Source organism: Gracilinanus agilis, chromosome 3, assembly GCF_016433145.1.
Source record: "Gracilinanus agilis isolate LMUSP501 chromosome 3, AgileGrace, whole genome shotgun sequence".
NCBI lineage: Eukaryota > Metazoa > Chordata > Mammalia > Didelphimorphia > Didelphidae > Gracilinanus > Gracilinanus agilis.
Genome location: NC_058132.1, coordinates 510,580,113 through 510,642,368, shown reverse-complemented (window position 1 = coordinate 510,642,368; position 62,256 = coordinate 510,580,113). Strand labels below are relative to the sequence as shown.

General features: G+C 36.4%; 1 protein-coding gene across 1 annotated transcript; it reads right to left on the bottom strand.

Moving 5' to 3' along the window:
• Positions 1-6,877: 6,877 nt before the first annotated feature.
• IRS2 (insulin receptor substrate 2) lies at positions 6,878-42,990 on the bottom strand. Its single transcript, XM_044670534.1, has 2 exons — positions 38,223-42,990; positions 6,878-7,605 (listed from the first exon to the last, which is right to left on the bottom strand). The coding sequence occupies exons 1-2, from the start codon at positions 42,367-42,369 to the stop codon at positions 7,601-7,603; spliced, it is 4,152 nt and encodes a 1,383-aa protein (XP_044526469.1). The 5' UTR covers positions 42,370-42,990; the 3' UTR covers positions 6,878-7,600.
• Between the last annotated feature and the right edge of the window lie 19,266 nt (positions 42,991-62,256).

Sequence of the window (62,256 nt, the reverse complement as noted above, 5' to 3'; positions counted from 1 at the left end):
AGAGAGAGAGAGAGAGTGAGAGAGAGAGAGAGAGAGAGAGAGAGAGAGAGAGAGAGAGAGAGAGAATGAGAGCCCTAATAACTTTTTCTGATTCACTGGTTCTTCCTGGAACCTTCAATTTAAAGGAAATAGTGCCCAATGCTAATCATGCCTTCATTTATCTCCAGGCTTCTTTACTCCTGTCAAATTTTTTTCTACTATTGCCCTCAATAAAACAATAACAAAACCAACACTTTTCCTCCCTCCCTCCTAGCATTTTAAGCTTCCTTTTTATATGTTGTCTTCTTCCAGTAGAATGTAAGCTCTTTGACAGCGATTGTCTTTCTGCTAGTTTTTGTTTTCCCAGTGATTAGCATAGTTCCTGGCACATAGTAAGGGCTTAATAAATGCTTGTCGATTTGTATTGATTTTAAGATGTGGAAAAGACTTTTAGAATCTTCTAGTTTTATCCTCTCATTTTATAATCTCTGAAACTGAAGCCTAGAAGATCTTTGCTTAAGGTCAAAGAGGCAGTAAGTGGAAGAACCAGGTTTTGGACCCAAGTTATCTGACTCCAAATCCGATAGCCTTTCCAATGTATCACACAGAGCCTCGATTTCACAAATTGTGATAACCGAGACAAAACTTTTCCTTGGAGAGGTAGGGAAGGAAGCCAGAATACATAGAGTTTAGGAGAGAGTGGATGGTAGTGAGACAATAACAGTCCTTCTTCTTGAGCATATCTATATGCAACATGAAATGTCTTTAGAAAGGGAGAATCTGAATATGGTATGTGTGGGGTGATTTATGGAGAACAGTACTGAGGGAGAAAGGAAAGAATGGGATCTTAGGACTAGTTGAAAAGGTTAACTTTGCCCCTTACCTTCTATTTTTACAGACATGGAAAAGTTACATTTAAAGAAGATTAGCAATAATGATCAAGACAATCTCAGACACTTATGATGAAAAATGTCATCCACTTTCAGAGAAAGAACTGATGGAGTCTGAATGCAGGCCAAAACACCATGCCATATTTATCTTCTTTTTCTTTTTCTTCCACAATATGACTAATATGGGGAAATGTTTTACATGATTGCACAGGTAAAATTTCTATCAGATTACTTACCACCTCAGGGAGAAAAGTGGAAGGAGAGAATTTGGAACTCAAATATCTTTTAAAATGAGTCTTAAAAAACTGTTTTACATGTAATTGGGGACAAACAAAATATTATTTTAAAAAGAAGGGATTTGCCTTAGGTTACATTATAAGCATTATAATGGTATAATGCTTAGGGCAGAATAGAAAGAGGGCTCTTTTTATTGTACCAATAGTAAGCAAACTTGCTCAACTCTGTGCTTTTCATAATATCAAAGATTATAATGTCTAACACTATCCACATCAATGACAAAGATATTAAATAATAGACTATGGAATGGATTTGGAGGGACCCTTAACTACATTTTTCAGGTTAATTCTGACTTATTGCATGTTCTTTGCTGTGATTATTCACTGAATAGGAGAAAAGGATAGATTCTGAGATGTTGAAAAGGGAGATAAGAGAATTCAAACCAACTGGCTCTTCACAATATTCACAGTCAAATAGAAGTCACCTGCTGAAAGAGAAGGTGGTCACATTTCCAGAATCCACCTTAAAAGGTCACTGATTGTGGCTCAGTTTTCACTCTATTATTTTACCTTCCCAAAGCACTTTGGAACTCAACCACCATAAAGAATAATATTCTCTGGGAAAATTCATTCAGAGTTCCATTTTGGGGATGCTAGAAACAATACCCCTCTGATCTCAGCAGTGGCAGCAGACTCCCACCTCCAAGCCACTATGAGCTAGGACAGGAACTAGTGAGCACTGAGTTGAGAGTGGAACTCTAGGGTATGGAATTGGATGAGGGAGGTGGGATTGCAATGGGGGCTCAAAGATAAAGGAGCTGTAGGGGCAGAGCTTTCTGTCAATAAAAACCCTCTAGACCAGTGATGGGCAAACAGAGGAGGCCAAAGGAAAGGAAATGCTCATGTCAGTTTGTTTCTAAGGCAACTCTTTCGAAGTTTCATTGTATTGTATCCTACTCATTGTATTCATCAGATTAGGAATAATGTCCTGCAGCTAGATAAAACATTTCAGGGGGCTCCATTGGCCCACAGGCCATAGTTTGCCCATCACTGCCCTAGACAATTCTTGGTTTAGGATTGACTCCTTTTTTTCTTCCATGAGTCCCAGATATAGGCCTACCTTTCAACAGAGAAATTTTCATTCTATCCTCTACTTCTATCCATTTTTTATTCTAATTCTATCTTAAAACTTATAAAGGAAAGTTGTATGTAGGAGTTACTAGAATATTAGGATGGAAATAGGATTCATATGGATTTCAGAAGAAAATCAAACTAAGCATTTCATCCATCTCATTGAAGAACCTGGGTGGCAGTGTAAGAGTGACAGCTCTCATATCAAGATGACAAGGCTTCTGGAGGTGGCACTGGGTATGAGGAGACAAATTTGTGGGTGAAAACGCTACCAAGGAAAGAACAATTAGCACTGAACCTATGATGGAAATGTTGGTGGCAATGATAGGGAGACGGCAGGCTAGCAGCAGAGAGGTGCTAAAGTCTGCCAAAGTGACTTCAATTTTCAGTGTAAGCATTTATATCTCAGAAATGCAAATGTTATAAATTAGTGCTTGATTTATTATTTTGTTGATTGTCTAGACTTATAAAAAAGTTAATAATGCAGATTAAACTTAAAATTCTGTCTTTCTCACATTTTCCCCCCAGGGAGAGTTGTTAAATATTTACCAGCATATCCCTGACTAGTGACCTTAGACTTCATACTCATATTCCCTCATTTTCTTACCATCCATAGGTCTCTGCTATCTCAGTACTTGGTATGAGAGAGAGAGAGACAGAGAGAGAGATCAGTTCAAGTGAGCCAGAAGAGGGGCTGAAATCTCAAGGATCATCATCATGGGATGCAAATGGACAAATAAGCTGTTCATATGTAACATGGGGGTTAGATGGCTATTTATGAGATACACAATGGATTTATGCAAGTCTAGATGTCACCATGGTGTGTATATAGTGTTTTCCTTTCTTGCATTTAAAATCAGTGAAATCTATTATTTTATCTTTTCTCTGATTTGCAAAGGTCAATTTGAAATACTGATATTTGCTAAGGCTCATTCAATTTTTGAGATGGACAGGGGTATTGCAGACCAATCTAATTTATCAGTAACAAGATTTACTTCTACAAGCACAATGCTAGGCTTTGCAAAAATGAATGAGATGTGGCCCCTGACCTAGTAAGCTTTCCATCCTATACAGCAGGGGTTCTTCACCTAGGGTCCTGTTAACTTAAAAAAAACCTGACAATTGTATTTTAATACAATTAATTTCTTTTGTAATCCTATATATTTTATTTTGTGCATTTAAAAAATTATTCTGAGAAGAGGTCCACAAGTTTCACTGGATTGCTAAAGGGATTCAACACACACACATACACACACACACACACACACACACACACGCACACACACACACAATTGAGAAACTGATAGTAACCTCTAATTTTCATGGATGAAGACACTGAGGCTCAGCAGTGAAGTGACATCAATTCAACAAACATTTATTTAGTGGCTACTAGGTACAAGACACTGTGCTAGGATTTGGGCATACAAAGACAAAAAACAAAACAGTCCTTGCCCTCAAGGAGCTTACATTCTAAAGGACTTGACTAAGACCACACAGCTAGGTATGTAGTTTGCTCACAGAACTGGCACCAGAACCAAGGTGCCAGCTCTGAACTAGAACTCCTAGTCCTAGGCTTTTTGTTGGATTTTTTTTTAATTTTTTTACTGCGATACTGTAAGCAAGCCTGTTCAACTCATGTTTTTTTCATGGAATCAATGAGTATCCTGCCTAGCCCATCACCCACATCAATGCTAAAGATATTAAATAATATTAGAACTAAGAATGACCCTTCTGGGGACCACTAGCTAGGTCTCTCTCAAGTTGACTCTGAATTATTATACTCTTTAGTGCAATCATTGCCTTCCTAAAAGTAGTGGCCCACCCCAGACCAGTCTCCTTAGTTGATTGATGAGTCCATCACCTGGGTCAGAATAAAAATCATATTAAAATTGATATAATAGATAACCTGACTGAATTGGTTTTTTCCTGATCCCTGTGAATTACAGTCTAGCACTCTGAGATTTCCTAAGGATTTGCAAATTGATTTTTAAACGAATAGTTCCAATATCTTAACAAGTATCTGGATTAACTCTTTCATTCTCTATGTCATTCTTTTTGTCCTTTCTTAAGGGTTAATGCTACATGACCCTTTCCTGTCCTGCATGAGTTCTTAAAAATGACAAGTCAAGATTATCCTTCTGCATGGAATGATTTCAAGAACCATTCTGACTGTGGCTTGAGGTCAAATCAATCGATGTAGATTTGATTAGTGATCAGTTTGACCAACAATTATCAATCATGGGGCAGTTAGTATAACCAATGAGCAGGTAAACAATGTCTAAGTGACCCAGAGATGCTATTTGCCAATTTCCCAAATGCCTCAATAGAAATACGACCGGTCCCTGGTAATCTTTTTTTTTTTAAATGTCCTTTTACATTTTCAAGGATTTTTCATCCTATTTTATTGTACCTTTTATAAACCAGTGGCAGCCACAATACTTTCATGGTTTGCAGATGCCCTGGTCAAATGACTTTAATTAAAGTGAAAATGGGACAAGAATAAAAATCTAAAGGCCTTCGTTTTCAATAAATGATTGCTAAATATTTCTATTTAACAAGGCATCAAGATTTTCATTAGTCTCCATTTGACTCTGACCAGTCAAAAATATTAGTTGATGTTTTATCTTAAATTGCATCTACTTTTTGGAATTAGTTTTCCTAATTTTTTAGGAAAATTTTTTAGAGGGCACTTCTGATTTTATACAAATTTCGTTTTGTGGAAATTTTGGAGAAAATGTTTAAGAAAAGACTATTTTTGAATCTTCTCTTTAGAATTAAAATAGGAAAAGCATGCAATATTTTCAGAATGTTAATATTTATTCATTTACCTAAAAAGAGCAAGAGTAAAGTGGTTTTATATCACAACTCAGAAACCCTACAGAAAGCAGGTCCTCAAAGACTTCATTTCATAAATAATGCATTTTATTTTATTGCATATGGCTATTAAGGAGAGCATCCATGATCAATACAGACTAAATACAATGCACTATTCTAGTTCCATTAATTCTTGTCTCCAGCAGCATCACATTTATCCTTATATACAGCGTGTACATTGGAAGACAGAGCAAGATAAGTTAAGTCTCTTGTCATATCACAATAGCAAGAAATATATTTAACATCTTGATATCCAGAAACGATACGTACCCAAAAAGAAAACACTGTTTAATAACTGTTAAAGTTTATATAGCAAAAAATAGTTTAAATTTAAGGTAAGTCAGGCAAAATGTACAAAGACCCAATATACATTGTGAAGTTTTAGCAAACATAACATTTATACATTTTGGTTCCATTCTGTAAACTAAATTAAAATGTAAATATTGCATATGCCTTTCGTGAAATGTACAGGATAGAGGAAAATTTAGTACATTGTCAACTTTTTTTTTGTTTTTTTTTTGTGTTTGTTTTTAAAGTTGCAGTGTGAATATGAACCATTTCCTATAGTGGCATGACTTTACTGTTAAGTACAGAGGACTACTTCAAAATATAAGTCAATACACTATTGTGTTCAGCAGGTTCCACATTCAGTGCTATTTTAGTTGGGGAATTACATAGCAAATATCACCCATCATCTTATTTCCAAAACTAAATAAAATTTTTAGAACATTTTATACCCTTTTAATAAAGCATATTATACATTGAAATTGACCTTCAAACTAGTATTGTATGGCCTATGCAGTGCTGCATTGTGAAATCCCAGAAAATTAAAACCTTAAAAATGTTCAGGGGGATTACTTTACATTCATCTTTGTCTTGTAATACAATCCTCTGTTCTAAAAGTTCAGCATGGAAGCAGGAAGACTTTTGCATTGCCGTTAACTGGATTTGTAAGACATTTAATTTTTTGGTCTTCCTCAAATAAACCTCATTGGATTAATGCATTCTTTTACAGTGATGTAATAATATATATTTATTTTTTCCCATAGCATGAAACTTTTCAAAAGTTTCACATCTACACTGAATTTGTGTAATACATACATGACTATCAGAAGGCAGACACTGGGGTTGTACCCATGGAGAAAAAGGTATGCGAATTCTCCAATCGAATTTCTCAAAGGAGCAGCAAGATGACATAAGATTCTGCTGGTCTGGGTCAGCAGTTCTACGTGACATCTGTGATATTTGCCACAATACTGTTATTTTCAGAACACTGAAAACATAAAACATGGGTAGCCTTGTCAAGACTTTTAGACAAGTGACAAGTACTGCAGTGTTTCCTTCTTTTTCCCTTAACGTCTGTGGCTGGAATGCCTCATTTTTCTTTTTGTACAAAGCAGCCATATTGGCTGACATGATAGCGTTACATTAAAGATAATATTTTTATCTGCCAAACACCCATGACCACCCTTGCATTGCTAGCATGCCTATGTGGATTTTTGGTTATAAGAAATGCAAGCTCAATATTAGGGGTAGCAGAGAAATTTGAGCTTGTAAATAGGATAAAAGGCTTTTGCAATTCGAAGTACCTACATAAACATCTACATAGAGAGGATTAAACAAGTCTGTCAAATAAAAAAGAGATACTCATCCCCTCCCCAAGCCCCATCCCATCCCCCCTTTCCCCACCCCCCTACTTCAACCCCTATAGAGTTTTATGAATTTTAACTTAGTTTGCTTTAGTTACACATTATAACTATTCTGCATCCATCTTTGAAGTCCAACATAAAATTTTCATTTATGGAGACTGTTCAGTTCCATTCTGAGCTCTCTGTCTCTAAATAAGCCCTACAGCTAGTGAAACTGAGATCCAGCAAGCTGCTGTATACACTTGAATGAGTTCAATAAGGCTGATGACCATTCTTCAGAAACATTCAGCATAGAGATATAAAGGAGGTCCTGCCATACCCCAACAATACAAATCCGGTTTTACTTTGAATTGAGGTAGGACTGTGGTAGTTTTGAGAGTATACCAGTAAATACCAGATTTTACTGCTTTAGTGGGTTTTACAGAATCTCCTAGCATGCTAAGGGATAAATACAGTTTGTCTTTATAAGGGTGGGGAGGGGAGAGAAAAGAAAAAAAGGAGAAAAGAAAGAAGGAAATGAAGGCAATGGCCACCCCTTCAGGTGGTCAGCTAAAAAGGTCCAGATTTTTATAGAATAGCTTCTTCAATTAACTTTCTCAAACAGCAGCATGATGATAGATGCCAAAAAACAGGAAACAAGTGAGGCAGGTCGTTTTCCTTTCTTTGATGATTCCTTGTCTAATGTAGTCCATTATCATCTCAAAAGTTAAGTAACTGCCCAGATCAAAAAAGAAAAGTAAACCATAAGCAGCTTCAGATTAAGAAATAACAAATGCTGAGCAGCTTCTGTTGTTAACGTTATACTCCGGTGTATGAGGTCATGGTGATCTAGCCAGATTTTTCACTCTGAAAAGAAAAAAAAAATAATAAAAGTGAGTAATGGCCACCCTCGGGGAAAAAAAGAAGGCAGATTTTTAATGGCTCCAGGAAGAGTCAAGTCATGTCAAAAAGCATTTTATTAAGTGCTTGCTCTATGCCTGACATTATACTGAATGCTAGAGAATCAAAGGCAAAAATATCCCCCAAAAGTCCCTGCTCTCAAGGAGCTCACAATCTAATGGAGTTGAGACAAAGGAGGCATGAAAAAAAGAGATTGAAAGATAAAAAAAAGGTGCCTTTCCTATACTGCCATTTAGGTTCTATGGAATTATCAACTGTATGTATCACATGTTTACAGGGAATTTTTTTTAAAGCAAATTCAATGAGGACTAAACATTTTCCATGTGAGAACAATCAATGTGTCAGGTCTACAATGTGCTTCAGATATGTTGCTTCTCTGGCTCCTTCCAACAACTCTATGAGATGAGCACGATAATTTATCATCACCATTATATTGGTAACTGAGACTAAAAATACATTAAGTGACTTGTAAATGGCCATAAAGTTGGTTAAGTACTAAATCTGGGACTTAAAGTTAGTGCTTCTGACTGCTAAGCCCAACTTTTTGCTATAAATACCACATTGTCTTCATTGCAAAGCATCACCAAAAAAACTTTTGATTAGAAAAAAAAATCAGTTATACACACCAATGTTAGTAACCATCATTTTCCTATGCTTCTCTTTATCTCTCTAAATTCAAAATATTCCATTTTATTTCTTGTTTCTTTCCTAGGTGGAGATGTTGACTGTCTATCCAGGTAATTAAGAGATCCAATTGCTTTCCACTAAGTTTCCTTCCTTCCATATTTGCTTTCTCCTAGTTCTTTAATGGTTTTTCATGTCTTTTTCCTCTCCAGGCTCTAATAAAATTTTGGTTTCAGACAACTTTTCTAACTTTTCCATATTGAATTATGCACATAATTTAAGCTCTTTACTGTTCACATTGCTTTTTAATGCCACATTTCAATCACTTAAAGCTTCTCACAAAACTTCTCTGGACCACAAAAAAAGGATACCATAGGTCCTGTTGATTTAAAAATAAAACTTAAGAAGTTTCCTGGAATGCATTACTCAGGCAATACCATATTCCTGATGGACTTCATATAGGTCATAAGGTCATAATAGCCCAAGAAGTATCTCCATCCTGATAAGATAGACTAGTAAAGGAGTCACTCCAAATTTCCATGCTAAAGAGCTTGGCAGAGTATGGAGCTCAGGGATGAGGTAAGGAATGCAAGCTCACATAGACTTTAATTTCACAGTTCTACAAATTCCTGTGTTAACTATGTCACATTACATGGGACCATGGGCTCATAACAATGTTCTCAAGGACTTTTTCTACTAAAATCAAAAGTAAAGTTTAACTTGCACAAGGAAATGAAATAGAAATATGTGTAAGATAAGGTTCCTGACCTCAAGAAACTTATCATCTAATTTGAAAGTGTGAAATTTTGATTCTGTTCTGTTCCCTTTGTTTAGGGAAAGAGTAAGGAAATTGTCAATGATTAATCATTTAATGTTCAAAGTATTTTTTTTCTTACTATGAACCCTACTCTTAGAAAACTTATTCTTTTGGGATACGAGGTGAGGGGGAGTCCAAGAAGGAGTCTTTAATTTGAAGACATTATAAAATTGGTAGAACTGATTGATAGAGTTGGATTCATTCCCAGAAAGGACTAACCTACTACTAACTAAGCCAATAAACTCAACTGGAAACCAGAACTTGGTAGGAGTCCAACCTGTGTTCATTAATCCCAAATAGGAAAAGAAGTTCAATCAGCTAGAGACCCTTCCTGAAGGCACTGGGAGGAAGGCAGGCTCTAACATAATGAAAATTAGGATCAGTTAGATCTAAAAGAGAAGTGGGCCCATGATATCAGCTAAAGGACTTAAGAAACAAATTTCACCTAACAGACTAAATCAGTTGGTTCAAGCAACTATTGAATTTCTTTCTGAAAAAGAAAACTGCAGGGAAAAAGTATTTAAACTTAGGTTCAAATGCCAAGTCTACTATTTACTACTTGTGTGAAGTAGGGTAGATGCTTCTACCTCTCTGGACCTCAGTTTCCTCATATGTAGAGTTTTGGACTAAATCTATGTTCTTTCAATCATCTTAGGATACTTTAGGTCATCTTATCTCTAAGATCCCATCTAGCTCTAAATCTATAACATTATAATGAAATCTCCCAGGACAGGGAGCATGGGGCAGAAGAGTGACTTGGCTACCAGATTCTAGGGTCTTTTGATTTAGGATGAAAAGATAGGAATTTTTTGAGACTAGATAAAGAAGAGTCTTTTTTATTGGCATTCAGGGATAAGATAAGAGTGAGAACCACAAATACCTTAAGGGTAGGTATAGGTGATAGTTATAATATTCTTTTAGGCCAACCTAATGATCATGGAAGAAATCTTGGGGGACAATATCAGAAAAGATCTTTTGAGACAAGGGTTCCATAAAATGAAATAGGAATACCCAATGTATTCTAAGAGATTATGAATTTTAACAATCTGAAGCTCCTGAGGCTAGGAAACCTATAGTTTGATTCAATAGTCATCCTTGGCAGAGTTGGACTTTGACTTTAGGGCAAAATCTAAAATATGAATTCAAAGAAATGGCCAAGACCAGTGATGTTAAACACAAATGGAAAAGGTACCAATAATCTGTACATAAAAGGATCTCTGAGGGCCAGATTTTACTTAGTTCGGAAATGTAATGCTATCTATATTTTACTGTATTTTTATTTATTTGTTAAATATTTCCTAATTACATTTTAACCTGGATTGAGCCACACTCAGGTGTGTTGGAGGCCACATATTTGATAACTCTGACTAAGACAAACTGAGGCCCACAGCTCTTCCCATAAACCTAGAGAGCCAGGATTAGCTTTAAACACCCTGGTAATTTTGCAACCTTTACTTTCCTTATGTTAAACTCTTATATTTCCCTTTACTAATCAGCAGATAAAAAATTAATTTCTTAGTAGAGAAGACAAGAAATAGATGGGGGTGGGTGTTACAAAAAGCAGTAAGGAATTAACGAGGGTTTCAGAGGGAAAGAGAAATGGGGCTCATAACTCAAAGCAGGGGATCCTATATAAATGCCTGAAAAGTGAAATGATAATAAAAGATTTAAATAGTAGTTCAAGACAACAATGGAAGAATGTCAGAAAGCAGTACGTGATTAATGGCCAAAACTGTACTGACAACAATTGCTATTGCAGTTTAGAGGACAGAGAGATTCAGGCTGGGGGTGGTCAGGGGATTTTACAGAGGGTATCTGGGACTTGAGAAAGGTCTTGAGAAGAAAATGGGCAAGATTGGGATAAAGAAGATAAAGACAGCATTCCAAGTTAGGGGAGCATGAAGAAAGAAAACAATAAAGCAAGTACTTTCTTCGCAAAAAAGTGAAAGGAGTAACTGTCTCAAACATAATTGGTGAATGAGAATAACAGGAGATAACTAGGACTGCCAAATGACTAGTGTTTGACCATATTGGCAAGTATTTTGATAAATAAAATTATCTCTTTTTGATATGTCCTATTTAAGTCTATAGACTTAAAAAAAGTTTTGATTTTGGTCATCTCAGATTCAGTGTTCAGTGGCACCTTGGCATAGTAGACAGACAAAGTCAGTCTTAAAGTCAGGTACTACCCTACTGTAATAAAAGGCACGGTCATTGATAAGTCACTTAACCTCATAGTGCCCTAGCTACCTCGGTTACTCTGAGTTACAGGGTGAAAGGGGTTCCTAACATTAACAACACAATGGGGAGTTTGAGAGAGAGAGAAAAAAAGAACAAGATAATATCAGATTATGGAGGACTTTCACTGCTGACTGAGGAGGCTGGAGTTTAACCTGTTTTGCCAAATGGGAGCTGCAGAAGATTTTGGGGCATTTATTACCATGAATGGCACGGTAAGAGCAGAATTAAAGAAGTCTAATTTAGCAATGTGTGTTGGACAGATTAAAGTGTAGAGAAACTAGAGATAAGGAGACAAGTTAGTAGATACTATGGGAAGATAGCTAAGTGGCACAGTAGATAGAATGCTGGACCTGGAGTCAGAAAAACTCCTTTTCCTGAGTTCGAATCTGGCCTGAGACACTAATTAGCTCTGTGACCCTGGACAAGTCTTTTAAACCTTGTTTGCCTTAGTTTCCTTATTTATAAAACAAGTTGGAGAAAGAAATGACAAACCACTAGTATTCCTGTTAAGGAAATCTCAAATGAGGTCATGAAGAGTTGGGCATAAATGAAAAAGGAAGACAAACATTTGAAATTCTAGGTTTATTTAGTAAAGCAGACCCCAAAGTGAGAATGTGGTTTTGTTCCTTGATTAATAAAAAACAATGTGACCAAAAAAAAAAAACCACCTGATTCTACGTTAGCTTCAGGGAAAGATTTCAACTCTATTAGATCTCATGTTCTTTTGAAATTTATCTTTTTACCAGTCAGTTGGCCCTATCCTTTTCAAACCGTACTGGCTTATAATTGGCTTGATTTAAAAAAAAAAAAAAGCTTTAGCAAACCCTCTTTATGATGGTACTGCTGATACAAGTAGACAGCTTGAGAATGCTTAGTGATACTCACAAAACATCAACAACGTTAGCCATCAGAAACAATAGTTGTTAACAGAGAGATGAAGGGTAGAAATTGAAAGGCTGGAGATAGATTTCAGCTCTGATAAAGATGTCTCCTTGTTTCCTGAGATCTAGCATGAGGATTTGGGAAGAATGGAGGCTTATTTATTAAACCCCAGAGAAACATCCCTCCTTCCAAGTCTTTTATGATTTTGGTTATCCTATTTCTTAGGCCTGAAAAGCATCCCTCACATCCTGGATCTCTGTCACTTGATTCAAAATCCTTCATTGATCAAGGCCAAATTTAGATGTCACTTCTTTCATAAGTACTGCCTCCAACTGGAAATAATATCTTAATTCCTTATTCCATTCACAAATAATCTGTATGCCTCCTATGCATTTTCTATATTCTCATTTTTTTAACTTGTCATATCTTAATTGGGATTGCACGCACTTTGGATATCAGGGCTATCTTATTTATCTTTGTATTTTCCATCCCAACACAGTATTGTCTATAGAGTAGATGTTCTAGTAAATAATGTAGAATCAACTGAAATCTCTGAGCTCACTTTAACAATTACTTTTTAAGCTCCAATTATTTCAAGAAATGATACTAGGCACTAGGAAACAAAGAGAAATACTACAGTTCTTATTAATGTACTTGCAATCTAAATAGAGAAATGGAGTATACAGAAATAAATTTGGTAAGGGGTGTGTGAGAAACGTAAAATAGAAAGATCTTGGTCAAGTGCTATAACAAATTTTCAGGAGAGATTTTTACTTTGGGGCAAGGAAGAAACAACAAAATTTCTAAAGAAGAGGTGGAAACTATGTTGAGTTTTGAAAAAAGAAGGGAACTTCAACAAATAGAAATGGTGGGGAGGATCAATGATCAAAGGCTGATACAAGAGGGTACTGGACAAGAATAGAAATGGGGGGAGGATCAATGATCAAAGGCTGACACAAGGGTACTGGACAAGAACTAGAAAGGAGCTGCAATTCAACCTGGATGAACAGAGTCTATGATGGGGAGTAGCACGAGAGAATCTCGTACCTAAAGGTGAGAGAGCAAGTCTTGGGAGTGATAATGCAGGTTTAAAAGCTGAGCCAGTTTTAGGAATATAATTTCAACTATCTATTTTGTAAATGTATTTACAGAAGCTCATTTCTTTAATTCCACATTTTCCATCTGTATGAGTCAGTTCAAGCAAGTAGCTTCACATTTGTGGCCTTGGCTTCATGATCTGTAATATAAAGTTGGATGAAAGGATTTCCAAAGTTTCTTCCAGCCCCAATATGCTGTGCTTCTAAGAGTCGACATGTTAGGGAGACCCTGAATTGAGATCAGCAATGATAAACGGCTAAGACTCAACAAAAATAAGTGAGAGTTGGAAACTTCACAGAAAACATGTCACTGAGATAATTAACCCACAGAAGACAGGCAACTATCCTCTTCGCATTTCAGGAACATAATATTTAAACATCAGAAAGCAAAATGAAGAGGATGTGCTTCTGGTTGATGTTGTTGAGTTTTGCAACAATCCAGAATGTCTCTTCCTTATTCTTATTATCCTTATTATTCAAAAAAGACTGAAGAAGCAAAGCAAGACAAATGGAGTCTTTTTGCAAAATATGGAATTGGGGAATATGAATATACAAATGTTTTGGTTTAAAATGGTAAAATGGGCTCCTGTGGTGGCTGACACCTATAATCCTTGTTACTAAAGATGCTAGGAATAAATAGTGAATTGCTAAAGTTTCAATAGGCTAAACTGATTGGGTGTCCCCACTAAGCCTAGCACCAATGTGATGAACCACTGGGAATGGCAGTAACTAGAATGCCTCACAGGGGGACAAACCTACCCATGATGAAAATGAAATAGGAAAAAACTCTTGTTACTATTGTAGTGGGATTGGACCTTGAGTGTCTAAGCCCTGTCTAATAAAACCCAAATCAAACAAATACAAAATAATAGAAACAACAACAACAATAATACTTTCACAAACAATGCCCATTTACAAAACTAATTGTTTATTTTCAAGTTTTAAAGAATTACCTTGCTTTTAATAATATTGTCATGGCAAGATTATTCACATTAGTTCCCTTGTTGCTTAAGAGTAATTTTATTTACTACTGAATAAAAAATAGAGTCAAGGAACTATCCTTTTCATGGCACTAAGATTATTAATTTCATGCTTGTTCAACTTTGAATATTTTCTAAGATGGGTGACATTTGAATTCCACTAAGTATAGATGCAAAAGAAAACTAATTGTTAGGAATGTATAGAATTTGGGGGAAATGGTTATGTTCCTTTGGAGGGTGTATGTAGAATACAAATGAGAAAATTTACTTTTTTCTGTACCTTTTCAAAATTCCACCAAACATGAAATGGTTCTTCTATATGCTGTATCACCTAAACAATATTATTTTCATGTTTACATTTTGGAAAATGTAAAGATACATAATTTCTAGGACGCTAAGAATTGGCTAGAGGAATTAACTCATGTGCCTGGGACTTTTAGAACAATCTAAGAGCTGAATAAAGAAAATCTAACATCTGGGTAAATTAAGAGGATTGAAATGAAAAGTAAGTTCTAAACTATGTCCTTTAGTTAAGTTTTCATGAACAGTTGTAATTGTGGGGCTATTTGGCTTTAATACTAAGCTTACTTTATTCTCTCGTCCTAATGTTAAAAGAAGTTACATCAATTGATACCTCAAAAGTGTGACTTCTGGACCCAAAGGTCAAACATTATTTCAATAGAAAACAATATGAAAGAAGATGGTAAAGTTGCTGTAGAAGCTAGCAAAGGTGCCAAAAACTGTGACATTTATGGCATCAGGGAAAATGTCTTTTGATGTTTTCAACTTAGATTTAAAACTATTCTTAATATTGACTTGTACAAGCAAATAATATTTTAAAACAAAATCTTTGTTTTCATGATTGGCATCATGGATTAATGAAATCATTTTCCAATAAATCCAAACAAATTACTATCTAATTAGGGTCCAGACTAGCTTGAAGTCATTACAGTTGACACAACTACAGAACTTCTAGGATGGAATTTTATTCCTGAATTATTTATGACATTGCAAAAGGAAAGTTTAGCGTCTAAAAACAAAAATTCCTAAGAAAAAACCTTTTAGATATTCCTTTATTATACTCAAAGGAAGATCTTTCAAGTCTATATCAAGAATGCAATCTGAATTTTCATACAAAATTATTCAAAGGAACACTGGATGGTTTGAGAAGCAGGTTTTCTGGTGTTAAAAAATAAATTTATAGGAAAGTGAAGCTTCCCAGGCTAAAGAGAACAATTCAGTATATCTTTAAATCTTCCATGAGATGAATTCATAACTTTTTTAATATTAGCTCATTACTCCCACTTCTAATTTAAATCATCATTCCTTTCTGAACCTTTGTTATTAAAGTATTCACCTCTAATCAAGTTGTAACTTGATGTTAATGACACTCCACAAGAAAGGATGAGACATTCTAGTTTTTATAGAGCCTTTATTACTAAAAACAAAACAAAACAAAACTGGCTACCTTCCCTCCTCCAAGTCTTGTTTTTCTACTAACTAAAAACTATGTCAGCCATTCAAAGCCCAGTCCCAATCAACTCATTCTACTTTTTCTTAGTAAAAGTATAGCTCAAAACATATCTTTATGTTCATAATTTAGTCCAAGACAAACTATACTAAGCCCAACACTGAATTCAAGTATAAGTGCCAAGAACACTATATTTTCAAAAATTAAATATTTTTCTCTATCCTTGCCCTTTGGTGTTTTTTTCACTTTTGTTTTGTTGTTTTATTTTTGGTTTTGGTCATGAATCAAAAGACAAGCTTGATCTTGGCCTAGTGTGGAACAGAATGGTTCCCTAATCTTCACAGTCTCATTTGTACACAAAACAGTGGTCACTACAAGGATTCTAACATTAAAAAGAAAAATTATTGCAGCATATCTAGTATAAAAGGCCAGGTAAATAATTATTTGACATAGAGATACTATCCCGCCCACTCCCTGGATTTCAAAGAAATCTACAAAAAGAGGTCTTGTCTCCATAGACTCATAGGATGCAAACACTGGAAGTAGCCTAGGAAATAATTCAGCTCAACTCTCTAACTATACAGATAGGGAAAATGAGGTCCAGAGAAAATGAAATATCTAATTAATGGCAGATCAAGTCTAGAAGTTCTGCTTTCCTAATTGAATCTGTTCATCTTCTTACTAAATTACAAAGTAATGGCTATTTCAGGTATGTTTCTTTAACAAATGAAAAAGGGGGCAGAAAGTACTTCTCTAAAATTCCTGCTTGGATACTTAGAACTTAAATGTAAAGGATCATTTTACTTTAGTATAGACCAGTGAGTTTAATCAGTAGGGGGGAATTCCCAAAGCAGAAACTCCTTCCACTGATACAATTTAGCAACCTCCCAGTAATTTAAGGTCTTTTAAATTTGCCTAAAGCATTCACAAGAGAAGTAACTTGTCCATGCTTAAGTAGAAACTATATGTCAAGTCAAAATTTGAATGCAGGTCTTTCTGATTCTAGGGCTGACCCTTTGTAATAAATGATCTGATGTTGACATAATTATTGAGTAATAAAAATATTTCTTTATCAGAAGGCTCTCACTGATGAAGGTTTCTCATATTCCTTCCATATTTTCCCTTAAAAATATAATATTATTACTTACCTGAGGGATTAAAAATCTAAAATACACATCACACACATATACACACTCAAGAAAAATTGGCAATATGGCTATTCATCATAGTTCGCTATAAACAGCAGGAAAAGATCTTTTTTTACAATTTATCTATGATGGTTTGGCTCCAAGGAATATATACCGCAACTTCTATTTTGTTAAAGAAAAGAGTGAGGAAAAAAGGAGGGCAGTTTTGTCACAATAACACAATAAATTTCCATCTGTATGTTACACCTGGAGACTAACTGATACTCCCTTTGAAAATCACCAGCAAGCTTGCTTACTTTAGAAATGCAATACTATCCTCTAAAAACCATGCTATCCTATTACAGAGCCAACTGAAAATGAGGAAGCTAGTCATAAAATCATTTATGAAGCCAAGAAGCTTTTGGAAGAATTCACCTCTGTCTTATGGGCATTTTATTTTACTTCTCTCACAGAGTATACAAGTTGTGTTAAATAAATTAGGTTATTATTAGGCAGCCTATGAAAATCTAGCATCCTTTTATCTAAATGGCCCACCAGTGTACTTGTATACATTTAGATCTGCAGTATGAATGAGGGAACAAAGTTTTGCTTTTTCCAACAGAATGAAAGAACGTAAATATAAATTGCCAAGTTGTCCATCCAGAAAATAAAAATGTGGGCGCGTGCGCGCACGCGCGCGTGTGTGTGTGTGTGTGTATGTGTGTGTGTACTAAATCTTTCTTAGAGGGAAGATGGATTCTACCTGGATTGTGTATATTATTATAGGAAACGTGCTAGATTTAGAGTCACAGGACCTAGGTCTTGATCTTAGCTCTGTCATTTCTCCTTATGGGATACTGGGAAAATCCCTTTACTTCTCTGGACCTTGATGACTTCATTTTAAAATGCAGGGATTAGATTAAATTATTTTTAATGTTTTACTATTGTTTTTATATTTTTTATTAATTGATTTAATATAAATAAAATAGTTTGGGTTTTTAATTAATTTAAATTTTTCCTAATGACTATCAATTTTTAAAACAACATGAAATAATTTTTTAAAAAATGAAATAATATGATCCCTACAATTACCCATTGTCTGGTTATTCCTGCTAATGACAGTCATGCTATCTCTTACTACAAAATAATTGCCTTTTCTGCTCTTCTTCACCAAAAATTATACTTATGATTAACATCACTAACAGTTGCTATGAAAATCACTATTTATCAGAATATTTCACCCAGAAAATGACTGAAAAAGCTTAATACTACTTAAAATACTTAATACTTTAATACATAAAACCAATGAAACAAATAACCTTTCAAGTAAGATAAAAACCTTTGCCTAAATTGGGCAGGAACCAAACAGAATTGGAATTATTTTTCCACGAACTAGCCATAGGCCTTTGAAAAAAATCTTAAAGTTCTTCAAAATATTGCAAAGGGCTCAGGGCATGACTGAGTTGCTTTCTTAATGCATTGTGAACAGCAGAAAAACACACTGAAAGGGGGTGCAGCCAATAGGATAGGCAGCTGCACAGCTAGAGAATGCCAAAATCCTTTTTAATTTCACATGTACTGAGCAAGGACAATACATCATAAACTAACTAGATATGAGTCTAGTTGAGGCCATACAGCAATAGTAATTTGAGTTTCTCTAGCTGATAAAAATATTCACCGAATGGTAGGCAGATCTACATATAAGTCCTTCAGCCCAAGAAAAATAATTTACATTCAAATCACCCATTATTTAGATTTCACTCCTGAAAAAAAAGACCAAATACCAAGTAACAAACTATCATTATACAGTTAATTTATATAAGAGATAGTAGAGAGGTAGACTCTTCATCTTGGGCATAAATACAAGTCCCATAATTAGCATGGGTTCAGGTCTTTACCAAGTCACTCTCTATGTGCTCCTCTTGTCCAATATTTGTGAAACTGAACCTCAAGAGAAGCCTTAAAAGGAAGAACAACTTAAAAAGGAAGCCTGAGAGTTATATGGGGAAAGGAAGAGTAATGGTCTCTACCATTTTAATTGAGTGATAGGGTATATGGATTGCCCATATGCTTACATACTTTAGAAATTCCTAATTATCTCCAGAAGTCACTAGGTTACCCTCAGGTCCTCAAAGCTCTACACATAAGATTTCCTCTCTAGGAACTGAATATATGCTCTCCTCCATACATGTTTATTTCTATATTTGTTTTAAGGTGGGCTTGAGGAGATAAGGATTTGTGTAGTCACATCTCAGGTACAGAGGGTCCTAGATTTAAAAGTTAGAATGTATTTCAGTTCTAGTCTAACCTTCTTCATTTGGTAGAATTTAAACTAGTAAATTAATAATTGCCTAATAGATGAGAATGATGATTTCTAAGGTCCTTTCTAGAGAATTCCTTTCTTTTCTATGAAATTCTGACAATATTTTTTGTAGTCTAACCACTCAAAGCCTAGAGATACTACCCCACCCCAAAATAAGTACAACTTGGTAGTTTGGGTTAACTTAATTTTGTGATATCCATTTGATATGGCTTAATGTAGAATACTGACAAACAGTGTGACATAGTGGATAAAGAATTATCCTCACTCAGGAAAACTGGTTCAAGGTCTACCTCCGACATGATATGTGACCTCAAGTACATTTGCTACCCTCTCAATGCCCCCAGACAACTCTCTAAGATTTTAAGTTGCAGAATATTTGACACGATCTGCATTTGTAAAAGGAATACCTTTATTAAGAGTTTACTGCACCAAAAAGCTATGAGTTTAGAAATTTTGTTGTTGTCCAGTTGTTTTCAATCATGCCCAACTCTTTGGGACCCCATCTGGGGTTTTCTTGGCAAAGATATTGGAATGGTTTGCCATATACACACATATGCACACACATGCATGTGTGTATATATATATATATAGAGATGTAACACACTATAGAATTACATACACATACATACCCCCTATATACATACATGTATATGTGTGTATTTATACATATGGTAGATTATTTAACAGTTTCTCAAATCTGACAGAATCACAAAATGTTGGGACTGGAAAAGATCTTAGTAATTACCTATTCCAATTCCCCTATTTTAGATGAGGAATCTGCAATTTGAGTTACCCAAGAATACTCAGAAAGTAAGTGACAGAACTGGGACTAGAACCCTGATCACTTAAAAAATACAACTGTATTTCATTCATATTTCCTGAAGAAAATTTCCAATTTTTAATTCAACTAAACAGAAATTAATGAGGCTTATACCTATGATGAAAATGTAAGACAAGACACAAAGGCAAAAAGTTACTAAGAAATGGAATGTGTAGTAAAAACAAAAATGCTAAGTTTGCTAAAACATAGAGCCGTTTCAACAAATTAAAGGCTATAACACAATCAAATGGTTTATAAATCTCTATTAATGTTTTCCCCTTAAAAAATCAGGCTTTATATATTATCTGCAGAGAGATTGAGCTGGAATCTCCTATGCTCTCTTCATAATTGCTACAAAGGGCACCAGGGTTCACCACATGCACTTTGCTTGTCACAACCCTCCCTTTGTTTACATTCCCAACAATGCAAAAACAGCTGCTTCCTTTCATCTGCTGTTTCTACTTTCATTACTGCCTTTAAAGAAATCTTCTAAGATTTACCTTATGAATACAAATGCTGTCAAAGGGATCTGGAAATAAAATGTTGCTTTCTAGAGCCCATGTGACACAAAAAATTTTAATTTGATATTTCTGACTTGAAAGGAACATAATAATAATGCCTGAGAAGGAATATTTAATGATGCAGACACAACAAAGAATTAAAGGGAAGGATTTATCTGCCTCCCTCACCTATGATTAGAGAAGGATAATATTTTATAGGTACAGCAACCCACACTGTAATAGCAAAGGAGAGTACAAATTTCAAGGAGGAAATGTATTTTTATGTGGCTTTGCAATCAGAATATTATTTGACAGATTGTGCGTTTTAATTTTCAATTTGGAAAATATTGTTATCATCTTTATAGAGGGGCTCCTTATATATCAATGATGATTAATGAAGTGATGTTTTTAAAGAGTTGATAAAAGTTTACCAAGTTTTTGAAAATATGCTTGAATACAAGTAATTGCAAAAGTTTGTTTATCAAGGTAATTTAATTACACGAAAGGTCAAAGCATTCAGAGGAAAAAGGAACCCTAGGATCACCTAGTCCAGTGCCCTTATTTTATGAAGGTCAGAGAATTTAAGTAACTTACTCAAGATCACAGAGGTAGTAATAGAGGAGGAAGGATTTGAATTCAGGTCCCCTTACTCCAAATTCAATTTTTTTCTCACTATACCACACTGCTTATATTTGATCCCCAATAAAAGGATCATGTTTTATTACGGCTTTTAAATGTTTCCACAATTTTTACATCACTAGTTCTAAACTTTCTTTCCATTAATGCAAAATGTCTATGGGAGATTGAGATAATGATAATTAACACTTAGTATTTTAAGGTTTACAAGATGTGTGACTGATATTCCCTCATTTGAGGTGGATGGAGATATTATTATCCCCATTTTATAGATGAGAAACTTGAGGATGATCCATGTTCATGGAGTGAGAAGCAAGATTTATACCCTAGGTCGGCCTGACTCCAACTGTAGTCTTCCAACCAGTATGCCACACTGTATTTCTACAAGATGGTAGACTAACTCCTAATGTATTTAGTAGTCAGGACTGTATAACTGTGAGGTAGTATGATAGACAACAGAAAGAGATCAAGACAGAAAACCTGGGTTAAAAATGTTTTATTATTGTACAGTTATTTCTGACTCTCCGTGACCTCATTTTGGCAGATTTTCTTGGCAAAGATATTGGAGTGGTTTGTCATTTCTTCCTCCAGCTTATTTTATAAATGAGAAGCTGAGGCAAACAGGGTTACATGACTTGTCCAGGGTCAACAGGTACTAAGTGTCTGAGGCGACTTTTGAACTCCTGGAGATGTCTTCCTGATTCTAAGCCCAGTGCTCTATCCACTGAGCCACCTAGCTGCCCCATTAAAGACCTGACTGCAATTTATAGGTGTGTGACCCCTGGCAAGTCTACTGAACACTTCTGTTTATTAGATAAGTCGAGATAATACATGAATTACCCAGGACCTTAGGACTCTGGGGAAGATCAAATGAAATAAAGAATGTCAAAGCAGTTTGCAAATAATAAATTGCTTCACAAATACTGAAAGATAGGATGACAGTAGATAAAAAGTCAGCTTTGGAACCTAGAAGATCTGGATTCAAGTGCTACCTGTGATACATACTGGTTGTGTTACCCTGGATAGATCATATCACCTATCAGTGTTCCACACAACTAAGATTTTAAGTTACAGAGTAATGCTGTCCTGCATTGTTGAACGGGGTTTCTCATTCAAGGAGTTCCCTAAACCAATGAAAGTAAAGGCCCATTCATTACCTTCCATTCCTTCTTAGAGTCATTACTAGGACAGAAAATAAGGATTTAAGAAAGAGGTATTATTATTATTTTGGTGCTCCATTTAATGAAGTGAGTCAAAGATTAAAACCTTTGCTCATGATTTTAAGTTAAAAAATTATTAAGGTAAAGCAAACATATTAAGGATAAAGCGATATAAGGCAGCTTCTTAATGAATTCAGACATTGAACCCAGGAGATAGTATTCTAGTGCAAATAAAATGGAAAAGATACATAAGTAAACAAACTTCATGCTTTAATGACTAATGACTAATAATAGAAGTGTTCTGGATATTTTTGCTTTAAAGTGTCTACCATTTCCAACAGGGACTTTATTTCCCTCTTCCTTCAAATGAAAGGCTATGAAGATTTTTCAAAGGACAGAGACAAGATCTGTGATTTCACTAGCAGAATCCCTCTACTAACACAAGTTTGTATTTTCTCCGAAATTTACATTTTTCAAGAGTTTCCAAGAGCATCAAGAAGTTTAGGGACTTGCCCAGGATCACCATACTTGCTAGTATGTTTCAGGGGGCAGAACATGAACTCAGGTCTTCCTTATTCCCAGCCTAGTTCTCTATAACTACTTCATACTGGCTCTCATGATTTTTTTAAACTGCATATAAAATATTTTAGAAAGAAATGGAAGAGCTGACATTTGCCTCACTGTTTGCTGAAATATCACACAGAGACACCATGAACAGAATGATGGGATCAAAAAAGCCAGGATCACCCAATATAAAAATCTCAAAGGATTTTACAAATCACTCCAAAGCTAGCATACTTTTCTGTAAAGTAAATTTAGTAACATTTAAATATACTCTCTCATTAAATGGAAGTTTCTGGAGTGGAAAACTTATAGCCAATTCAACGTTTCTTTCTCAGTTTAATAACTGAGCCTCCACCTACTAAACTTTGAAAAAATGTCTCAATTGCAATTTTCCTTCAAATGGAGTATATGAATGTCTTTTTTAAAATGTTTTTGAAAAGTCCTGAGAAAATTGATATCCAAATAAGACCATTTTAACAACATACAAATTGTTACCTGTTTTAATTTTAATTTTAAAATAAAATTGATGGAGTTTGAAGAAAATCTTACTTCAATTTAAAATTTAGGTTTAAGCTAAGTAACCAGTTTTTTATATATATACATATATGTATGTATATATATATACACACACACATATATATGCATATACATATGTAATACAAAGAAAAGTTTAAAAATCAAGTTTAACATAAACATTATGGTACTGTTTCTAAATTCCTCCCTGTTCCTCTCACTCGGAATCATTAATCTAATTGTGACAGACTCAGTTTACTTTTTTACTTAGAGACATACTATAATAAATGAATAGAGGAACAGGTTTATAGAAGGTTGGTTTTTTTTGGTAAACTGTGCATGTACCCACACACCTCACTTAATTGTCCTCTTAGATCTTAACTGAAAAAATTAAAAATATATGTTTAAAATAATATTTACTTTATTTGGCATTCTCATAGAATAAAATATTCCATGTTTCTGAACTGCCCAGGCATCTAAGCTTTATTTAAAGTGCCAATATTTATACTGCTTACCTTCTCAATGAGTGCAGAAGAGGTGGAGTGAAATTGAGAAATTGGAACTCAAAAAAAAGGTTTTAAAAAGCGACAATATTTTTAGAAGTCATTTTTAAAAAATGTGTTGCACATTTTCCTATCTTATTAATAGGATATGCTTAACATAATCTATGTACTTCAGGGGCAGCCATTACTGTAAAAATCAATTATTGCACTATGTTCTAATACAGCAGTGCTCTCAAGGGTTTCTGAGTTATGTGAGGCTCTTGGCTCCTATGCTAAGCATCCCCAGAATGCTCAGTTTTTATAGTTTTTTTCTGCTTTTCAAAACTGTATCCTTCTCAAGTTTTCATTGTTGCCAAATTGCTGACAGTGTTAAATCCTAGCAATCCCTGTCAATGTTTTGAATCTATAAATAACTAAGCTTGTTAAATGAGCAACCTAAAAGTGCATGGGCTTTATGACTACTATTTTCCTTCTTGGGTTAGAGGTCTTTTTTACTTCCCTGTTGAAAGCCACATTCGGAATGGCTGAGTTTGGGAGGCAGTGGGCCTGAGTACTGTTTGTATTCCCAATGCCCAAGTGTAGTCAGGAGGTGAAGAGTCTTATCCTGACTCTAACACAGACTAGGTAGGTAATCTTAGCTAGAACTTATGATTAAGCTTCCTCAGCTGGCAAATGATCTTTAAGGAATTTTCAACTCTAAAATTTGATACTGTTTTGAGGTTCTATATACTTTTCTGCCCTCCCACTTCCCCTCATTACCACCAAGGCAGCCTTTAAGTGAAGTTCCCCATTACTTTTTTAAAGAATGGTAATAGATGGTTATCAAGGCAGGGGGTGGGGGTGGGAAGGCAAGAATGACAGGAAACTCACCTGTAACTGATTCCCCTATGGGTTCATAACTCAGGACTGCCCAGCAAAATAGGATTTCCCTTCTCCAACTACTGTCATGGTAGTTGAAGAAACTGAGTTGTACAGTAGTGATTTTTCAATGAAGGAAGCACTATAAGCAGTAGGGACTGATGGTGGGAATATAGCGTCCTTTGCGCATGAAGGGGAGACTTTCCTGGGTATTTCAAAGATGTCTGTAAAAAGGATGGGACAGATGCTTTTAAAAAAAAGCCTCCATACCATCACTGATGTTTTTCAGGTGCCTATATAAAAACACAACCCCATCATTTAACTAGAAGAAGAATTGTTTGGGGACTATTCTAAGCATTTTGAAGTACTGACTTTGAATATTCCTTGATATGCTTATAAGGAAAGGAGAAAGGAAAATCAAAACTTCTCAAGACTGCTAAAAATAAAAAGAAATATGGGTAAAAATTCCTAAGATTTGTCAAAAAATAAACACTACCATAAGGATGTTAGAGAATGGGAAAGGATAAGAATAAGAATAAAAGAGGAACTCACAGTGCTAAAATAAAATAAAAAAAAAACCAACAACAACACCATAATATCTCCTCTCAGGAAAACAAAGGGGAAGAAATCTCTGGCAGCAGAATGAAGTGGAGTCATTGATGGTCTAGGTGACCTTGGAAAAATCATGTACCTTCTTTTGACCTCAGTTTCTCCATATGTAAAATGAAGAGATTAAACTTTGATTGCTGTGATTCCTTCTTATATTATTTGCTAGGAAAATATGTGACTACGTAGAAACACTGCCATATGGAATCCAGAATGAGAAGAGGAATTTTATCTATATATGTGTGTGTACACAGAAGAGACATACAGATATAGAAGAAGGTGTCTAAAAGCATAGAACAAATTTATACCTGAGCACCATCACATAATAGTAAAATCAATATCTTTGATATATCACATTAGAGTGATTACCAATTAGAATGGATATTAATTCAGGCTTGTGATTTTGCAAATAATTATTTTCCACAATAGGATAATGAATTCTGAAAAACAGATGACATGGGAAAAACAAGCTTTCCCTGTCCTAAGGCATCTCTTATAGTTGGTTTTACAATGCTATTATAAGGTAAAAGGTTGTCATTCTCCATCTCTACTTAGGCATGATAATTATCACTGAGGGACCAGAATCCTTCATGCAGGTACATTCGTATTGCTTTATAGAACTTCCTTACCTTCATCACAAAATAAATGGGTGTGTGAAATACCAGAGTAAACAATAGTATTTGTTAACTAAGTGACAAATTAATATGAACTAGGTCCCACTCTTACAGAAGGCCTAATGTTTCCATTTTCTGCAAATATAAAAGTCCTCAAATTAAATGAGTGGAATCATTAGGATGAGACATCACTATCTGGGGACTCAAATTTTTACAATTATTTCATGAGTCATATGAAATGAGGAATATGACTAGAATTAGCACATTCGTGGTCTAGTGAAATTATATATTTGATGGGGGTTTTCTACTACCACTGATAATGGCATTGGTAATAATAATTCACATATAGCATTTTAAGGATTACAAAGTACTATCTCCATATCACCTGTGAGGTAGGTGATGCAAATATTCTGATCTCTATTTTGCAGATTGGGAAACTAAGGCTCAGAGAACTAAATAGTGTCCTAAAGCTATAATGTAGGATGAATTTTAACAAGCCAGAACTCAAGTCCAGGTCTCAACTTTTTCTCTGGGTTCCTTCCATTGTACTATGCTATTTTAAAGAAATACTATTGTATAAAGAGTGATAAAACAAGTCAATTAAGGAAGCATGGAAAAATGTAATTGTCAGATCTCTGGATAAAGGAAGAGCTTATGACTAAACAAGGGACAGAGACAATTACAAGAAATAAAAATGGATAATTTTGATTGCATAAAATTAAAAGGCTTTTGAATAAACAGAATCTATGCAGTTATAACTAGAAAGAAAGCAGGAAACTGGTTGGGGTGAGGGATTAGAGGAAATTTCTCTGATAAAAGCATCTTTTTTTCAAATATATAGGGAACTGAGTAAAATTTATAAAAAAAGAAGAGCCATTCCCAGCTGATAAATGATCAAAAGGATGTGAACAAGTAGTTTTTAGAAGAAGAAATCAAAGCTAACAACAGACATTAAAAAATGCTCTAAATCACTACAATTAGAAAAATGCAAATAAAAACAACTCTGAGGGGCCATCTCACACCTATCAGATTGGCTAACATGATTAAAAAAAGAAAAAAAGAAAAGCCAGAGGGGATGTGAAAAAATAGGTACACTAATGCACTATTGGTAGAGTTGTGAACTGGTATAAACATTCTGAAGAACAACTTGGAGCTGTGTTCAATGGGCTATAAAACTGTGTATAACCTTTGACTATATAATTTGACTAGTAGGTCTTTATCCCAGAGATCAAAGAAAAGTAGAAAGGATCTATATGTACAAAAAATATTTATAGTAGCTCTTTCTGTGGTGGCAAATAATTGCAAATTGAGTGGATGCCTCTTAATTGGGGAATGGCTCAACAAGTTGTATATTGTGATGGAATACTATGGTACTATAAGAAATGACAAGCAGGATATTCCAGAAAAACCTTGGAAGATATATATATATATATATATATATATACATATACATATACACACATACATACACATACACTGATGCAAAATAAAGTGCGTAGAATGAAAACATTGAACACAGTAACAGAAATATTGCAATGATGATCAACTGTGAAAAATTTAGCTCCTTTGAGCAAGATAATCCAAGACAATTCCAAAGTATCCAAGATAAAAATGCTAACTGCTTCAAGAGAGAGAATTGATGAACTTTGAGTATAGTTGAAGCATACATTTTTCACTTTCTTTGTTTTTTCTTGTGTATGTGTTTGCAAAATGGCTAATAAGGAAATATGTTTTATATGACTTTATGTGTACAATCTATATCATTTTGCTTGCTTTCTCAATAAATGGGGGTAGGAGAGAGGGAAAGAATTAGGAATTACAAATTTTTAAAAAATAATGTCAAAAATAAAAGAAAAAATGAAGGACAGGAAGATGAAAAGAAGAAATACTGTTCTAATGAACTTTTTGAACAGACTCTGCTCTTTTATACAAAGTTCTTCAGAAGTCAGGTTGAAAATGAGTCTAAGTATTGCAGAGCTTTTTTACGTCAATATTATCCTTTGACATGACTAGAATTTTAAAATGTCCTTAGCTTGGAAAATAACATAGATTCTATGCAAAAAAGTCCATTTTTTATAAATTTGCAGAAATTATGAAAAAAAACTGAAGCTTTTCATTTAAAAAGGTAAGGAGCCCTCTAATTTATGTGTCATCATGAGATTTTTTTTTAAGGCTTCAAATAACAAGATGATGCAGTTTCCATTTGTTTACAATAAATAGCACATTAATCATTGTTTCTATTTAATTTTCTCATATTCACCAGCAAACAATGTTAAACTGTCAAAAACATTTATGGAATATGATGAGTTGTACAAGTCAGCCTTTTTACCCTAATCCTACCCCACCCCCAACTCCCACCACCTAAATAAAAAGGAAAAAAAGGAAACTAAATTTTCCATTTTAGCAAAATTCCTTCTCCACTGAATACCTAAATAAGCTTTATGTGAAATCATGTATTTATTAGAAATCTCTCTAGAAAGTCAACACAAGAACAGAGTTTTTGATTGACCCAATTTATATGATTACCAATGGAATAGCTTCCTGATGTTTAAAGTGCTCATCTACATACTTCTTCATTGACCTTGGGTCACATCTAGATGAATTTAAAGAAACGACAAAAACAATATACAAGTACCACACTAAACATTTACCAAGATACTTTTTTTTAGTAATTCTGATACTACTAGCAAAAATGCCCATGAGTCCATGATATGGGAAATTGACCTTTAGGTTCTGCTTTTCTAGGGAATTTCTGTTAAATCTGGTAACAGTGACTTTGTGATTGAGGCAATAGACTAGAACCCTAGTGCCTCCACTTTTAACTCCTTTAAACAAAAACAAGCTGCTCAATACAACATTTAATCCATACGTCACCTAATCCTGCTTAAGACTCCAAAAAACTCTGGGTAATATTTGGGTAGTTTTTAAATTTAGCAAGAACATCCTGGCCTATTTCAGAGTTCTTCTTCTACCCCTTTTCATCCCCCTACCTCCCAATATAATCTTTCAGTGCCTTTAGAAAACTTGAAAGAAATAAAAGACAGTGAGTCCCACATTAATATAAGCTGGTCCCTTGGCATGGCAGTAACAGATGGTAGTGCAACTCAGAACTAGGTTTTCTGAAGGATTCTTCAACAACAGAGCAGGGAATTTGTGTTGATAAAATAGATAAGAAATTGACTTCAGTCCCTCTTCTAAAAGAACCCTATATCACAATGCTGAGCAGTGTATATATATATATAGCTCCACAAACCCTATCCCTCACTGGGGAGATAGCAAGACTGCGCATCAATAAACTAAGCGCCATGTGGTAAGAGACCCAGGGAGCATATGTATTTACAGTACATCTTTATTTCCTTTTATTTGCCTTTATTCAACTTCAAAAGTGAGTAACGAATCTATTACCAGTACATGTTTTCTTTTATTTCCAGGAAAGGAAAAGTTTTAGCACTACCTTAATCACTTTTACTGAAGGGAAAAAAAAATTCCCCCTATTTTGTTTACCCTGTGAGGCAGACAGTCTCCAATCATTAGCCTGTTGTCAACAGAGATGCTGGGGTAGATTACTAGTGTGTATTGCTTGTAATGGCAGGTGCATGGCCCTGGGGCTGCCATCTGCTAGGAAGGAAGTATTCTCTTCTAGGATGCTGAAGAGACTGACAGCTAATGTAAACAAAACACTGAATCATCTATAATAACCACAGTCCATATATGAGACTTCTAGGTACTTCATAGATATGATATGAATTTTTGTTCATTCATTAGGGTATTTCTTTATGCTTTGGTAAAAGCATGCATTCCTAAAAGGTTGATTATTATCATTATGACTATTATTATTAGAGCTTGGGTTTCATGTTAAATTATTATATTCAACTTGGACAACAATTTCTTTTTTTCTCCTTAATAATGAAAGTACTAGTGGAATCATCAAATGAAAATAAAGTAATATTAAAAAACTGATAGGTTATCCATTCTAAGGCAAATTCTAAATTGGTTAGTTTTCAAATAACCAATCACTGAATGGGTTAATGACTCATGTCTTGGGAATCTCTTAGAGGAATTAGACATAATGAGGGGTACACAATATTTCATTTTAAATAATAAATTAGCCTTGAAGAACATGAAAACCTCCAAACAAACAACACTACACAGAACTTTTAGTTAATGCATTTACAACCTAAGCTAAGTCTACCTAGTTCTGTTTTAGGTAGATCCTTAGAATTGAATTATCCCTAATAATTAGCTGTCTACAATGAATAAATTACTTAGATGCTTGAGAAATCTCCACTTCATTTTTGTTATGTGAGCACTACCAAAATTAGCCAGGTACTCTGTACAAAAACAATCCTTTTACTTTCTCTCCTCTGGGTTAATTAAATTATTCTGGCCTCATAAGAAGGCCATAAGAAGAATTCTATCCCATCCCACCCAAGAAGCAATTTATCTTAATGGATTGAGGGGTCTGAATGGAGCTTCTACACATGCTTTATTTACTCCAAAGTCTATTCTGAAAAAAAATCCCAAAAAACTATTGGTAATTATAAGAGAATGCAATGCACTCTCTTAAATGAGACAAATATTTCTGCAACTAACTTGAGCAAGTCACATAACTTCTGGGACTCAGTTTTACTCAGTAAAATGGCACTGACTATATGATGTCTTTCCATGTCTAAAATTTCATGCCTTGATGAAATCTTAGAAATCTCACAGCAAGTTCTTCAAAATGAATAATCTATGTAGTCTCTAAAGGTTTTTAGAAGCTTTCATACCTTTCTCCTTAGACTTTAGACTTCACACACATGCATAAAATGACTAGTGATAAACAAACATATAAACATACATATACACACTCAGTAACCTCGGGAAAACTGTGATGTGGATATTACATTACAGCATGATCCCTCTAAGATGACCACAATGGATATAATTTATGAGGGAGCATGATACTATAGAAGGAGAAGTGGATTAACACTTTGGAGTCCAGGATTCCAGGACTGTCTTCATTATGAATCTTTCAATCTCCCTGAACCTCAGTCTACCCAACTAAAAATGGACAGAATAATACCTGCCATATTTCCTACTCAGGTTTGTTATGTGTTTTGCTGGAAGATATTGTATATTGGACAGGCTTTGAAAACTGCAAAGTTCTTGATTAGTGTCTGATATTGCTATTTAATAGTTAGATATTAATGTAAAAATTCAGAAATTTCATTAATAGCTCTTTTGCCAAAAAAGAGAAAAAAACTGAAATTTTTGAGTAAAAATCAGTATACATTACAAATAAATTCAGTAGCATCCCTTCAGAAACAAAAGACTTATTCTTTATGAAGCTGCAGGATTGTTTTTTAAACCTTAGTCATTTGGCGGGCATATTTGTTGAGGAACTAAATAGCTGATTTGATGTACTATAAGAGATATGATAAAACTCTGGAATAAATTGATTCTCCGCACCAGATCTGGAATGACTGTTAATAAGATAATGAAATAGATTATCATGACAAGTACATTTACCATAAAGTAAAATCTCAAGTGTAGAAAATAATCTATGCAAATATGTTACAGTGTTTTTATTTGTGTCCTTATCAAGTTATACTTTGAATTTTAGTTTTAAACAGGGCAAAAACTACTTTGTTCTTTTTGTGGTATTGTTTAAAATATAAGCCAAGTGTGTTCAAATAAGGGTAGATATATGTAATTACCGAGCTAAAAAATCCAATGTCTAGAAAATTTATGATGAATTTGGTTACTTTAAAATCCTTAAATGAATCAATGGTGCAGAAGTGGCAAATACAATGAATAGAACTGGCCTTACAGCCAGGAAGTCCTGTGTTCAAGTCCTATCTCTGATTCACATCTGCTGTGTGACCCTGGACAAGTCATTTAACTCCTGATTATTATAGGCAACTCTCTAGGGCTAAAAAGTGCGGACAAAGTGCCAACCTACATTATAGATGAACTTTGCCCACCTGGATGCTCTCCATACCAGTGAAAGCATAGGTCAAGCCCTTTCTAAATGATTTCATATTGATGTAGGCCACTTTGGAAGATGCTATATTTGCAAATGACAGTAAAAGTAATTATCTAAGAGAAATGAATTATGAGGAATTCTATCTTGTCCAAATTACCTAAAGAATGACAGAAATACATAAGATAGTTCATTATAAAAATTTATAATTTTCTCTAATATACACAAAAAACACCATGTTTCACAGATCACAGCATTCTAAAACTTCATAAATCAAAATTTAAGGATTTGTTTGCCTGTCAATAATTATCACACATTCTAGTTTCCATAGGAAATTCTAAGTTATACAAACTAATACTTCCCCAAATCAATGCAAAGGATATCAAAATGAAATGACCAAGTTGAACATGAGGTGGGTAAGCACATATGTGGTAGTTTTGGCCTTTATTTTCCCCTACAGCATTCTCAAAGTTAGTAAGAATAGGAAGCTCCAACTACCTAACAATGTTTTCTATGGAATAGTGGGGATGGCAGGAGGGAAAGCCTAACCCATAAGATATGTTCCAAAGCTCTCCTCTGTTTAAACATACATTCCTGTATGTATTTTACTTAAACCCAAGTCGATGTTACTTTATAACTATCTGGAAAGAAATCGAGTAATCAGAAGCAACCATCAACCTAACCATTTCCTCTGCCTTGAGCAATGACGCTGCTGGTTCACTTTTGAACAAACCTACCCTTCAACTTTGTCTACAATAATTTATCTTAAGTGGTTCAGTTACCATGACAATCTTCCAATGAACATTCAAACTAAATATAATTTAAAATACAAAGGAAGAAAAGGAACATTGATGTCCAGCACCCTCTACTTTGCATTTTAGATGGTATTTGTTTTATTTTTTAATGACATGTAAATTAAAGTTTAAAATGGAAAATATTTAAGGTATTTTTCCTTTTACAAAATGCAGCATTTCCTTAATATTTTGAGAAAAATTTTGCTTTTTAAGACATTAGTTTGCAAAATTCATGGCACTATTAACCTCAAATACTTTATGTTAATTTCCACGAGAAACACACATTATTTTTAGTCTTGTCTATACTGTAGAAATTCTGCAGAGAACTCAGGTTGTGACTGATGAGAATCTAACTGGAGAATTTGCCTAGGAGGGTGGGCCCACAAAAGCTTATTTTACCCTGAAAGATTTTTTTTTCTCTATACTCTATTTGGTAATGTAGATAAAAGACTAAAGTTACATTTCCCCTTAAGTTTAAGGTGAAACTGGAACACTCGATTCCGTGCCACAAAAAAAGGCAAAAACTCCTTTTACTTGCCAAATCTGATACCAAAAGTTAACTAATTCTTGGAACTATGTTTCTGTGGAAAATGCATTAGTGGGTATTTTAACAGAAAAACCATTATGCTTTGGTATGGCTAGAAAACTGTGACCTTGTTTTAGGTTTTTCTTAAAAACAGCAACAAACACTTAAAGTTAAAATCATTTTAAAGAATCCATTTTCAATTAAAACCGAATTTAAAATGAAGGTGATGATAAAATGCAGATATATTCCTACATTGTTACAAAACCATAGAGCACAGCATTACAAGTCAAAACACGGTGCATAGAGGGACCAGCCTCATTTAATCAGCCCAAAAGAATGAAATACCCAAGTGAACAAAGAATGATGGAGGCAATGGAAAGTCTGAGGAATTGGTTATTGTTGTTTTTAATGCATCTCATAATAACAGCTTGGACTGCCACTAGTAAAACAAATGTATATTTTTCCTAAACACAAACTGTCACTACTAAAACAATGTAGGATTTAACATACATGTTCATCTGGAAAGCCCTTCTTTAAATATGAAGTAATTATAAAGGGTAATTGAAATAAAAATTAAGTCTTTAAGTAGCTCAAAGAGTAGAAAAATAGTTTCCTTAATGAACAATTTTGAAGTGTAATTTAGAACACTAATGCATTAACATTAATGGTATCCTTAAATAAATGTTCAAGTTAAATAAAAACAATGAAAAAACTCCACTAATGTCAAGAGGTTTGGTGCTTTAAAAAAACAGAGCATCTCTTTCTTAATGAATGGCTTTGTCACATGTATTATCTCCTCCATTTGAAAAACTGAACTCAAAACTCAAAAGGTTAGCAATATCTATCCACATCTGTAGATACAAATAAAGATATACATAGGTACACATAAATACATATTATGCATTTGTATAGATATAATTATACATGGTGCACTAGTAAAAAAAAGAGCATACTTAATTTCATAGGTTTAAGAATATTTTTAGAGTTGTGAAATTATGTGCTACTTTTTAAAATATGCACCAATTCTTGTTTATTTGTAATTCTTGATAGGGAAAGGGTGTGTGTGTGTGTGTGTGTGTGTGTGTGTGTGTGTGTGTGTGTGTGTGTGTGTGTGTGTGTGTGTGTGTGTCTGAATAAGCAGAAGTAGCAACAGAATTCTTGGATTGATGTCCCACCTTTCTCTGGAAGAACTCTAGAGTGCCCTGATACCTTTTATCTGTCTCCTTTACCCCTCACAACTGTGCCTGTGAGATAGTTAAGAGGAGGAAAGTTATCCTATTTTGCAGATGGAGAAACTGAGAAATAGAAGGATTAAGAACCTTCCCTAAAGTCACACAGTGATTCAGTAACAGAGCAGGAACTAGAAACCTGGCTTCCTGATACCTAATTCAGTGTTCTATGGAACAGATTATGTGCCTACTATGAAGTACTATTTTTGTAAAGGCTTCCCTTTCAATAAAGGAAACAGAACCAGTCATGTGACTTTCATTCAAGAAAGGGTGCATGTGTTTTCATTAGCACCTTACTTGTCTACTCCTGGGAATGGGATAGGAACTCTATACCAGTATTATCTTGTTATGACAAGAGCTAGCCAACTAAACCAAGGGGAAAAAAATGAAAGGTTATTTGGTTTGTCAACTAAGCTCATTATACTTCTGAAAGTGTCCAAGTGCTTTGATATTTCAGTAAGTACAACTTCCTCTTAAATGTAAATAAAGTAGTGCCTTTATTGTTCCCTTGTAAGCATTTCTTTCATACCAAAGTTACTCAACCTTGGTTTTAAAATTATCATGTGATATTCTCTTTATCAAATAAATTTTAGACAAATCCATTGACAGAGGGACACTGAATATTATTTTGAGGAGTATTTTTGATCAAATTTATTTTAAAACATTCAAATAAATCTTAAAATGAGAATCCCCCTAAGTATATAAAAAAAGCTAAAATACAAATTTTTCTTAGTAGCTAGCATAAGCCACTGTTCACATTTTTGCTATATTTGATTGTCAAGTTTATACAAATCAGCAATTATTTTAAAAGTAGTAACAAATTTTTGATTTAATAAAAATCCAGATTGATGATAAAATGAAAACAAATTTTCTTGCACACTCAAAAAAAGTTGTGTGACCTTTATATCATTTCTTGTTTAAAAAATAACAGTATGTTCATGGTTATTTTTTCATTTATGTCATTTACAAAAGTAAAGCTGCCTACCTAAAGCATGTTCCAATGAACTTTGGTAATCCAGCAAAACTCCCCTGCAAACACAAGTAAACAATGATGCACATACACACCCTTTTTGTAACCACTTATGCAAACAGTAATCAGGATGCAACTAGTATGAAGTTGGGTTTTTAAAAAACTGATACAATTTTCCCCATATTAAGGAGTTTGTATGGACAAAAATAGTAAACACTTCAATGAATTAGGGCTAAAATCAGATGTGAATCAAGTATATTCCTTTTATTTCACTGTAAAAAGAATCACTTTTTTTTCCCCTACGCCTACAACTGCATTTCTATAAACCACTCTTAGAGGCATTTTTGCTTTTATGACCTTTTTTATGTAAAAGTACCAGAAATACATTTCAGCATGGATATGTAATTCTAATCAACCCAGAGGATTATTCTGTGAATTTGTAAATGCTAATGGTCTGGCTCAATAGAGTACTACTTACGGATTACATTAATAACGAAAGAAGATACATTCACACTTCCCTAATCTACTATTCCCTGTTACAAGTTAGTTCACGATTGATTCATTTAATATAAAGCCTCTTTTTTATCTACCTTGAAATCAGCTAACCTACTTCTAAACAGGATATATGTAATAGACTCATACACACACAGAAAACTGGCAGCCAAAATAATGATCCACTTCTGTTGTTACCAAGAAGAATACAAAATACATAGCATTTTGACTTCAAAATAATAAATCCAGAGGGAGAGTGAGAAAGACATATTCTGGTAGGAAAACTTTATCCCAAATAGGGTAAGCTTCGTCCCCAAACACATAGTATCTGACTGTTTACCATTTTTATTAACCCTAAGTGGGCACTGTATCATACGTGAATCATGTTACAGAATTAAATTTGTTTCATCAGGCCTATACCTCCTGTGAGCTCATTCAATGAAGAAACTCCAAGCCTAATTCCTCCTGTAAATAGGTGGCAGAAACCAATAGCTTGGGCCTCACCTGAATCCAGTCCAGGTTTTTACTATCCAACTCCTCCCCTTCAGGGACAGACCGGAAACAGTAAAAGCTATCATGTCCTCAGAGAGAGAGGGTTTTGTTTTTGTTTATTAGAATCAGGTCTGGGCAAAAGTAGTTACTTTTAGGGTTTACTGTATCAAATATGCCTCCTAAGAAATATAGAGACTTTACTTCTGTTGGTCTATTGATATAATCTATGCAAATTTTCAACTAACCCTTTCACTCCCTATGGAAAGTTTACAGAACTACCAAGAATATTTGCTACAATGTACAACAAAATGACCTTCATGGTTGATATTTATAGGATAAATTCTAACACATCAGCTTTATTTTAGTTTTATTGGTCTCCAAAAAGGCATTATTCTTTTTCAATTATTTTGTCACTCACCGTTTGGGTTTAATATCAAAGGTGGAAATAGCTTTTCCTTTAGAAAACAAGGGGGAAGGGAGGTATTTTATGACTATAGCTAAATCTCCTAAAATGCTACTAGTGTAAAATGCCTAGTAGATTTAGACTTTTAGATGTGTACTCTGGGAAAAAGAAAGAAATGGAAACAAATCCCCAGGCCAGCCTAATCATCCATTTGAAATTTGTTTACTGAAATGAAAAAAAAAAAGATCTCACCAATTATAATATTCAGCTGAGTCTGTTCAAGTTTCTCAGTGGGCCTAACTAACCCTAAAAGAAGCCTCTAAAACACTAGCACCTCAGCCAAGGTCCAGCTCTGGAATTAAGGGAGAAAAAAATCCTCAAATCTCCAACATTTGACTATTTCCTTTTGTCTTCAAGCTTTGTGTTTTTCAGCTCTACACCAATATACAAGCCAATTACCATGCCTTCATATTTAGAATGAACTGCCAGCTGCAGGGTTACACATCACTATTCACAGGCCTTTGAAGAAAATTCCCAGAACAATGAAGAACACTCATACAACTATTCCCAACAAAACCCATGTTTTTGTTTCACGTTCTGTGCTTCTTGCACACTCACTAGAATTTCCTCCACAACTGATAGAAATAATTTGACTAGTAGAAAGTATCACTTAGTTTCTATATGAAAGTTTAATTAAATTAGTAATTATTTGATAGGCTAATTAATTATTCACCCTTTCACCCAGGGGAATGGTTGGTAACTTTCTAAGGGAATTTTATCTGCATTTGATTTTCAAAAACAAAAAAAAAAGAAAAAGAAAAAGAAAAACTTTTAAGTAACATTTAGAAACATTAACTTGTATGCAGTCCAAAGTAGTGCAATCCAGGGGGTAGGTGAGAATAAGAGGAAGTCTAAGAAATACTTCTGAAGACTCTCCCCACAATGTTCTAATAACAACAACAACAACAAAAAAAAGATAAGCAATGCTGTTTAAAGCTGCCTTTCTTTAGATTGATTGAAAGACATTTACAGTATTCACCAACTGAGTCTACCAATCTGTGGGGAGGAGTTGAGGGTGGTGGGGGAAGAAATGACCTGGTTGGAAAAATGAAAGTATGACTTTTTAAGTCTCTTTAACTGTTTTACTGGCTATTGGGAGGACCTTTCTTTGTTGAAAGGCCTATATAGAAGCCCAGAGTAAAAACAAACCAAGAAGCTTAATTCGGAGTTTTTGCCATTTAGGTCAAGTCATCAAAGATGAGAAAGAGTGAAGTTCAGAAAGCACAGGTTCCTCATGCCTGCCTTATGGTGCTTCCCCCCACTTTGTACCCAATTACAAAGCAAAGATAGCCTCACCTTTCACAGCTGTAGCCTCCTTCAGGTGATGGGTCATGAAGTCAATGCTAGCATAGGTGTTGGTTGTGGGCAAGGGTCCAGAGCCTGGCCCCACACAACCACCTGTACTGCTGCCACTTCCACCATTGATGAGGCCACTGAGGCCACGGGTCAGGGCCCAGGAATTCTTGTCTCCAGACTGCTGCTGCTGCTGTAACAATAAGCCAGCTTCATCTCTAACATCAATGGCAATGTAGTTGAGACCATTCTGGAAGCCTGCTGATGTCTCCCGACACATAGGAGAGCCACTGCTCCCAGGGCAACCAACTAATGCTCCAGGTTGGTTTTGTGTCCACCTCAGCTGCTGAGACTGAGGTGGCAGAGGGAGTGATGGTTGCCGAAGGTGAGGAGATGTGGATGGCTCTTCCTCACCTCCTCCAAGACTCTCACCACCATTGCCATTGGGCCCTTCGCCACTTTTCCTGAGAGAGACATTTTCCACAGAGGCCGAATTGTGGCGCTTAGGATTGTGCGCGAAGGATGGGGACACAGGGGTCACAGTAGTGGTCGAGGAGAAGGTTTCCGAGCTGTGGCGTCTGCGGCCACCCTGTGGGTCAGCACGGATGACCTTGGCACCCCGGTGTGGATCTGGGGGTGGGCTGGCCAGGAGGAAGGCCTCTACACCAGACACCTGCTCCATCAAACTCAGTCGCTTCACACCAGATGTAGGGCTGGTCACCCGGGCACTTTCTGGCTTCGGAGGTGCTGCAATGGGTTGTGGTGGAGTGGCGGCTATGCCGAAGGCCATCTCGGTGTAGTCACCACTATCCTCTGTCTCAGGGGGAGAAGAAGGGGAGGAGGCAGAGACAGGGGTTGGGTGGCAGGTAGAAGAAGCTGGAGGCAGGCGGTACAGCTCTCCTGGTGGTGGAGGTGGTAGTTGCTGCTGCTGTGAGGAGGAAGTAGAGGAGGAGGCAGGTGGTGTTGGCAGTGGTGGGCAGGGTGAGGAAGCCTCAGGGGACATCAAGGCATCCAAAGAGCCCACAGAGCCACCACCCTCAGTGCCAGATTTGGGTGACTTGGGTGAGCCAAAGCCAAGGTTCATATAATCAGAGAGGGGAGAGCGCCTCCGGCTGTCACCACTGGTGCCAGGGGTACCTGAACCCATTGAAGAGGCAGGGCTGCTAGCTGAGAGTAGTGATGAAGATGAGGCTGCTGAAGTTAGCAGGGGAGGTGGAGGTGGTGAGAGGTGGGCTCCAGATTCACTAAAGTCAATGTTGATGTACTCACCTGGGCTTTTGGGCTCAGGTGGTAGTGGATATTCATGCATGCTTGGAAGGGTTCTAAGCCCCTCTAGGGACAGCCGAGTGGGCCGGACTGCTCTGCAACGCTGAATGAGGAAACTTTCTGGACGGTTATTGTTGCCACTGCTACTGCCACTCTGCCTAACTGTTGAAGGCACTAGGTGGTGAGGTTGGGAGTGGCTGCCCCCATTAGATACAAAGGGCCTAGTAGGCTGGGTACAGGGGGTAGTTGTGTTGGGCAGTGGCTGCAGACTTGGCTGCTCTTGCTCCTCTTCCACAATCCTCCTCCCCACTGGAGAATTCATGAATACATACTGGTCACTATCCCCATTTCGAGGACAGGGAGTTTTATAAGAACGGGGCAGTGAACTATAACAGCAGCCTGGGGCTCCCTTTGGTGGTTCTCCACCACCAGGCAATGGGACTGAATCATAGAAGAAGTCAGGTGGGGTAAGAGAAGCTCCCGCATCACTAGGGGACATGTTAAGGTAATCTCCATTGGGAAGTAGCTTGCCTTCAGAGCTCTCCACTGAGAGCTTGGAACCACACCACATCCGCATGTACCCACTATCCTCAGGAGAGCTTTCAGCTGGAGAACTGGTCTTGTAGCTGCTACCATTCAGCGGGGAGCCTCTTCCACTTGTTGCTGATGAGGCTGTTTGAGATGCTGCACCTGTAGCCAAAGAGGCTGCTGCCATCCGTGGCTGCAGTATTTGTTTGGGAGCAGAGACACTGGTGGGACTCATGGGCATGTAGTCATCACTTTTGCAGCTTCCAATGCTGCCCCCTGCCAGTGGGGCCACTCCAGGAGTCATGGGCATGTAGCCATCATCTGCTCCAAGGTTACTGCTGGAGCTCCGATGGGAGCCAATCTCAATGTCCCCATAGTCCTCTGGGTATGGGTTGTAGGTCACTTTGGGAGAAGAGGCTGGATAAAGGCGGCTTGAACTGCCCGCAAAACTGGCCCTCATCAGAGTATATTCATCAAGGGAGGCAGAGGAGACTTGGGGCACTGCACGTTGTCGAGCAGGTGTGGTCAGAGAATAAGTCCTCTTTCTGTGACCTTTGTCCAAATCTAGGGCCCCTTCCCCAGACACTCTTCGGTAGGTTCGGCCACAAAGGCTTAGGGGTCTCTCCATGGTCATGTATCCATATAGTTCAGTCCCACTGCCATCTCTCGCTGGTGGGGTCTCAGCAATGGACTCAGGAGTGTTGCTTCGGTTGCTGCAAAAGGCCCGCAGGTCCCCAGGGCTAGAGCCGTACTCATCCAAGGACATGAAGCCTGGGTCACTGGGGGAGCCAGAAGCAGAAGCACTGCCACTAGAGGGCCTCTGGCCCTGGTGGTGGTGAAGGTGGTGTGGATGTTGATGCTGTCCTTGAGGCAGGGAGTAAGAAGCTGAGCCATGCCCGCTGCTGGAGGAGAGGCTGCCAGGGCTGGTGGCAGACGGAGGCGAATGGGACACCGGCATAGACATGGATCGGCTGTGTTGCAGGGGCCCCCCCGCTGGGGCTAACATCATCTTATTAGGTCGCATGGAGGCGCTGCAGCTGCTGCTCAGAGTATGGGACCTACTCAGGGGAGTCCTCACCGGGCCGGGACTCATGGGGCTGCCGGCCACTGAAACTGGCCTGCAGCCCACCCCTCCTGCACCGCCGCTGCTACTGCCATCGCCCTCACTGGCCGTGCGTACCCGACAGGAGTTGCACTTCCCAGATCCTGGAGCCTGGGTCGAAATGGGGGCGCCGGCGGTGGGAGGCGTGGCGGCCAGGCTGTCGGTTCGGGAGCGACGCAGGAGCCCAGTCTGGCTGGGGGGCAGGTTTACCAGATGATGGTGGTGGTGACGCCGGGTGCCAGGGACGCTGATGGGGTGGGTGGAAGAGGAGCCCGAAGACTGACTTTTGCTTCGGGGACGGAATTCGAACAGCTCCTTTAGGGCTTTCATGGCCTCCAGGATGGTTTCATGGATGTTCTGGGCCACCACGGAGTCATCCGCCTGCATCCAGAGCTCACCCGGGCCGGTGGACGCAGAGCGTCCCACTTCAATGAAGAAAAAGCTGTCCGAGTGGCCACAGCGCCGGATGTTCATCAGCTGTAGGGTGACCGAAGGCACCTCACAGTTGAGCTTTACAAAACCGATAGTGCGCGCAGAGAGGCAAAGCCGATACACCCCGGTCAGATTCTTACTCTGCCCCAGTCCTTTGGGTTTCAGGTTCACCTGCCAGACCTCCCGGTACGCCGCGCTGGCCGGGGTGATCAGTCCGTAGTGGAGATCTTCAGCTGCTGCCCCGAAAGAGCCACTGCCGCCCGAACCAGGCAGGGAGGCGCTGCAGGACGAGGCGCTGGCCGATGAGGTGCCGGACAGGCAGTGCGGGTAGAGAGAGCTCGAGTCGTAGGCGGCTTTGCCCTCGTTGAGCAGGTCCGTGAGCGCTCGGTACCAGCCCTCCTGCTCCTGTTCATTTTCGGCTGCCACAGCGAAGTACTCGTCCTTGGTGTAGAGGGCGATCAGATACTTGTGCTTGGCATCCGCCCGCTTGTTGATGTTGAGGCAAGAGTCTAAGGCGATCACCCTTTTCGGGGCCCCCGACTTGTTCTTCCACTTTTTCTCATTCTCATAGTACTCCAGCCTCGCGGGCAGGGGTGGCTGGCCCCCGGCTCCCCCACCGCCCTGCTCTTCGCTGCCGCTCCCAGGGCCCCGAAGCACGAAAAAGCGTTTGTGCCCATGTTTTTGCTTCCTCAGGTAGCCGCACTTCCGCACGCTGTGGTTGTTGTTGTTGTTGTTGTTATTGAGGTTGGTGCCGCCGCCACCTCCTCCTCCGTTGGAGGAATTCGCGGGGGTCAGGAGCCCGTTCTGTGGCGGGCTGGCCATCCTCCCGGGAGGGTGCAGTCTTTACCTCCCCAATCCAGTCGCGAAGGCAACAGGGATAGGGGGAAGGGAGGGCAGAGGGAGGGGTGATTTGGGGAGGGGGAGTGATTTGGGGAAGGAGGTTAGGGATGGCTTCCCTTCACTCTCGCAAGTGAAAGCGTCTCTTTCCCCAAAGGTTTAAAAAATAAAAAATTAAAAATAAAAAAATTAAAAAAAAAAAAGCAAAGATAGAAAGACGAGCCGAGCGGGCTTCCCTCTGATGCTCGGTTATCTCCGGTGGTCTGCTAGAAGATGCACAGATCACAGTCCACTCCCTCCCCCACCTTCGCCAACTTCCCGCGGCTCCTCTCTCTCCAGTGTCTCTGGCTGCCCTAAAACGCACAAATGATAGCCCCAGTCTCTGGGCTGCAGCCGCCTTCACTGCTTAGGCTGTCCTCCGCTCCAGGTTAAGCCACTGCACTTGTCCTGCTGCAGGGGCTGCAGTCACTGCTGCCACCGCCGCCGCGGCTGCCGCTGCTTCTCCGAGCTCAGGGCTGCTTCGGTGAGCTGCGAATCCCTCGGCGTGGCTCGAGGTTGCTGCCTCTGCTACTGCTACTGGTGCTACTGCCGCCGCCAACGGCGACTCCTGCCTGTCTCGGTCCCAGTTGAACAGTGAGTAACACATCGCGCACTGAGTGACTGAACTAAAGAGCAAAACAACATGTGACTCTGCGTTACGCAGGCACACACACACGAGCGCAGGGCGAGGGGGGAAAGAGGGGGCGAGAGCTGCACTCCTCCCCCACAAGCACCCCGCATTGGGTGCAGCGCCGGGGGACTGACGGCCCAGAGCACCAATTGAGCACCACGCAGAGGAAGTGGAGGGGGGGGGAAGGAGCGGGGAGAGGGGGAGCAGGAGGATGGCGGGAGGAGGGAGAAGGGAGGAGAGAAGAGGCGGGCACTGAAGCACCCCTCCTTCTCCCTCTCTTCCCTCCCTCCTCCTCTCTCCTCTTTTCTCCTTCTGTTTCTTTTCCCGCCTATCCCCTCCCCCGCTCTGAGCTTCCCTCCTCTCCCCACACACGGTAAAGAGATGGAGGGATTGGGAAGGGGGGCGTAGGGTATGGGGGAAATGCCAGCTCTAGTGCCTCATTAATCAGAGGCTTGTTGTTGATGCACGCGAAGGAAATGCCACCCAGGGCGTGAAAAAGGAGAGAGGAGAAGGGGCGGGGAAAGAGGAGCTGGGGGAGGAAGTGGAGGGGGGGAACAGACCTTTCACTCCTGCTATTGAATATATTAAATTATCCCCACGCTTCCGCTGTAAAGGAAATACTGTAAAGCATGTATGGGGAGGAGGTGGGGGGGGGAACTCTTTGGAGATCAAAGCGCAGACACAGCTAGCTAATAGGTTGGGAAGGGGGGGCGGGAAGCATCCCCCAGAATAAACCCCAATGCATCTCACACCCTACCCCCGCCCCCACGGCAAATCTGCAGCGGCTCCAGCTCTTGGAATCTTTTCCTTCGGGAAGAAAGGAGGTGTGGACGAATCCGGACTTCTTTATCGGCAGTCTCCCCCAGCCCCATGCCCAAATCCGGAAAAGCAAGCCGTTCTTTAATATTTCTGAGAAGTTTATGCTGCGGGTTAGCCGTTTGGTGGAAAGGCAAATTTGTGGCGCAGCTCATGTTTGTTTACGGGTCTAGGGTGGAAGGTCTCTGGGGTCGGGGTGCCCTCACTCTTGTTGGGCTCTTAGTATTTTCCCCCCTCCCTCCCGCGCGTTCTCTTCCCCTTGTCTGTGGAGGGTGGCCCTGGAGAGAGCCTGGCTGGCTGGCGCTTGTTTACGAACATCAAAATTAGTCACTCGGTGAGATGAAGTTCAATAGCAGCTTCATTCCCTTTACGGGAAAGAAGTGGGGCGGAGGGTGTAGGTTGAGGGGGGCGGGGGGTAGGATGAGAATAATTCTCATTGTTAATAAGAGGGCAGCCCCTGAGATACAAGCAGGGGAGGGAGGGGGTGTTGAAAATCATTGCTTAGAGGGTGAGGTATGCCGCGTAAAAACTATGGGGGGAAAGCCGAATGCGGAGAGGAAAGAGTAATGAGTCTAGGGATGAAAGCAAAGCTCAATGGAAACCCCCCAGCTTAGGCTGGTTTTAATCAGCCACAAATCTCTCTCCCAGGCCAGGCTTCAGACCTTTCTTTTTTACATATGCTTGGGGGGTGGCGGAGGTAGGGGTAAGGGATAGGGAAGGCGGATGTGCGTGGCAGGGGGTAATGAGTAGAAGGCGAGAGAAGAGGGAAACTGGTCTCACAAACATCCCTGTTTTCGCATTTTCTTTTCGGGATGTCATCAGCACCTATTAACTTGTCAGATTGTCATGAAGTTGAACCCATCTGTTTTGGATGTAACAGGAGAAAAAGAATGAGAAGGAGCAGCAGCCAGAGAGAAATTACAGTTTCCATAGTGCAGGAATAGGGCGGGCACCAGCAAGAAAACAACATTAGTGAAACTCTATGTCAGCAGCCGTTTGTTCCCTTCGTGCTCTTAGACCCCATCCCACACGTACACACACTCACCGGAGGGTAGGAGAGTATATACCTACCTTGTAGATCTCTCTCCTAGCCCCCCAGGTTGAACTTAATTTTGCATTCCGGTTTCTAATTTTGAAGTGGTTGGTTGGATTTTAATGATTTCCCCTCATCTTTGGTCCGGACCTGAGATTCATCTTTGTAGAGAACTCCTAGTGAGGAAAGCCCCTTCTACTAATACAGATCAGTAACTGTACTTTTATTTATTGTCTTAGAGTTGCCTGAGAGTTTAAAGGACGTGGTCTGGGTAATTCAGCCTATGAATTCCCCAGACCATGTAATTTATATTTAAATATACATATATTTATATAGATAGATATATCAACAGAGGTATTTGAACCCAGCTCTCCCTGTCCCCAGCTTGGCTCTATATTCAATGTGCTAGGCCACCTTTCTTACTGAGACAAAATAGGTCTGTAAAATCCTATTATTAATGTTAAAATATTAGAAACAAAGTAAAAACTAATTTGACAGTACATTTCAAGTAAGCTTAGTTTGGCTATAAGATCTTGAGAGGGTGGAAAATGAAGAATGGAATTGCCCTTAAAAAAAACAAAAACCCAACAACTTGTTTTTGCTTAAATATGTTTGTATAAAGCCACATGAGAGAATTTTTAAAGTAGTAATGAATTAATTATTATTAAATTATTTAAATATAAATTATGTGTAAGAATTTGAAATTAAAAAAAAACTTTCAAAATCTATCACTATCTTGAGGAGGTAGTTTGAGGGGGTGAAGGGGAAAGTAAAAACATGAATCATGTGAAAAAAAATCTGTCACTATCTTTGTCTCAAGATTTTGTCTGGCATTTATTTTTTTTTTATCAAATAGAACATTTGCAGTTTCATTTATCTGAAATTAAGTAGCATTTTATATCTTTATAATTTACATAGAGTTGTGATTAAAGATCGGTGTTGCAAGAAAATTTTATTTAAAATTGCCTAAAAAGTAACTTCATTCAAATCCCATTCCTTAATCCTTAACCCCTTTTTAAAGCCATGTAGCTAGGCATGTCATCTTTAAATGCTGTTTTCTTGTGTTTTTTTTTGGTTGGGGTTGTTGGGCGGGAGAGAGATGAGAGAAACAATGTCTGTGGCAGTTTGTTTTCTGTTTGTTTCTTTTCTTTTTTTTTTTTCTGTTGCCTTTTTTTAATCAACAAATGTTGCCTAGCAATTCTGCACATCTCTATGTGGAAAGCATAGAGGGCATCTTACCTGGAGATTTGAAGAAAATGCACACTGCTTTATTGGGCTTGTATCAATACACATCCCTTAAGGAAAAACATGTATATATGGCTCCTTTCCCTTCATCATTTCACCTAGGTTACAGAAGATGTCACTGGGGGGTTAAGGAGGTGACAACTTACCATCATTCTGTAACTTCCTGTGAGATGTTTGATCCAAGTGTTTTCATTCCTCCCCACCCACTCCCACCCCCACCTTCAATTCTGACTCAACACCAGGATGAATTAAAATGTTTTTATGCATCTTCAGCTGTTGGACACATATGAAGTTAACAAGTGTCATCTAGAAGTTTCTTGAGTTCCTGTTTTAGGGCCATTCTAGTTTAAATGCCAGCATTTTTTTTTTTTTTTTTTTTTGGTTAAGGATCAGTAGCTTTTATGGACAGGCATGAAGTTTAGCTTGGCTGTAGCCTTCCTTCTGTTGCCAGGGTCACCAAGTTAAGGGTAGGCAAACTGAGAAAAAGGGTGGAGAATTATCATATAGGTCATTAGCATTGTCTTATACCATCAGGATTACAAATCTCTTGCTGTAAAACAACAACAACAAAACCAACTGGTTTTAATCCTGATGCCCTTGAACCTCAAAATGTAGGAGGTATATAGTCAACTCACATTTAGTAGTTTTGTTTTGTTTTGCAGAATGCTGAAACCCCAAGAAATTTTGTATTCAGAACTATTCCAGTCTTCTTTCTCATATGCTGAAGTCTTTTTCTTTCCCTCTTTTATGATCAGTACATTCCCTTTTCTTTCTGTGAAAATTCCTGGTTCCCTTTCCCCCACCCCTCTCTCCTTCTCTCCTTCCCTCTCTCTTTTCACTCACCCCCCCCTTTCTCTCTCTGTCCCTCTCTCTCAGTATATTATATACTTATTTACCAACTTAAGATCTGTTCTATACCTCGTTCTTTTCTAACTGTTCTCCCATATTTTTTCAGCAAAAGTCAGCTAATAACTCCTGCTCAATATGCTTTAAACTGAAGGACTTGAGAACTGCTTGAATGGCCTGCTGCCAGCACACAGTCTGGTTGAAAATTTTTCTCATGCCCCAAGATCTTAAGTTGGCAATTATTTCTCTCTTTCTGTAGGATAATAAAGTGCTTATGTCTTTGAGCAAAATGGACACTTCATACAATCTTGGAACTATTTTTCTATTTAAAAAAAATCAGTACTCTTTTTAGAATAACGGCTTTTCCTATAGTAATTATATATGTGTGTATTTAAAGGCAATTAAAATGTATCATAATAATCCCATATCAAAAGAAATCCATATTGGAAAATTAAAAATGGTAGTAAATAGTGGACACATTGTTTTTTTTCCCTTTGAGTCATTTTAGTTACTCTTTTATGAATGAAAAGGAAATAGAAAGAGCATTTGTAGTAATAAGGAAGTATAAATGAGAGGATCCATTTATCCATTGTATTTTCATCTTAAATGAGGGTTGGTTGATCATGTTCTACCTGTCTAGGATTTTAAAATATATAAATACTAAGATAACTTTAACATTTTTTCAGAGAAAACAATTTAGGGCAAATTTGGTTGAGAAAGATTTTTATCTTGAATATTCTTTTTTGAAACTAAGATGATATTATACTTCTGTAAGAGTAATAGGTTGGCAGATAGTTTGTTTTTAAATATCCATTAGTCTGTTGAATGAACTCTGTGCAAGAAAAAAAGCCTATTCCTCTTATTCATGAAGTGGCTACAGCAAGTTTTTCTTCACAAATTCCATTTGCTAATATTTTTCAACTGAAGTTTCACAAGAATTTTGTAACATGCTGACTGTGCACAAGTGCAACAGTCCAATTTAAATGATAAAATGTAACTGTTCTTTTAAGTCATTTGCAACTTGAAACACTTGGATATAATGCTTTAGAATTTGGAATAAAGTATTTCTATTTAATGTATGTACATGTTTATCCAAGCTAAAATGACTTATTTGAATAATTGTTTTGAAAATGGATGGAATTGCATAAAAAAGCTTTCTCCAAAAATATTTATATAGGTATACATTTAGTTTACAGTTAAGGATTTGTTAATATCACAAGGTGTTTTTGGCTATTCTAAAATGTACATTGAATGCACTTGATATTAAATAAATATTAAGACATAACTGAGTTAAAGAAGAAATGCAGTTTGGAATTAAAAGGCCACTTTAATGTTGACATGGTGAATTTGTTGTTTTTTGATTTGTTAACGTGTGAGGAAAACAATCTTCTATCAAAGAAGAATTCTTAAAAAAAAACAGCTAGTAGCCAGTTCTAGGGCTTTCCTAAAGTCCTTCAATGATTGATGTGAAAATTAAACATTTGAGTCTGAATAACATTAGTGAATAATCATAACATGGGAGTTTTCTCCTTGGAACATCTCTTTCCCTTTGAATACATGCCCTCTGTAATATAATAGGCTCATGTCTTGCGTGACCGAATTGATGCCCTGTGTACTGCTTGCTGTTTGTAGCTCCTGCTGCTGGGTATAAAACTGGCTCTTTTTCTAGTCAGAGCGGAACAAAATTGTCTGCCTCTCAATCTTCAGATCATCAGTAGCAGATAAAATGAAATATGTCTCCAAAGTGACACAGCTATATTTTCTAGATGGGGGTGGGGGGTGGGAGAAGGGGAAGGTAAGCAATGATGATGAACTAGGATTTAGGGTTTACTGGTGTACATTTCAGACATTACTAAAGGGGAAAGATCAGCATGTAGGTCTTTGATTGAACAATTTATTTTTGTGTGTGGTAGAATTCTCCCTGATTTCACATTCAAAGAACTGCCAATGAGATAAAGGAGATGAGCAACCCTGCTTCTTGACAGATGTATCAGTGTGTTATTGAACTGTATTATAACTGGTAACCTTTTACTTTTCTGTAGTTGTTCATGTACTGTTCTAAGTTTGCCTTATGAGACTATTTTCAAGAGTTGTTTTGAAATTCAACCTAAAGATAACAGAGGAAATGTGATCCACTCTTGTGAATGCTGCCACCAACTGGTAAAAATTTCTTCCAAAGCCAGATTCAGCACTAGCATTTTTGTTAGAGCAGCATCTACTAAAGAAAGTTGATTGAATGAATGTTTACACATTTTCCTGAAACAAATGGAATTTTAAAAAGTTGGGTTTTTTTTTCTGATAGTAGTCAGGAAAAAAATAAGTATTAGGAAATCTGCAAATAAAAATTATATTCATGGATTAAAATGCATACTTTTCAATCATATCTACCCCCAAAAAGGAACATAAAAAAGATTTATAATTGTGAAAAAGTAGATTTCTTTGGAAATATTTAATGAAACACTATAGATATTCTTCACAAGAAATTTTATTTTGAAAAATGTGGTGAAATTTAAGGATTCAGTATTAATAGAAATAAATATGTATCTTTATTTTATATTCATGATTAAGATTTCTGATTTCATTAAGAAAATACTGTTATATATTTCCTGACTTTTTTATATCAAAACTTTTAAAATATTTCAAAGTTATTATTTAAGTAATTTAAAAGATACAATTTGAGTCAGTTGGGAAAATATTTAAGAATAACAAGAAAAAAGTAAAATAAAAGTATCCTGTAGTTCTTGGTTGTTGTCTTATCATCTTTTTGAGTAAATAACATAGTCAAAACCCAGGGAATGCATAACCAATTTGAAATGAAAGCTTGGACTTTTTCTCTTGCCTAATTGGATTTGTCTCAATTATTAACCAATATGTAGAATGAAAGGCTTCCATTTAATCACTGCTATTACAACTAGGTGTGCATGAAGGATGCTGGACCAAGAGAAGAACATGGTTTAATCTGTTACCAAGTGATGACTGGGATGGGGGAGAGAGAAGAAAATACAATCATCTAGCCTCAGGGTGGGTGGGTGAAACCCTAATGATATAACAAACAGGAATAAAATTATTTTAGTATTATTGCTTTGTAGCTTCTTTTTAAAAATGCCTTGTGGTTTCATCAGGGCATTAATCTATTTTTTTAAATTAAAATTAGACTTCTGTAGGACATGCAGAATCATAGTATTCACAGAAGTTTGTGAACATAGAGTTGGTATAATTTGCTGCCAGACACTCAGAGCTGAATTTAGAAAAATTTAATTAAAATAAGCCCAAAATAAAAAAAGAAAAGTATAATAGAGTTTAAAAATGTTAAATTGCTAATCATTCTTTAGTGCTATTGGCATTAAACTGGTTTAGTTTTTATTTTTGAGAGATATCTATCTTGATGAAATGTGATCCAACCAATTTTTAAAAATAAATTGAAGACGATGAGTTAAATTTTACACTGAATGATAATCTTTTGAATGATCATAAAATCATTAATATGTAGTATTTTCCCTCTCTCTTTTCAAATACATATTAAAATGAATCACACTAATTCTTAAGAACCTTTTGAAAATTTTCTGCTTTCACATTAGTTCTGAACACATTTAAAATTCACATCACATTTTAAAAAGATATATACCATTGCAAATCTGATACATAAGTTCTCACAGTAAAAATTACTATGCAGGTGGTTGGCATTTAGAGTCACTTGATGGTTGCATTATTTCGTGGAGTATGTGCCTTGTAAGAAAAGGTGAGATGATATTTTACAGCAAAATGGAATCTGTATCTTCTTTAGTTCCACATTTCTTGCCAATAAGACTTCAGTAAAAAAGAGTAAAGAGTGTCTAAAAGATGTCTCTTAAAGAAATTATGGGTTTTTGTGATGATTAAATATTTAAACACTAAATGCTTATTCAATACTTGTTGAGCATAAAATATAAACTGAGTGTAATAAAAAAAAACCCTAAGCAACCTGCTGTGAAAACCCAAATAAACTTCCAAACTAAACTTTCACTTAATTTCTTTCTCAAACAGCCCTTGAGAAATAGCTTTTCTCTTGTGTTGCCCTGAAACAGTACATCCAGACAGTATTATTTTTATAAGGGATTCCAAATGCTAAATTTTAAAATAATTTTGGCAATTATTTTCCTTAAATTAAGAGAATATTGTCAATTTTGAATGTGTGTGTGTGTGTGTGCATGTGTGTGTAAGGAGAACGTTATCCCTCTTTGAGTGCAGGTATTTTCTGCAAGGAACAAATATTTAGATCAGATTACATATTCAGGAAAATTCCAGGTAATGGTTTGATTAAAGGTGTAAGGGAAAAAGAAAAACAAACAAAAAAAAAGAGATGAGTCCAGTCTCAGTTAGGTATGAATTGCTGCTGAGCAAAATTGTTCTTTCTGAAGAAAAGAAATTAGAAACCCCTGAGAGCAAAACAATTACTGATTTTCAAAGGCAGATTAGAACACTACCATGTTTTCTCCTTTCAATTATAGGATATTTATTTACTGATGAATCTGAACAGAAGTATAGTGAAAATATACTCTCTGATGACAGATTCTACCTGGGTTTTTAAATACCTCCTTAACATCATTGTGTGTTTAATAAATGCTAAATAAAATAGTGATAATTAGAATCTTTTAAAATTTCATTTATTTGATATCATTCCTGTTTATTTTGTTTCTTAAAACATAATTAAAGTATTTGCCATATGGTTTTTGTTGTTACTTTTCATTAGGTGTCTTTTGTCCAACATTGTCAAAGTAAGAACTTAATTCTCCCACTTAGAAATTATGTTTACAATGTCCAGTTAATTCCATAGGGGAAAAACAGTTCTATATCTTCCCTCATTTGCTTGCTAAAATAATGTCCCTTGCTATGAGTAGATTGCTATTTTCAAACTTAATGATATATAATGAGATCATTTTAATAATAACAAGATATATATACACATATATTCTATAAGTACATATTGTACAAATAAAGGACATCAATTTTGAAAAGATTAAGTACACTTAAAAGTCAGTTTATGTTTTTTAGGTTATTAATTGCTTACAGGGAAATGGTGATGGCAAATAAACTGTATTTTCTTTCATGGTAATGAGTTTTAACCAAGATACCCCTAGTAATCACATTTGATTTATTTCCAGGTTGAATTTTAAACTGAAGGGAAAAAAAAGTAATTGCCTAGATTACATGAGAACTTTAAAAAATTAACCCAGATAACCTATAACTACAATGCAAGACAATAATACCTTTGAACTGAAATAAAAGTGTGAGAAATTTTTCAGCTGTGTATCCTAGTGACGGATTCCTACCCATGCAACAAAATGTTTGATTTCACCTAGGTTGTAGATTCTGAAGGGATGTTTGTGATTTGTTAATTGAATAATTACTGATTAGGTACAACAATGAAAGTCACTTAGTGTTTCATATTTAACTGTTATATCTGATAAGCAAATATAATTTAATCAAAAGAGCACTGAAATAAGATTTAGGAAACCTTTTATCAGTTTAATATATTTTAATATGGCACAAAATATACTTGAGTCTTAGTTGCTTAAGTTTTCAAAATGAGTGGATTAGTCTGGATGTTCTCTAAATTGTCTCAAGCTCTCTAAATTCTAGAATTAGTTTATCACTTTTTATGAACAAGGGCTGAGAGAGAAGCCCTATTTTAAATGTACCTAAAGATATAGGGTGAGGAGAAATCATAGGATATGGATCCACAATGAACCTTAGAGAACATCTTTTTAGATTCCCTTTCTCTTGTTTCTTTTTTTGTTTTGTTTGTTTTATTGATAACTTTTATTTTTAAATTAGGCAATTGGGGATATATTTCTACAGCACCCTTTGTAACAAAGAAAAAAAAATTGGTCCCAAACAATAGTACTTTTAACAGTGATCTCAAATTTATGCCTCCAAATCACTTACCACTAATCCTCTGCTAAAAGTAGAGAGACTTACTTCTTTTTCTCTTCTCTGGGACCAATATTGGTTATTTCAGTTTCTCAGACTTCAACTGCTATTTTGTATTCTTTTCATGTATGTTATTGTTGACATTATGTGCATTGCTCTCTGGTGCTCTTTATCGGCTAAATTTTTTTCATGTTCTGCTGAAATTTTCATATTTGTAATTTCTTAGCATGCTATCTATATCTTTTGAATTAATATAGCACAATTTGTTCAACTATTTTCCTATCAATGATCATCCACTCTTTCAACTTTTGTCATTAAAAAAATCCCTTTATGAATAAACTGGTACATTTAGGATATTTTCTTCTCTTTTAGATCCCATTTGAATATACGCTCAACAATAGAATCACTGGGCCAAGGAGTATTGTCAATTTTGTCATTTTTGTTACTTTTTCCACATCACTCCAAGTAGTTTTATGGGATAATTGAATTAATTTTCTGTTATCCAAGTAGTGTATTTGGGTGCCCATCTAATCTCAGATCTACCAATTTCAACTGTTTTTTTGTCATATGTGCCAATTGGCTATCAACCCTCTCATTTTATAGATGAAGAAACTAAGGACTGTAGAGGTTAAATTTCCCAAGATTCACAGAGAAAATGAGCAGCAGATCTTCTGATTCCAAATTCACTGCTCTTTCCATTATACCATATTGTCTCTCTTGAACATTTTTTAAAAAGCAACACTACCTTGTTATATTCTAACTGAATAATTGTCTAGCCATGTTTTCCAAGTATCTAATAATTTAGGGGAAAAATAGGTAAACGTTAGGAACAAAAGTGGAATAGCTAAATAAATCCTCAACTGCAGGTTATCCCAAGTATATTATGCCATGATAACTCCATTAAAGCCAAAGCCAATGCTGAAGATTCAAGATGATGCAGATGGCAAGATAGTAAGCACCAAGCTATATTGTAGGAATAAAGTGATCCCACACTCAACTATTCAGAGCTGGATTTGACATTGTTAGACTGTAATTAGAGGATCTAGGAGGTATAGGCACTCTATGAATGTAAGTAAGGTGACATCAGAGCAATCCCTGATCAAAATGAGTTTTCTAATCAACCTAATGAAATTACAAGGTGTGAATTATTTAGTACCTGATCAAATTTAAGTGGTCCCTCAATCCACCCGAGGTCTGACCATGTTTCCCTCCTCCTATACTATTATATATATATATATATATATATATATATCCTAGTGGTTCCCAACATCTCCAGGAGCTTATCATCTTTCTCCCCATCCCTTCCACATTAGGAACTTCTGCAAAGGTACCACCATACTTCCAGATAAGCAGGCTTGAAAACCTATTATTCTCAATTCACTCTCTTACATACCAGACACAATCTGTTGCCATCATGTTGATTTTACCTACAATTGCTACTTCAATTTTACCTGCCTCAAGTCTTTCCCCATTTCAATCCACCCTCCACTCAGCTCTCAAATTAATTTTCTTAAAGCACTAATCTGGCCATATCATTCCCCTATTAAATAGATTCCAGTGGCTCCTTATTACAACTAGGATTATATGTAAAACCTTCTGTCTGGCATGCAATGTCTTTCAAAACCTAGCTGCCTACTACATTTCCAGTCTTCTTATACCTTACTTCCTCTCATTTATTCTGTGATCCAGTGACATTGTCCTCTTTGCTTTTCCTTGCATAAGACATTCCATCTCTCCACTACAGGCATTTTATCCAACTACCTTCCATGCCTGGATTTTCTCCATTATCATTTCCATGTCCTGACTTCCTGGTTTCCTTTAAGTACCATCAAAAATTCTACCTTCTCTATGAAACTTTTCCTGATTCACCCTTAATTGTAGTACCTATCTTTTGTTGATTATTTCTGATTTACCCTGCATAATTCTGATTCTTAAATACAGGTATCACTTCCACATCATAACTTTCCTTGAAGTTTTGATGTATTACAGTTCAACATAAATTAAATGAGGATTTGGGGGAGTTTTGTGGAAGTCAGCAGATGACATAGAAAAAATGTAGAATCTTTGAAATGCATCAAATCTAAACATAGTATTACATAATATCAACATATTTTATCTTTTAATACCATAAATATGCACAATTTATTTTTCAAAGTCAAAATACATGAAGTTAAAGTTTGCAAAAAGAACATGAAAACCAGCAAACAAAAAGCCTAGAAATGTTGAAAGAGGTCTTTAAAAGTTTAGTTAAACTCATAAATGCATATAAGGTTCTATAAACACCCCATAAAGAAAAAGAAAAAAAAATCACGTTTCTTCTTTGTTAAGAAGGGAGGGCTAAAAAAATTTACATGGATTTTCCTGATCACTGGGGTGCCCCATCCCTAACCCCTGTGCTATGGAAAGAATACCTGAGCTTGTTTTCAATTTGTTTTCCCCATCAGACTGTGAGCTCCCTGAGATGAAGTTGTTTTGTTTGTTGGTTATAATTTCCTTTTTTGTATCCCTAGCATTTATCATAGGGCTTAGTATTTAGTAGGCATTTAATATATATATTTATTAACTAACAATCAAATTGAAGGAACATAAAGAATTCCTTCCTCAAAGCCTATTAAAAAAACAACTAATCTAATTCTTTGCAATGCCTAGCTCTTCAGAATTTGCTTACAACTTCTTTTCTTGCTCCTCCTTCTAAGGTGCACCAAAATCTATGAAGAGAAAAGATTTCTCTTCCTTACACCATCCACCATGATTAACAATTACTTATGACTTGTTATCTCATCATGTTGATTTAGTCATTCAATAATATCAAAGACTCTCTTAAACTCTCCCCTTTACCTAAAACTATGGAATGGGTTATCAGAAGGAAGGAGAGAATGGATAGTTGTAGGGAAAGGATAGGATTACTTGCTGGAAGGTAGTGTTAGATTCTCATATCTGCTCCAATAAGTCTTAGAGAAATATTTTTAAATATTTATATTTATTAGTAAGGGAGAAACCGCTTCCCCCTAACCTTTTATTTCAGTATTTCTCATCTAAGAAAATAGACATTGATTCCCTGGCTTTTCCTACTCTATGGTTAACTGCTTCCTCTTTAGGATTCACTTCACTTTTCCCAATGAATAAAAATATCAGACTGAATTCATAGAGCACCCTTCAAAAGAAGAGAGGAGTTAATAAAACATGGGGAAAGGATAATAAGCAAAAGAGGAACAAAGAGCAATTAGGAAAAGAGGAGGAAAAGAAAAATAAAATTTAAAAGAAGAAACATGAGGCAAGACCACAGGGTGGAAAAAACAATGGACTACTAATTGGGAGATATGAGTACTAGGTCCTGGCTTCTGCTAGTTACTTGGGCAAGTTACTTGGACGACGACCTCATTTTTCTCATCTATAACATTAAGGGGATGGGAGCTTTCTATAGTTTCTTCCAGTTCTAAAATTCTTTGTATGTGTGGCACAATTTCTTTCAGTAAAATATTCCGTGACTACCTAGAGGCAATAAATAAGTATAAAAATTAATACTACATCTATGAAGTGGTTAGCTGTTCAGCAAATATTAAGCACTCGACAAATCTTTTGAACTTCTAAGTTAATTTCAATCACAGTGATTCCAATAGTATATCTCCCATTACCAGGGATTGAATATTTTAATTTAGGTACTTCTAAATGGCAGACAAATCTTATCTGGGAAGTCAGCCACTGTATCATGATTTCCTTGCTGTAAGGACCACAGGGCTATGGAATCTTAGTCTGATTGCTGCCCTTTGCTTTTTTAAAAAAATTGTACTCAGCTTGAACCTTGAATGTTGTTTCATGTCCCTACATTCTGACTTTGCTTCAGCCCTGTTTTCCCTTCAAGCTTGTATTTCTGGATTCTGACCTCCATGTTACATGTCTTAATGATACATCTGGTCTGTGTCCTCTGCTTAGATTGGAACAGGGATTGCTAAATCCAACTGGTTTGTTGAGACTCTGATTCTGCCCTCATCTTTTATAATAGTTTGGCCACACAACTGAAATGCTGATTTTGGCATTTCATTCAAGGCTCACTGTGACTATGTACCCTCTTTCTAGATGAATTGCTTCTTCACCATAATATGTGAAGTTTTCCAGTCATTTTGTCTGACAGTACAATTTGTTTCCTTCTCCTGGCCACCACTGCCTAATCCTTTACTCAGCTAGCTGATATTCATCATTTTTTGAGGTTTCTATTACATCATTTGAGACAGGTATTAAGGAACTCAATATGGCTGTTTGGAGAGTATGGTGATGCTAAGTTAACTTACATAGGTGTCAAGAAACCTGAGGTGGGCTGTTCATTAGGGCAATTCTGGCTCCTCCATTCTCTCAAGAAATATCCTGAATACTTATATAATGGTTGCCATTACTTTATTCTGATGAGGCTCTTATTTTTCCTACTAAATATTATAATTGTAATTTAGATAAGCCATCAACAAATGGAAGTGATGTTTAGACCTTGGAGTCCAGAGAGACTTTTCATAGATGTAACTATATAAAAGTGAATAAAACATCTTTTTGAAATCATGTTTTTATTTTATTTTATTTTATGTAAGTGCTGTGAAGACACAGTGAAATGGACTCATACATTGACCAAATGAGGTGAAATAAGGAGATATTTCACATAGGCAAATTTTCTATATAACTTAAGACTGTGTGACTGTTTGGAGATATAGTACAAGGCTAAATAGGTACCAAGAAACCTGAGGTGGGCTGCCCAGTAGAGGAATTCTGTTCCCTCCTTTCCCAAGAAATATCCTAAATGCCTCGATAATGTTTACCATTACTTTATTCTCATGAGGCTCTTATTTTTCTACTAAATATTATAAGTGCAGTTTGGATATACTATCAACAAATGGACAGTGACATTTAGTCCATAGCCTTAGGGTGGCTATACAATGAGATGCTAACCTTGTTATTTCATTCAAGGCCCTAAAGATCTCTATTAATATGTATGTATGAATGTATACATTATTACTAGATTCATGGAACTCTTCAGAATATCAAAGAAAAAACCTGTAACATTCTAATATAATACTTCATTCATTTTAAGAATAAACAGAAATCAGATGGCCCTTAAGATATACTTGGTTCCTCCACCTTGCCTTTCTGAAGTTTTATTTTATATAAAAAATTTGGAGTTCAACCACAGTTGTTCAGAGCTTCTAGTTAGGACAAGTCCTAAACATGAGGTCAGAAGCTGAATTCTCTGTCTAGCCTTACATTAATATATATCTCTAGTTAACCCCTGGCTTATTTGTGTTTGTGACCAAATTCAGTTCCCGGGAATCATTTAGGTAACAAAACAGCAGAATATGTTATATTGTCTATGAAAAGACAGGTTTATGTTGGGCAGTTGAGGAAAGAAACAACCTTTTCTGGGAACCTTTTTTAGCCTAGGCCATCTGCTTCAAGATGTCTAGAGTCAGTGATTTTCTTCTTGCTATCTCTCATTTCTGCCACAGTTGTCTTCCTTTTTCTCCAAATTTCCTTGAACTGCTTGAATTCAAACAAAGTATTCCTTCCCCCTTCCACTCCTCCCAATTTTTTTAAACCTTCTGCTCTCATTTTATGAAAATTGTGTAGGGCAGGGATGGCAAACTTTGTAGAGACCAAGTGCCCAAACTGCAAACCTTATACTGCATTTCAGCCAAAGTGCTCTAATTGAGCTGCTGGGCAGAGGAGTGGGTCATATGAGAAATGTCCTCAGGCATGAATGGAGCCCGGGGAAGGGAGCAGCCCTCTCCAGCACACACTGGCACGTGTTCTATAGTTTTTCCGACATAGGTATAGAGTATGCTTCATTCTCACACAATAGGTTTTATTGATTCAAGGAGGTGTATAGCACTTGTTTCTACTCAGTTCTGATTTTCTTTTATTTGATCAAAAAATATTTCACTTTAGTTTTGTTGCACAGAGCAAAATGGGTATGGTTTCAAACTCAAACTTACACATACACAAAAAGCAACAACAGAAAATCTAAGCCTTGATGGCAAAAATTTCAGTAACATATGATACTAGCAGAGTCTATTGTATGGAAAATTTAGGTTTCTCTTTAGAAGAGATAACTGTACATTTTTAGTTGATATTCTTTGATATTTGTTGTCTTTTCTTGGAAGAATTGGCTTCTAGAAGTGTTCATGTCTACATAATCTTGTCCATATTGCCCTTTCCCCTATAGATGAGAATACAAATGATAATTAAATAGCAAGGCTTTTTTTAACCCTTATCTCTGTCTTAGAATCACTGCTGTTTGTTCATTCCAAAACAGAACAAGGACTTGACAATGGAGGTTAAATGACTTGGCCAATGTCACAAAGCTAGGAAGTGTCTGAAATCAAATTTGAACCCAGGACCTCCTGTTTCTAAGCCTAGCTCTCAATCCACTGAGCCACCTACCTGCCCCCAACAGCGAAGCTCTTAAACTGGTAAATATAATTTTATTGTTAATACTAAATCAATATTCTCTAGAATGGTGATGGCAAACCTATGACACATGTGTCAGCACTGACATGTGTAGCCATTTTTATGGTATGTGGGCACATACAGAGAAGTATGGGACCACATGCCAAGGATGAAACATTTGCTGTAGTGTAGTGTAGACACTCTGAGCACTATAGATAACAATTCTAACTATATTATTTTACCTATTTGGGTTTATTAAATATGGTTATATATTACAATTATACATTTTTGTTATTTATATCACAGAATTATGGTTTTTTTTTCTCGAAATGACACATCACCTGAGTTATATTCAGTTTTTTGGCAAATTTTGACACACCAAGCTCAAAAGGTTGCCCATCAATGCTCTGGAACAAGGATGGTTCCTAGAATCAAAGCGCAGCCATGACTTTCACGTGAATAAAACACATGGATCTTTGCAACAATTTACCTCCTCAGTCAGAGCAGTCAGAGGCCATTTATCCTTCCTTCTAGTTTTGTATCTGCCTCTTAATTGTTTGGAGTTATTAAGCATTCACATTCAAGTAAATACATATATGCTATATATATATGTATATATATATATAATATATGTATGTATGTGTATCTGAATGTGTGTATGACCACAGGCAAACTGCTTAATCTCTTAAAACTACAATTTCCACTAAGTAAAATAAGGATAATACCAACTATATATGCCCCATAAGATTGCTTTGAGGACTAAATAAAGTTTTATACATCCATAGGATTATAGATAAACATAAGTAATGTGTGTATATATATATATACCCAAGTATTTATCTATATGTATATTTATGTATGTATTTATATATGTATATATTGTGTATGTATATGTGTTCAAAAAAAGTACTCAAAATTTATATGTATATATATTTACACTTAGGTAAATGTGTGTATACATATACATATACATATATATATATGTATATATATATATAAAATTTGAGGTACTAAATTCAGGGTGATGATGATGTTGCTGATGATTACATAAAATCTCAGAGGTCTATTCTTTTTTGCTTTCTATATATTTACCAGAATTTAACACATAGTAAGTTTTTAATAAATTAAATATTTCTTGTTGGTGAAGATAATGATGACGATGATAATGATGTGTCCCCACCAAAAAGAATAATTCAGTTACCAAACATAACCATTTAAGAATTCTTTTGGTTTAAAGAATTTTCATTTAATTGTCTATGCAAAAATAAGTAATTTAAAATAAAAATATACTAATTAGAAAAAGAATAGTTGGGGGATCATAGAATTATTTTTTCTGAATTTTGTAAATTTTAAGACTATTTATTATCACTTAAAAATATAACAAGACTAGATGATCTAAAAATCTACATAATTTTTTTACAAATACCACTAAGATGATTTTCAACAATCTTTTTTTCTTTAATATCATTTTATTTTATAACGATTTTTCCATGGTTACATGATTCATGTTCTCTCCCTCCCCTCCTCCCTCCCTGCTCCCAGAGCTGACAAGCAATTCCACTGGGTTATACATTCAACAATTTTTAAAACAAAAAATCCAATTATAAGTGCACATTCCTTCATTTTGCAATGGTTTAAATTATACTTCACAACACTACTTCACTTTTAATATGTGCCATATTTTCCAATTCAGACAAAGCTACACATGTTGCATGCTGAGTAACTGCTTCTTGATGTGGTTTCCAGAATACATGATTAACTCTTTTAACATTCATTTAATAAATTGTTACATAGTGCCTTCTAGGTTCCAGGTGTTATGCTAGAATGTATTGCATACAAAGTTCTTGAACACAAATACTTTGTAATCCTGCAGTGTACTGAGAATCAAATAAAATAGTTTAATTGATTTTTGCACTTTTTTCTGAAGAAAATATTTTTGATGAAAGGGGAAAGAAAATATCTAGCTTTTCATCTGTACTCCACAAGTCCTCTTTGCTTTTCACTAATTTGGGTAAAGTTTTTGCAGTTCTTTTGGAGAGTAAACAAAACACAGGATCAGAAAACTTGGAATTGTTCATAAGCTTATCTTTGAGCTCAAATTTCCCTGTCAATGAATTGAAGCTAATACTACATACCTATTTCATTGGATTATTATGGGGAAAGCACTTTAAATGAATATGAGACCTTCAATCCTTTTAGCCTGGGATCTTTGAACTTGTTTTAGAAGATATTTTGGAGACTATTTCAATATAATTGGTTTCCATCAAAAATCTTACATATTTTATGCATTTTAAAGCATTATTTTGAGAATGTACCTGTAGATTTACCAGATTGTAAAAGGAGTCTATGATAGAAAAGGTTAGCAACTTCTACCTTAAAGTGCTATAAAAATGTGTGAGTTGTTATTATCGTTGTTGAAATTCTAGCTGTAAAAGCTCATCAAGGTATGGAGGTAAGTCTATATTCTTTGAAAGCTCTACCAGAAGGACACCAGCTGTAGTAGCAGCTATAGTTCTATAAAGCACTCAAGTGTAATCCTGACAGTAGATCACATCCACTTCAGGAAAAAATCATCCTTAATTTAATATGAAGAAGCTCATCACTAGTAAGCTGGTCATTTAATGATGAATTTCTTGGTCATGGCAATTTACAAAACATGACAAAATTATAAAATGGACTTCAGTCTTGTGAAGCTTCCTTTATCTCCAATAGTGACATTGATAGAGTTGTAGAAAAGGGATAAAAGAAAAATAAGAATCAGAGACTTTTTAGACCATCTATCAGCATTAACTTAGTTGACAGTATGGTCCATGTCCAGTAATCAACAACTGGGCATAATATTGAAGGCACTAAATTGTTTTGAACCTAGACATTCTCATGAAAAATATAACTTTTAAGTTCTCTTCCAGGAAGCAACTAAAGAAGA

Coding starts and splice junctions, on each gene's coding strand:
- IRS2 (XM_044670534.1), bottom strand. CDS start 42,369: ATGGCCAGCCCGCCACAGAACGGGCTCCTGACCCCCGCGAATTCCTCC.